We start from the raw sequence: 70,060 nt of genomic DNA, 5'->3' as shown, positions 1-70,060 counted from the left end.
TTGAAGTCAGGAAGCCTGATTCCTCCAACTCCCTTTTTCTTTCTCAAGATTGCTTTGGCTATTCAGGGTCTTTTGCATTTCCATACAAATTGTAAGATTTCTTGTTCTAGTTCTGTGAAAAATGCCATTGGTAATTAGATAGGGGTTGCGTTGAATCTGTAAATTGCTTTGGGTAGTACAGTCATTTTCACGATGTTGATTCTTCCAACCCAAGAACATGGTATGTCCCTCCTTCTGTTTCTATCATCTTTGATTTCTTTCATCAGTGTCTTATAGTTTTCTTCATACAGGTCTTTTGCCTCCTTAGGCAGGTTTATTCCAAGGTATTTTATTCTTTTTGTTGCAATGGTGAATGGGAGAGTTTCCTTAATTTCTCTTTCTGCTCTTCCGTTGTTAGTGTATAGGGATGCAAGAGATTTCTGCGCATTAATTTTGTATCCTGCTACTTTACTAAATTCATTGATTAGTGCTAGCAGTTTTCTGGTAGAGTCTTTAGGGTTTTCTATGTATAATATCATGTCATCCACAAAGAGTGACAATTTTACTTCTTTTCCAATTTGGCATCCTTTTATTTCATTTTCTTCTCTCATTGCTGTGCCTAAAACTTCCAAAACTATGTTGAATAATAATAGTGAGAGTGGGCACCCTTGTCTCGTTTCTGTTCTTAGAGGGAATGCTTTCAGTTTTTCACCATTTAGAATGATATTGGCTTTTGTTTGTCATATATGGCTTTTATTATGTTGAGGTAATTTCCTTCTATGCCCATTTTCTGGAGAGCTTTTATCATAAACGGATGTTGAATTTTGTCAAAAGCTTTTCCCGCATCTATTGAGATTATCATATGGTTTTTATCCTTCAAGTTGCTGATATGATGTATCACGTTGATTGATTTCCATATATTGCAGAATCCTTGCATCCCAGGGTTAAACCCCACTTGATCATAGTGTATGATCTTTTTAATGTGCTGTTGGATTCTGTTAGCTAGTATATTGTTGAGGATTTTTGCATCCATATTCATGAGTGATATTGGCCTGTAATTTTCTTTTTTTGTGACATCTTTGCCTGGTTTTGGTATCAGGGTGATGGTGGCCTCGTAGAGTGAGTTTGGGAGTGTCCCTCTTTCTGCTATATTTTGGAAGAGTTTGAGAAGGATAGATGTTAGCTCTTCTCTAAATGTTTGGTAGAATTCGCCTGTGAATCCATCTGGCCCTGGGCTTTTGTTTGTTGGGAGATTTTTAATCACAGTCTCAATTTCCATACTTGTGATTGCTCTGTTCATATTTTCTATTTCTTCTTGGTTCAGCCTTGGAATATTGTACTTTTCTAAGAATTTATCCATCTCTTCCAGGTTATCCAATTTATTGGCATATAGTTGCTTGTAGTAGTCTCTCATGATCTTTTGTATTTCTGCAGTGTCATTTGTTACTTCTCCTTTTTCATTTCTAATTCTGTTGATTTGCGTCTTCTTCCTTTTTTTCCTGATGAATCTGGCTAATGGTTTATCAATTTTGTTAATCTTCTCAAAGAACCAGCTTTTAGTTTCATTGATCTTTGCTATTGTTTCCTTCCTTTCTTTTTCATTTATTTCTGATCTGATCTTTATGATTTCTTTCCTTCTGCTCACTTTGGGGTTTCTTTGTTCTTCTTTCTCTAATTGTTTTAGGTGTAAGGTTAGGTTGTTTATTCGATATTTTTCTTGTTCCTTGAGGCAGGACTGTATTGCTATAAACTTCCCTCTTAGAACTGCTTTTGCTGCATTCCTTAGGTTTTGGGTTGTTGTGTTTTCATTGTCATTTGTTTCTAGATATTTTTTGATTTCCTCTTTGATTTCTTTAGTGATTTCTTGGTTGTTTAATAGAGTATTGTTTAGCCTCCATGTGGTTGTATTTTTTGCAGTTATTTTCCTGTAATTGATATCTAGTCTCATGGCGTTGTGGTCAGAGATGCTTGATATGATTTCAATTTTCTTGAATTTACCAAGGCTTGATTTGTGACCCAAGACATGTTCTATCCTGGAAAATGTTCCATGTGCACTTGAGAAGAAAGTGTATTCTGTCGTTTTTGAATGGAATATCCTATAAATATCAATTAAGTCGAGATGGTCTAATGTGTCATTTAAAGCTGTGTGTCCTTATTTATTTTCTGTTTGGTTGATCTGTCCATTGATGTAAGTGGGGTGTTAAAGTCTCCCACTATTATTGTGTTACTGTCGATTTCCCCTTTTATGGCTGTTAGCATTTGCCTTATGTATTGAGTTGCTCCTGTGTTGGGTGCATAGATATGTACAATTGTTATATGTTCTTCTTGGATTGATCCCTTGATTGTTTTGTAGTGTCCTTCCTTGTCTCTTGTAATAGTCTTTACTTTAAAGTCTAATGTGTCTGATATGAGTATTGCTACTCCAGCTTTCTTTTGACTTCCATTTGCATGGAATATCTTTTTCCATCCCATTGCTTTCAGTCTATATGTGTCCCTTGGTCTGAAGTGGGTTTCTTGTAGGCAGCATATAGAAGGGTCTTGTTTTTGTATCCATTCAGCCAGTCTGTGTCTTTTGGTTGGAGCATTTAATCCATTTACATTTAAAGTGATTGTTGACATGTGTGTTCCCATTACCATTTTCTTAATTGTTTTGGGTTTGTTTTTGTAGGTCTTTTCCTTCTCTTGCATTTCCTGCCTAGAGAATTTCCTTTAGTACTTGTTGTAAGGCTGGTTTGGTGGTGCTGAATTCTCTTCACTTTTGCTTGTCTGTAAAGCTTTTGATTTCTCCATTGAATCTGAATGATATTCTTGCTGGGTAGAGTATTCTTGGCTGTAGGTTTTTCTCTTTCAGGACTTTCAGTATATCCTGCCACTCCCTTCTGGCCTGCAGAGTTTCTGCAGAAAGATCAGCTGTTATCCTTATGGGTTTTCCATTATATGTTATTTGTTGCTTTTCTCTTGCTGCTTTTAATATTTTTTCTTTGTGTTTACTTTTCATTAGTTTGATTAATATGTGCCTTGGTGTATTTCTCCTTGGGTTTATTCTGTATGGGACTCTCTGCCCTTCTTGGACTTGGTTAATTATTTCCTTTCCCATATTGGGGAAGTTTTCCACTATAACCTCTTTGAATATTTTCTCAGACCCTTTCTTTTTTTCTTCTTCTTCTGGGATGCCTATGATTTGAATGTTGGTGCGCTTAATGTTGTCACCAAGATCTCTGAGACTGTCTTCCATTCTTTTTATTCTTTTTTCTTTTTCCTGCTCTGTTATTTCCCCCATTCTGTCTTCCAACTCACTTACTCGTTCTTCTGCCTCAGTCATTCTGCTGTTTATACCATCTAGAGTATTTTTAATTTCAGTTATTTTGTTGTCCATTACTGTTTGTTTGCTCTTTAGTTCTTCTGAGTCTTTATTTACTGTTTTTTGTATTTTTTGTATTTTGTTATCGAGATTTTGGAACATCTTCACTATCATTACTCTGAATTCTTTTTCAGGCAATTTTGCTATTTCCTCTTCATTTATTTGGTCTTATGGGTTTTTTATTCCTGCTCCTTTGCCTGCAAGGTGTTTCTTTTTTTTCTCATTTTGTCTAATTTATAGGATTTGATGTCTCCTTTCCTCATGCTGCCTAGTAGTAATTCCTCTTGTTTCTGCCCTCTGCCCCCTGTGGTGGGGTTTGTCCAGTGTCTTGAGTAGGCTTCCTGCTGGGGGGGGGGATCTGGTGTCTGCTTTCCAGTGTGTGGCTCTGTGTCTTTTCTCTGTGATGAGCAGGGCCGTGTCAGGTGGTGTGTTTTAGAGTATCTGTGAGGTTAATATGGCTTTAGGTAGTCTGTGTGCTTATGGGTGGTTTGTATTCCTGTCTTGTTTGTAGTTTGGTGTGAGGTGTCCAGCACTGGCAGTTGCAGACAGTTGGATGAAGCCAAGTCTTAGACTCTGATACAGGGCTCCATGAGAGTTCTCTGCAGTTAATCTTCCCTGTGTCTGAAGACTCCCTAGTAGTCTAGCATCCTGGATTCAGTGCTCCCTCCCCAGAGCCTCCTACTTGACTTCTGATGGAGTAGTCCAGACTTCAGAGGTTGCTTGTCCCAGTAATAAAGGGGTTTAAAGAAGACTGTCCAAGCCCCAGACTAATGGCAGAGTGTTGAGTCAAACAAATACTAAGTCAAGGAAACACATACATGTATAAGACACACAAATACTGAATCCAATAGAACATAAGGCACTAGAAAGACCTGACAGAAGAACCCCAGTATGCCATCAGACAATCAAAGAGAAAACCAATAGAAATTCAAAACCAAAAAACAAGAAAACAAAAAACAAAACACACACACACACACAAATACAAATCCAGGGAGATTTTGAAAGCTAGGATCAAATATAATAAAGAGCGAGAATACCACCAGACAGACTGAAGATTCTCAGAATGAAATCAGACAATTATACTTAGAACTAAGATAAAGACAAAACCTAATAATAAAAACCAAAGCAGTGTGTCATCTGGAGAATAAAGCAAGGAAACAGAGCAGACTGATAATATTACTTATAAGTATATTAAGATAAAAGATACTAAAAAAGGATAGAAGACAGGGCAACAGAAGAGTTTAGTGTGACTAGAAATATGAAAAGAAAAAGAAAGAAATAGAAATGTATAAAAGATAGAGATGAAAAGAAGGTAGGAGAGATACGGTCAGCACTACAAAAAACTTAGCTAGAGATAGAAATATATAAAAAGGCTAAAAATAAAAATAGAATGAAAATGTTATAAAACATGTAGATCCCTTAAGATAAGATTGTAATTAATAGAAAAAAAATAAACTAGAACTGACCCCAGAATGGATCAGAACAATAGAATTAATAATAATATTTCTGTTTCCTTGGAGTCTCAGCTCTAAGTGTCCTTCTACCCACCTTGTGCTTTTTGTATTACTCTGCGACCAGCAGAGCTTCCTTTATTGTTTGTCTGTAAGCGCTGGTGTGTGGGGAGAGAGAGGGTACAGTAGTGGCTCCTTCCCCTGGGAGTGAGTGAGCAGTGGTGCCCTGCCTGGGTCACAGCGGCTTGGGCAGCTCAGGCCAAGAAAGCAACTCCAACCATGGTGCCTCCTCACTGCTACAAGTCCACCAGGGCACCCTGCCTGGGTCACAGTGGCTCAGTTGGCCATGGCGGTGCCTGTTGCAGAGGGACACCGGTGGCTCAGGCGTAAACAGAATGTCTCCTGAGCTTGGCCACTCTGTGGACTTTTGGCTCTTGGCTGCAGACACTCTAGGCCAGCTCCCCCCACCCCGGGGGCCTTTGTTATCCCTGAGTGCATTAACCATGCCCAGAGGGGTCCTTCCTTTGTCTGTCGCAGGTGCTGAGAGAGAGGCTACACCCACGGCTCCTCCCCACTGCTTGTGAGTCAGCAATATCGAGCCACCACCACAGCTGCCCAGCTTTCCATGGTAGGCACTCTCCGCTGTGGATTTCTTCCCTCCTGTTCTCTCAGTCCATCTCCCCACTGCCAACAATGTTTCTCACCCTGAACCAGTTCTCCAGTTCCCACGTTCCAGCTCCCAGACCCCCTGTTCAGCTGTGAACCAATGTCTTAGTCCGGACACGCTGAGCCATGGTGCGGACCCTCCATGTTTCTCACTCTTTCCCATCCAGCACAGTTCAGCCGCTTCCCCCTCTTTGAACAGTCCCAAATGCCTCCCTTCTGACCCAGGGAAATACCCCATTGGAGAAGCAGTTTCCCCATCAGATAAGGGACATTTCCCCAAATTCAGCAATCTCCCCTCTGTTTCAAATCCCCCCACCCCAGGGTGTGGGACCCATCCCTTTCCTTTCTTCTCCTCCTCTTTCTCCTTGTTTTTTCCCTCTGTCCTACCCAGTTATTTCGGGATCTTTGCAATCCTTTCTGGTGTCTGAGGTCATTTGTTGGTGTTCAGCTGGTTCTCTGTGGGAATTATTGCGTCTTTTGGTCTATTCCTGATGCATCTGTGGAGAGGGGTGCATTCCACCTCCTTCTACTTCACCACCATCTTTCCCATTCCAGTAAAGCTGTTTTTAAAAAATGTCATATATAGCAACAATCTGCATGATCAGTCATGCCAGAAATACATGCAAGAAAGTCTAAGATATTGAGATATGAAACTGGCAGATATATTTTTCTGATCTCATACTCGGCAGCAATGATTTATCTTTAACACTTACTCTCAGATTCTGAGTTCCCCCACTTCTCTCAAGTGATATAGCTGTGATTTGTGCAACATTGCATCTTTCTGTTATACTTCAATATAAAGTTTACTCTTTTAAAAAAAGAAGTGGAAATATACTATAGAGCAAAAGAATCTGCAGCTCAATGAACAATATCCTAGACAATCACGGGAAACTCCTACAGCCACATAATGTTGGCCTTTTCATTCATCCATCCTAGAGTCAGAAGGGCTACAGCATCCTGGGTCCTGGGGCAGGCCTTGCCCTCACACAGGGGTCTGTCACCACCACCAGTGCAGAGAGTCTCCCATATTTGGTGGAAAAGTGCTGAGCACAGAGACCTCCACTATCTCGGTTTATCACACCATAGTCTGTAGTCCTGACAGTTGGCAAGTCCCTCCACACAATTAGTCACAGGCTTCCCTGCTTGTAGATGTATTCATCATTTGCATGTGCTCTCTGCAGGTGCTTGGGTTTGCAATCTGCTTGTGTGGTGGAGACTAGCATTGTGGTGAAGGATTAGCCAGACATGGTCTTCATTCCTTCCTCTACTATTTGTTGACTGTCTGACCTTAAGCAAATTCTGGCCTCGTGAATCTACATCTGTGACATCTATATCACATGCATTTAGTTCCTTGTGAAGTTTAGTTCCTGGGAGCGTTTGGGTTCCTTGTCGACCCAAAACAGAGTAAGCACAGAATAAATGCATGCTATTATTATCCACCATGTTTATCAATTAATAATAACAACAGCTAATATTTATTAATTACTCACAATGTGCCTAGCCCTATGCTAAGTGTGTTACAAGCACAAGTTACAACAGCCCTGTGACAAGGTGCAGTTATTACCTCATTTCACAGAGGAGGAAATGGAAGGTCAGGGAGGTTGAGTGACTTGCCCAAGGTCACCTAGTCATCAGGTGTTGGGACAGGGAAGTGAACTCAGGTCTGTCTGCCTACAGAGCCCACATCCCTCCCACCAGGCTGCACTGCCTTCCATCCCATTTGGCCTCAGAGAGCTCCAGTCTCTCCTTTCCAAACCCAGGCACCCCAGAAATTCAGAACAAGGTATCTGACTTACTCTTTGCAGTAGGCAGAATAATGGCCCCCAAAGATATTAGGCTATAATCCCTGGACACTGTAAATATTACCTTATTTGGAAAATGATTCTTTGCAAATATGATTAAATTAAGGCTGTTGAGATGTGGAGATTATCCTGGATTATCTGGGTGGGTCCTAAATGCAACCACATGTATCCTCATAAGAGATGCAGGCCAAGCTGTTGCCAAGAGTTCAGGAGAGAGAGGAGCTATAGGAGTGGGAAGGAGAAGCAGAGAGAAGCAGCCAAGAATTGGAGCTAGACAAGGGGCTGGAGCCAGAGTTGGAGTTGAAGCTGCTTTTGCTAAAGCAGCAGCAACTAAAGAAGTTGAAAAGATGCTGGTTATCTTAGGACTACTCACCTCCTTCCTTTCTTTCCTGTACATGATAGCTCTGTCCTTTAGGAAGTTCTTTTTTTTTTTAGATAAATGTATTTGTTTATTGGCTGTGTTGGGTCTTCGTTGCTGCACGTGGGCTTTCTCTAGTTGCAGTGAGTGGGGGCTACTCTTCATTGTGGTGAGCAGGCTCCTCATTGCGGTGGCTTCTCTTGTTGTGGAGCACAGGCTCTAGGCACATGGGCTTCAGTAGTTGCAGCACACGGGCTCAATAGCTGTGACTCACGGGCTCTAGAGTGCAGGCTCAATAGTTGTGGTACATGGACTTAGTTGCTCTGTGGCATGTGGGATCTTCCTGGAACAGGGCTCGAATCTGTGTCCCCTGCATTGGCAGGAGGATTCTTAACCACTTCCCCACCAGGAAGTTCTTTGCTGGTGGGATTTGGAGAATAAATGTGCAGCTTCCCAGGAAGATAGTGGTGATCACCGGAGCCAATGTGGGCATCAGTAAGGAGACAGCCAGAGAGCTCGCTAGAAGAAGAGTATGCATTGTCTGCTGAGATGTATTGAAGTGGGAATCTGCTGCTAGTGAAATCTGAGCTAATACAAAGAACTCCCAGGTGCTTGTGTGGAAACTGGACCTATCCAATACCGAATCCATCTGAGCTTTTGCTGAAAGCTTTCTGGCAGTGGAAAAGCAGTTCTGTATTCTGATCAACAATACAGGAATGATGATGTGTCTATATTCCAAGACAGCTGACAGCTTTGAAACCCACCTGGGAATCAACTGCCTGGGCCACTTCCTTCTCACTTGCTCGCTCCTGAAGTAGCTGAAGGAGTCTTGCTCCTGCACAGGTGGTGAACCTGTCATTGGTGGCTCACCATGCTGGCAAGATTTGCTTCCACAACTTTCAGAATAAGAAGCACTACAGCTGGAGTTTTGCATATTGCCACAGCAAACTGGCCAATATACTTTTTCCTTGAGAGCTGGCCAAGAGGTTCCCAGGGATGGGGGCCGCCCTATATGCAGTGCACCCAGGCATGGTCCACTCTGAGCTTGTCCAGCACTCATTCCTGCTGTGGCTGCTCTGGAAGCTCTTCTCCCCCTTTGTCAAATTGGTGTGGGAGAAGGGGTTGCAGACCAGACTGCACTGTGCCATGACTGAGGGCCTGGAGCCCCTGTGTGCCAAGTATTTCAATGACCACAAGAGGACCCAGGTATCTGCAAGGGCATGAAGTAACAAAATAGCTGAGTGCCTGTGGAATGTCAGCTGTGAGCTTCTAGGAATCCAGTGGGAGTAGAGCTGGTGGAAGAGCCACAGCCTTATAGGGCCCAGTTGATGCCATAATGAAAGGGGACCAAGGAGAAGGACCATCCTGAAGGATTGTCCTTCTGGTTGGCTATTGTTGCAAACCCTGCCCTACTCTGATTCTCCTGACCCTGTGGAAACCTTGGCATACCCAACGCTTTTGTGAAGCTGGCTCATAGCATGAGATGCTCACAGCTGTAGAGGATTCTTCTCCAAGAATTTCATGAGTAGAGTGCCCTCTTGGGGCAGGAGGACTGGGCAAATCTCAGGTGGGCATGGGGAAAACAGAAGAGCCTGGGAAATTGGGGGCAATTTCTTCACCAGTACCATAAATACCAGCCAACACTTTCAGCTGAAGCAAGGGGGAATCAGGATTACATAACTCCAGGGACTGTAAGACTCAAACTTTTGACTGATCTCTTTTCTCTTTGGAATACTAGTCACAACTCTGGAGTCTGGACAACTCAGGAAAATCTTGACTAATCTTGGCCAACTTTAGTTCCTTCCTCTGAGCATCCTGAAGCCACTGTATGAAACTGGACCTTCCCATTTTCTATTTCCAGTTCTTTTATAAGATTAAAAAAAATTTCCAGGTTTATTGAGATATAATTTACATATAACATTGTGTAAGTTAGGACCTCCATTTTCAATCAGGCAGATGGTTTATTTTTCTAAAGAGTTCCATTTACCTCAATTTTTAGAGGAAATAAAAACTGCACAATAAAGAAAGGAAGGAAGGAAGAAAAAGAAAAGAACTAAGGGAGGGAGGGGGATGGAGGAAGGATGGAAGGAAGGAAGGAAGGGGGAGATTTGAATAGATACACAGAGGAGAAGGCAATCAAAGATGGAACAGAGAGAATCTGAGGATGCTGGCCTTCAAGATTGGAGCAATGCCACCTGAAGCCAAGGAATGATGACAGCAATCAGAAGCTGAAAGAAGCAAAGAATGGATTCTACCTAGAGCCTGTAGATAGCGCATAGCCCTTCTAACACCCTTGATTTAGGCCAGTGATACTGATTCCATAGTTATGGCCTCCAGAACTGTGAGAAAATAAATTTCTATTGTTTTATGTCACCAAGTTTGTGGTAATTTGTTACAGCAGCCACAAGAAACAAATACCTGATTCTGGTACCTAAGAGTGGAATGCTGCTGTAACAAATACCTAAAAATATGAAAGTGACTTTGGAATTGGATAATGGGTAGAAGCTAGAAGACTGCTGAGAAGCTTGATAGAAATGTTCTAGATTGAATTGAAAAGACTGTCAATAGAAGTAAAAACATTGAAGATGATTCTGGTGAGATCTCAGAAGGAAGTGACGAGCATGGAAGGGAAAATCAACATCAACTTAGAGAATATATACAGTGTCATAAGCAAAATGGTAGAAATATGAACATTAAAGGTGCTGTTGATAAGGGCTCAGAAGCAAGTAAGGAACATGTTATTGGAAACTTAAAGACAATATTTGTTACACACTGGCAGAAAACAGCAAATTGTGTCCTACAGTTGTGTGGAAAGCAGAGCTTGTAAGTGATGAACTTGGATATTTAGCTGAGGAGATTTCCAAGCAAAGTGTCGGAGGTGTGGTCTGATTTATTCCTGCTGCACATAGTAAAATGTCAGGGGAATGAGGTAAATTGAGGGAAAAATGGCTAAGCAAAAGGGATCTAGACATGATAATTTGGGGAATTCTCAGTCTATCAAGATTGCAAAAGACATTAAATTAAGAGACTTACTTTCAGTAAGGTGTGCTCTGGAGAGAAAGTCAAGAGTGTGACCGTGTTTGCTAGTACTAAAGACATTAGACCTATGACTCATGAATCTCTTGAACCATCTCAACCATACCCAGGAATAGAGATAGGATAATCTAGGAAAGTTATGTGGAGCACCACCTGGTCTAATATTGTGAATCTCTGGACATACTGGGAGACCCACACAGTTTTTGATGTTATACCTTCAGAAACATGGACAGATTGAACTGAATGAAACAGAGGCAAGACAAAATGGAGGAAAGACTGCCAGACTCCCAAAATGCTGCAGGCATGAAAAAGGCTGATAAAACTACTCAATTACAGACATATGCCACACTTCAAGAGAAAGGAAGGGGCTTCCCTGGTGGTGCAGTGGTTAAGAATCCACCTGCCAATCCAGGGGACACAGGTTCGATCCCTGGTCCAGGAAAATCCCACATGCCACAGAGCAACTAAGTCCATGTGCCACAACTACTGAGCCCACATGCCACAACTACTGAAGCCTGTGCACCTAGAGCCCATGCTCTGCAACAAGAGAAGCCGCTGCAACCAAAAGCCTACATACTGCAATGAAGAGTAGCTCCCCAGCTCACCACAACTAGAGAAAACCTGTGTGCAGCAATGAAGACCCAATGCAGCCAATAAATTAATTAATTAATTAATTTTTAAAAAGACAAGGGGAAGGAAGAATGGCTCTGAGGGCAGAGCTGTAGACCTATAGGACAGAACCTCAAGCCACAGAGGATTATTCCCAGACCTTGAAACCCAATGGAATTTTCCCTGCTAGATTTCAAAATTGCTTAGGGCCAATGACTCCTTCCTTTCTTCCATTTTCTCCTATTTGAAATGATAATGTCAGACTTCCCTGGTGGTGCAGTGGTTAAGAATCTGCTTGCTAATGCAGGGGACATGGGTTCGAGCCCTTGCCCAGGAAGATCCCACCTGCCACGGGGCAACTAAGCCCGTGTGCCACAACTACCGAGCCTGCGCTCCAGAGCCCGCAAGCCACAACAACTGGAGCCTGTGCACCTAGAGCCTGTGCTCTGTCATAAGAGAAACCACTGCAGTGAGAAGCCCCCTCACCACACCGAAGAGTAGCCCCGCTCCCCACACCTAGAGAAGACCCGCGCTCAGCAATGAAGACCCAAATGCAGCAAAAATAATAATTAATTAATTAATTAAATGTGTTTTTTTAAATGATAATGTCTATAGCTACTATCCTATGCCTGTCCCACCACTGTATTTTAGGAACAGTTAATTTGTTTTCTAGTGTCCAAGTCCGAAGAGGAATTTTGCTCCAGGATGGATCATACCCAGAATTCCATCCATACCTATTTTAGATGATGAGATTTGGTACTTTTGAGCTGATGATATTTAGATGAGATTTTAGACTTGAGTTGATACTGTAATGGATTGAGAATTGGGGGATTTGGGGTGGAGTGCATATATTTTGCATGTGGGATGGATGTGAATCTTTGGGGACCAGAGGGAAGACTGAATAACAGCCCCCCAGAAGATAGCCACATCCTAATTCCTGGAACTTATGAGTATTACCTTTCAACAACAACAGAAAAGACTTTGCAGATGTGATTACTTTAAAGATCTTGAGAGAGGGAGATTATCCTGGATTATCTGGATGGGCCCTGAATGTATCATAAGTGTCCTTATAAGAGGAAAGCAGAGGGAGATTTGATGCAGACAGAAGAGAAGAAGGCAATATAACCATGGAGGCAGAGATGAGAATGCTGCAGCCACAAGCCAAGGAATGCTTGCAGCCACCAGAAGCTGAAAGAGGTAAGGAGAAGATTCTCTACTAGAGCCTCTGGAAGGAGTGCGGCCTTGTGACACCTTGATTTCAGCCCAGAGAAACTAATTTCTGACTTCTGGCCTCCAGGACTGTGAGAAATAAAGATCAGAATATTTCACTGAAACACTCAAAAACATACATACATACATACATTTCTATTGTTTAATGCCACAAAGTTTCTAATAATTTGTTACAGCAGCCACATAAAATTATGTGTGATTATAAGTAAATTATGTTAAAGATCACTTGTAGTTTTAAGATTCATTCACTCACTTGTTCATTCAACCAATCAACAAATATTTGAGACAACATAGAAGAGTAAGTAAAAGCACAGACTTTGGACTCAATTCAACTTGGGGGTGAACTCCAGTTCTGCTACCTACTGATTCTGTGACCTTGACCAGGTTGCTTAACTCTCTGCACCTCAGTCTCAGCATCTGCACGAAGGGGATGATAACAGTATTTAACTCAAAGGGCAGTTGTGAAAATTAAATGGGATGACGCACATAAATGGCTTCGTGCTTGGTGCATGGGTCATTGCCCTGTCCTCCCTGTCCTAAGAAGGAGTAGGAACTTAGATCAGGGCTGTGATGGAAAGCCCAGGGGGTACTGAGGACCTATTGGAGGCACTAATGGAGACCTAATTGGGGTGGGTGTTGGAAAAGCTTCCTAGAAAAAAGTGATATCTGAGCCCTCTGAGGGACACAGCAAGCCTCAGTTACATGGGTATTCTTTTCAATACTATTACCGTAAATATTAATATTAAGTGGTAAAGCATGTTTCTGGTTATCAGGTCTTCAAAAAGCACATCTCGAAAAACCTCATATCAAAAACAGGTTTTTTTTTTAAGTTTAAAATTCTTAAGTTAGAGAGGTCCTAGGAAGCCCTAGGAAAGACCCCATATCTGAGGAAGTTGGAGACTAACGGGAAGGATTTGAGATGGTGGCCTACCTCGGACATATCATTTATTAAAACTAAGCAACAAGCACACAGCAGAGGGCAGAAAGATGTAAGCTGAATGGAAAAGTAACATCTGAGCATGAGTGCTGATGGGCCTACGGAACCTCAAGTGGCCAATTCTGGCGGGAGGCAATCTTACTTCAAGCGAGAAATGAAGTTTCCGCCATTTTTGGAAAGGCGCTTCTGTCCCTGGAGCCTGCGCTGGTAAATTCCACGCCTGCCTCGCTTGCCCCGCCTACTTTCCTGATATCTGATTGGCCAGATCAAGTTCGTTAACTGTTCTGATTGGTGATTATCCCTGGGCAGTTGAATCGTGGGATTTCATCTCGCCGAGGAGCCCACTTCGCCACCGCTTCGGCTCTGAGGTAGGTTCTCTCTGAGGGGCACGGCGTGGGGGGCGGGGGGGGCCTGCAAGTAGAAAAACCGGGAGCTCCTGCTGATAATTCAAGCCGTTGAGTATTTTCTGTAGTTCCCTACATCCTCAAGATTGTTAGGACGGAGAGACGACTTAAAGCCTTTTGGGGTGATCCCCGTCAGGCAGACATAGAACTATCCTCAGCCTGTGAGACTCCCTAATCGCTCTTCCTGGGGGAAACAAAACTGCCCTCCGCCCCAGAAACCCCCAAATCAGCCAAACACTCCTAGATTTCCTCAACCAGAGATAATAGCCTTTGCCTAAGGGACTCTTTTATTGCCTCCTCTGGGATAAAGAAGCAGTGTTCTTAGCCTCAGACCATCCCCTTCCTGAGAGACTCACAATGCCATCAGTTTGAGCGGAGCTGGGGGTGGGGGGGGGCCGGCGGGGGCCAGATTGCTTCATTGAAACTTCCCACATTCTCAGCCTGAGTGATGGATGGTCCTATACTCTCAGAGAGTCCAGCTCTCTTCACTCTAATAATTTTCAAATAACAGAATAATAGCCTTTTTTAAATCAAGGTATAGTTGGTTTACAATATTATATTAATTTCAGGCATATAACTTAGTGATTCAATATTTTAATAGATTATACTCCATTTAAAGTTGTTACAAAATATTGATTATATTCCCTGTGCTGTACAATATATCCTCATTGCTTATTTTGTACATAGCAGTTTGTATCTCTTAATCTCCTACCCCTATCTTTCCCCTTCCCTCTTCCCTCTCCTCGCTGGTAACCACTAGTTTGTTCCTTATATGTGTGAGTCTGTTTCTTTTTTGTTATATTTTTATTTCTTCAGATTCTGCATATAAGTGATAACATATAGCATTTGTCTTCTTCTATCTGACTTATTTCACTTAGTACACTCCAGGTCCATCCATGTTGTTGCAAGTGACAAAGTTTTATTCTTTTTTATGGCTGAGTAGTATTCCATTGTATATATATACCACAACTTTATCCATTATCTGTTGATGGACACTTAGATTGCTTTCTATATCTTGGCTAGTGTAAATAATGTTGCTTTGCATATTGGGGTGCACATATCTTTTCAAATTAATGTTTTGGGGGGTTTTTGATATATACCCAGGAGTGGAATTGCTGGGTCATATTGTGCAAGGGTACCCTTTTCTCCACATGCTCCCCAATATTTGTTGTTTGTGGTCTTTTTGATGATAGCCATTCTGGCAGGTGTGAGGCGATATCTCATTGTGGTTTTGATTTGTATTTCTCTGATGATTAGTGATATTGAATATCTTTTCGTGGGCTTGTTGGCCATCTGTATGTCTTCTTCAGAAAAATGTCTATTCAGGTCTTCTGCCCATTTTTAAATAGGTTCTTTGGGGCTTTTTTTAATATGCTGAGTTGTATAAGCTGTTTATATAATTTGGATATTAACCCTTTGTTGGTCATATCATTTGCAAATATTTTCTCTCTTTCAATAGGTTGTCTTTTTGTTTTATCAATGGTTTCCTTTGCTCCGCAAAAGCTTTTAAGGTTTTTTTTTAAGTTTATTTATTTATTTTATTGGCTGTGTTGGGTCTTTTTTTCTTTTTTGCTACACACGGGCTTTCTCTAGTTGCGTTGAGCGGGGGCCACTCTTCATTGTGATGTGCGGGCTCGCCATTGCCGTGGCCTCTCTCATTGTGGAGCACGGGCTCCAGGTGCATGGGCCTCAGCAGTTGCAGCACATGGGCTCAACAGCTGTGGCTCATGGGCTCCAAAGCGCAGGCTCAATAGCTATGGCGCATGGGCCCAGTTGCTCTGCAGCATGTGGGATCTTCCTGGAGCAGGGATCGAACCCGTGTCCCTTGCATTGGCAGGTGGATTCTTATTGGGTTTTTTGTTTGTTTGTTTGTTTGTTTGTTTTTGTTTTTTTGGCACATGGGCTTAGTTGCTCCGTGGCACGTGGGATCTTCCTGGAGCTGGGATCGAACCCGTGACCTCTGCATTGGTAGGCAGATTCTTAACCACTGCACCACCTAGGAAGCCCAAAAGCTTTTAAGTTTAAGCAGGCCCCCCCCGCTTTTTTTTTTTGGCTGCATTGGGTCTTTGTTGCTGTGCATGGGCCCTAGTTGTAGAGAGCAGGGGCTACTCTTTGTTGGGGTACTTGGGCTTCTCAGTGCAGTGGCTTCTCTTGTTGTGGAGCATGGGCTCTAGGTGGGTGGACTTCAGTAGTTGCAGCATGCAGGCTCAGTAGTTGTGGCCCACAGGCTTAGTTGCTCCGTGGCATGTGGGATCTTCCCAAACCAAGGATCAAACCCATGTCCTAGCTATTGTAAATAGTGCTGCAGTGAACATTGGGGTGCATGTATCTTTTCAAATTATGGTTTTCTCCAGGTATATGCCCAGGAGTGGGATTGCTGGATCATATGGTGACTCTATTTTTAGTTTTTTAAGGAACCTCCATACTGTTCTCCATAGTGGCTATACTAATTTATATTCCCACCAACAGAGTATAGAAAGGTTCCCTTTTCTCCACACCCTCTCCAGCATTTGTTGTTTGTAGATTTTTTGATGATGGCCATTCTGACCTGTGTGAGGTGAAGCCTCATAGTAGTTTTGATTTGCATTTCTCTAATAATTAGTGATATTGAGCATCTTTTCATGTGATTTTTGGCCATCTGTATGTCTTCTTTGGAGAAATGTCTAGCTTTTCACTATTGAGTATGATATTAGCTATGGGCTTATTATATATGGCCTTTATTATGTTAAGGTATGTTCCCTCTATACCCACTTTGTAGACAGTTTTTATAATAATTGGATGTTGAATTTTGTTAAAAGCTTTTTCTGCATCTATTGAGATGATATTATGATTTTTATTTTCAGTTTGTTAATGTGGTATATCACATGGAATAGTTTGAGAAGGATAGATGTTAACTCTTCTCTAAATGTTTGGTAGAATTCATGTGTGAAGGCATCTGGCCCTGGACTTTTGTATGTTGGGAGTTTTTAATTACTGATTCAATTTCATTACTGGTATTTGGTCTGTTCATATTTTCTGTTTCTTCCTGGTTCCATCTTGGGAGATTGTGCATTTCTAAGAATTGGTCTATTTCTTCTAGGTTGTCCATTTTATTGATGTATAGTTTTTTGTAGTAATGTCTTATGATCCTTTGTATTTCTGTGGTGTTGGTTATAACTCCTCCTTTTTCATTTCTGATTTTATTGCTTTGGGCTTAGTAATAGTCTTTAAATTCACTCATATTAGTGATCTTCATTTCTTTTCAACAGAACAAAACCCCCACATCCCTCCGCCTGAAAACTGAAACCCTTCAGTCAGAGACACCATATGATCTCTGGGACTTACCTCCCTCCCTTTGCCTCAAAACATGCCCCCTCAATAAAACTATACACTCACTTCACTGCTTCCCCAACATGGGTCTTCATATCTTTCCTTCAGGATGAGCCAAACTCCAGGAAAACTATTAACAACAGTAACCATCCCCCCTCAAAGACTCAATGCTGCTTTGATAACACCCACGGAAAACATGTCATCCCTAATCAGTACTTCTCCCAAAGACCTCCAGCCCCCTATTCTCATCTGATTTCCCCACCTTCATGTCCTTACTCAGGGACAGATAAGCCAAGGATGGAGAAAAGTAGAACCTTAATTACAAGTGACTAACTGAGTGTGGCCTTCCCTCAGCACATTCTCCCCTGACAGAACTTTTGGCCTTGTGGCTGGAGAGACCCAGGCTGTGTTCCTTCTAGATCAGACCATTCCCAGCGCCATGAACAGAGGCAGCTCCTTTGCAAAAAGCCCGAGGGAAGATAGCCGGAAATCAGAGAACTCCAAGGTGAGGTGATCTGCAAGGCACAGAGGAGTGGCCCAGGGGACAATGTAGGGTGACTAGATTTCTGAGGAGGGCAGGCCAGAGGCACTGGGAACAAGGAACAGCATGTCAGGGGGACAAGGGGGGGAATCCAAAGTCTCCCACCCTCACTCCATCCTTGTTTAGCATCCCTGGGTACAAGATCTGTGACCTTGTACTGGATTGGATGACTCTGTCTATTCTGGAAGGTGCGAGGAGTGTATGCTACCAGCCTTAAGCACCTACAGCATGCCAGGTGAGAGCCTAGGCAATGTTACCCATGTTCTCTGTTAGCCGAGACATTGACCAGGAGGGATTATCTCCAGTTTACAGGTATAACATGGAGGTCCTGCAGCCAAGGAAGAATTCCTGGCTGAATGTCAGACATGTTTAGCTGAGTCTTTGGTGGGATTTATTTTTCTTTCTTTTCTAGGCTTTCAAGGATATTTCCAAATACTTCTCTAAGGAAGAATGGGCAAATATGGGATACTCGGAGAAACTCACCTGTGTGTATATGAAGAGAAACTGCGACACCATCACTCATCTAGGTAACAGGAAGTTCTGGGTTCAGACAAGGGTGGGAACAAATGACCATCCCTCTTTACATGCCATGGCTTCTTCTTAGGCTGTGGCAAGTGGCCCACATCTGTCCTTTTGTGTGGGAAGTCCCATGACAGCTTCCAGGCATTCTGCTCTTTTATTGGTATATCCTGTGCAGGGATATGGGCTGGGAGTGGCCACAGAGATGCTCTGACCTGGATCCTGTGTATTTCTCTCCCTCTGGCGCTGGTTCAGATCCCTCCTCCCTGAGCTGATGAGCTTTACTGTTGGTGCTGTGTCCCAGCATTCCACCTCCTCTCAGGTTGCGTGTTAACAAACAAATATTTTGCATTGTTCTAGGTCTCAAGGCTACCCTACCAACTTTCATGTGTCCTAAAAAACGAGCCACAAAATCCAATAGGCGTGATTCTAAAGATTGGAGCCCCAGGGATCAGAGTAAGTGACAGGAAAGGATCTTCTGAAGCCCGTCTACTTTGGGGTCCAGATGGGGAAGAATTCTCAGGAGTTTATTCCCTCAAAAGCATCATGGTTGAGTGAAAAAAAAAAGTTGGATGCAGAAGGTTAAGCACAGTCAGAGGCCATTCATATAAATCCTAAAACATGCAAAACAAATATATATATATTGTATGGATAGTAAGTACATGGTAAATGTATAAATAGAAACCTGAATGAGAATAAAACCCATCAAATTCTGGAGTGAAGAAATGGAGAAGGAGGGAGGGCAGGGATCAGTGAGGGCCGCACAGGTAGCTTCAGCTGTGACTTGTTTGTAATGTTTTGTTATATTTTCAAGAAAAACCTCATAGCAATCTGAAGTAGTTGTGAGGTAATGTTGAGATCCAACTAGACTCAGTGATAGATACAAACATTTCCAATATTATTCTCCATAATTTTCTGTATGTTTGAAACATTTCTTTTTTAAAGGAGCTAGTTCTTGCTAAACACTGTTAATGAATCACAGGATGATTAAGAGAAATTTAAAATATAAATCCACCCAAAACTCCTAAAATAATAGTGCATAGGTAATGGATAACTATCTTAAAAGAGAAAGTGATTAAAACCTTATGTAATGACATATGGCTGTTTCCCTGTGTTTTACCAAAACCAAATAGTTGTCTCACTCCTAATCAAACCTGATTCTATGTGTTGAGTTTGGGAGAGAGTTTAAGAGAGCAATCTTCCACACATTGACCTTTCCTACTTGTCAGTGAGCAGAGGCAATCAATATAGGGTTAAAAAAGTGACAGATTCTAGAAATCTTTGTGCATTTGAGCAGTGTATGTACTCACTTAAAAAGGGGATAGGATGTGTTCACTTGCTCTTTTGCTCTGACAGCAGAGTTGTAAGAAGACAGGGTCAGAATGTTCAAAGTATCTCCAATAGACCTTTGACTCTCCAGCTAAACAGGCCAGATTCCACAAGCTCCCAAAATTACTGCAAGAGGGCTGAAAATCCAGTGCTGGAGTATCTACAAAGTTTTGGACATTAAAAGAGGTGTTTTTATACTGGAAACATTCTAGAACCACTGGATTAAATCATTCATGGTTCATCATACTTAACTGTTTCATTGAGGTGTAACTGACATACTGTAAAATTCACCATTTTAAGTATATGGTGATTTTTGGCTAAAGACCAATCAATTTAATTCTTTAGGGGATAAAGTAAGAAATATGTAATGAATAGGGTGAAGCAGTGATGGGGTTTAGTTCGCATTTTATAAACCATCAGAAGGAAAATTATGAATTGATCCTGCAAATAAATGCATAAACCGTTATAATTTAGAGGCTGTTCTCAAAGTAACTCCTTGACAATTAGTGGACCCGTAACCCTCTGCTGCAGAATTCCCTGATACTGCAGGAGGCTCTCTGCAGTTTGGGAATATTTATCAACAAAGAAAAATTCTGATTTGTCACCTTCTTTTAGATGAACCTACTCAGGGGGCTTCCAACGTGCAAGAGAAAAAACACCTGAAGGTAAGTTCCTCCTAAATCCAAAGGACCAGAGACCGTTTATCTCTCCGTGAATGTGAATATTGGTAAAAGTGGGAAGATATTGAAAATGGCCTGGCCCCCACTGCCTCCCTTTCCTGATCTCTTTATGACAATGCCTGATGTAGTATTAAGAGCTTAATAATAATTAGCAGTTGTCATAGCTGATACTTCTTTTGTTTTCATAGTGATGCCAGATATTATTTTGGGCAATTCACATGGATTAATTTATTTAGTCCTTAAGAAAACTTCATAACATTGCTAATATTATTATCCCTAAATAATAATGAGGGTATTATTATTATTAAATAATAATAATAAAGATGCGGATATTGTGGTACAGAGATGTTAACTAATTTGCTTCAGACCACAGTGGCAGTGGTAGTAGTCTAACCCAAAACCCCAAACCATTTCCAAATTCATGAATTTTTCATATGTTTCTGAAGTTCAGACATTTCCCCTAGGTCTCAACTGCAGACGCTGCTGATGCTTGTTTAGACACCCACTCTCACAACAGGAAGTACCAGGTCCCCTCTGCTCAAAGGGCCCCTTTCATGTTGCTTGGGAATAGCTTGGACTGTTGGCCCCTCCCTTCTGTGAGCTCCTCTGGGGCCTTGTCTGCCCCTGAGGCATCTCTGAAGCCTCAGTCCCAGCCCAGAGGGCCCCTTAGAGGTTTATTAAGTTCTTCCACAATTGCAGGTTAAACTCTAGTATAGAGGGTAAAGGGATCTGGCAGGTGGGTTGCCAGTGTGGACAAAGTTGAGGAGAGAATTCAAGGAAGGATCTTAAAAGAAAGTATTCATTTTTATTATTACCACATTTAAATAGCATTTATATGCTCAGCAAGTTCTTTCACTTAGCTCGTTTTACAGTTATTGTTCATTGATTCATAAATGAGGGTGCTGGTTATATAGTTATTGTTCACTGTTTCATAAACAAAGGAGCTAAATGAAGGTCAGCTTAAGATCACTGGTCAGTGGCACACCCTGACACCAATAGAATTGGTAGAGGAACCACCTCGCTTAATTCCACATGAAATGTTCGTGCTGGGGTAAGACAGGATGTCACATCTGGCACCACTGTCTTGGCTGTCCACATGAATTTCCATGAACCATTCCTTTCTTCTCCCTTCCCTATATTCATCTCCCCCACACTGTTTGCCAGCAGTGTTTTGTCCCCTCTGTACATTGTTTTGTTTACTCTCCTAACAGCTGCTTACTAGTTTATATTCGATTCCTTATATTTTATAGAAGTCCCTCCTCGCTTTCACAGACCTCGTGGATTGTTAGAGCGCTCTGCTTCCCCAAATCTTCCGTGCACCACACTCCTGCTCACACGGAGACTTCTCTTGGCAAGAGTGTCAGTCTGGATAGAGTGTGAAGGCAAGCGTTATAGTCCTGGAGACACCCTTCATTTAAACCATTCCTTTTCCTTCTAACTTCCCAGGTTCTTCGTAATTTAGGTATAGGTAATATAATGATCTCCCAGACTTGTTGAGACCGTTAATTAAGGTACAGTACATGAAGACACTTTGTAAGCTCTGAAGCACTCGAAACATGCCATTGATACTGTTTGTATGTGACCTTCACATTAAAAAGGTGATGCCCAAGAAGTCCGAAAAGAAAAAAGATCATTCGAAGTTAGTCCCAGCAACATCAGGCTCAGAGCAGGCTCAGAAACAGCTGTGCACCCTGGGAAAAGCAAGTGCCTCTGCTCCGAAGAGTAAGGAAACATCAGGTAAGAGGAAACTCTTTGGGAGCAACTCCTCTGGCTTCCCTGGCCATATTCAAGTGCATGGGCTAGGTGGGGGAGATGGATCCTGGACAGGCCAGGGGCCAGGCTGGGCTGACGAGCTTGCCCAGCTCCAACTGAGACATTAGAACTGACTTCCAGGGAATTCCCTGGCAGTCCAGTGGTTAGGACTCAGCTCTTTCACTGCCGGGACCTGGGTTCGATCCCTGGTCGGGGAACTAAGATCCCACAAGCCACAAAGCACCGCCAAAAATTTTTTTAAAAAAAAGAAAAAATGAGAAAGCCGTTTAACTAGGGGCAAGCCTTCCAAATTCTCTGAGCTCCAGATTCCTAGTCCATAAAACGGAGATAAAGAATCAGAGTTCACAGGTTGTTCAAAGGTGTTCAATTCAAGGGACTTCCCTGGCAGTCCAGTGGTTAAGACCCTGCACTTCCACTACTGCAGGGGACACGGGTTCAATTCCTGGTCGGGGAACTAAGATTCTGCATACCGCAAAGGGAGCAGCCAAAAAAAAAAAGGTATTCAATTCAATCTAGAAGACCTGACACCATGAAAGGTGCTCAGGTCATTATTCTATGTGTGATAACCTGAGAATATAGCTTACTCAAAGTTTTATCCCCACCTTCAGCTCAATGCCTGACACACACTATGCCCTTAACAAATATCTGCTGAATGAAAGAAGTTTGGAATAAATGTTCTGGTAAGTAAAGAGGTTGGGAATCTAAACCTGACAACGGAAGGAGCCAGAAGCTAAAACTCTAAATGGCGTTTGGTGTGTATTGGTACGGGTTTAGTATCTCAGCCTCTCTGAGCCAAAAGGTGTGGAAAACAGACTATGTAGAAGGCCTGTGGTCACTTGGGAAGGGAGGATGCATCTCCTCATCTGACAAAACAGGGCCCAGCACTCCCTAACCCACCCAACCCCCACTTACCAACTCTTCTCCACCATAGGACCCAAGGAAAGGGAGATTAATATCTGGGACTGCAGACTACGGGAAAGAAAGAACCTGGTGGCCTATGAAGAGATCAGTGATCCTGAGGAAGAGAATTAACTCTGTAAGTGACCTTTCAATCCATCCCCACGTCCCTGCAAAATGCACTGCTTTCTTATGGTATTTGTATCCCATCTTGTCACTTGTGCCCCAAATCATTCCTTTCTCCCTGTCCCTTGGGGTGCAGCTCTGAGGCTAAATGAGGAGCTTTCCCATGCTTTTTCTGCTCCCTGCTCTATATATCCAGAGATCTTCCCTCCCCAGGATGCTGTGGGCTCCCAAACCCTAGGTCAGCTCCTGGCATGTAGGCCACACCTTCCTCTAGCCTAGAAACTCAAGGACAGATGGGGGAGTTGCTGCGGCCCGAGCAGAAGTTTGCTCTTAAGGAGCAGTGGGAGGTGTGCGTAGACCACAAGGCAAGGCAGAGACAGAGTATACAGGGCTATGCAGGTCAGAATTAAGTAGTGATTTTTCAGTCAATGGGAGCTCACCGCCACTTATTTTCCTTCTCTTTCCTTGCCTCAGCCTCAGGGATGTGACAAGTGCCCATGATGAGAAGCAGAACCTGGTGGCCTTTCAGAACATGGGCATGGCTGTGAACTCCTGGCCATCAGGTGTATAGCAAGTGAAAGAAAGAGTTCACAGCAGTGAAAAGTTAAACATGATTGTTCTTACTATGTGCCTAACATTGTTCGATATTAGAGTTGTGTTGATGAGCAAGACATATACCTAATGTGTATTTCTCTCTGTGTATCCATGCATCTACCTTAAAAAAAAACAAGTATTGTCAGGTATTCTTTGTACAGAACATCACTAACCTCCCTCTCTCCAAATGCAACTAGTGAGGGCAGGTCTGGGTGTTTGATTCCAGATGTTTTTCTCTGCATTTATACACACACACACACACACACACACACACATACACACACGGTACCACTATGAGCATCTCTCACCTGCTTTTCACCACTAGCAGCGTGTCCTGGACAAGTCTGTCTCACTTTGTTTCCTGTTCAGCAGGTGCTCTGTGCTACAAACCTCCATTATTCATTTACCTTCTATCAGTCACTGACAGTTAATAAAGATTTACAAGTTTTTCCCAGTTGTTTGCTCCTCCCATTCTTGTGCACACAACCTTGTGCACCTGTGTGTGTTTCTTTAACACACGTTCTTAGAAGTGGAATTGTTGTGTCAAAGGGTTCATTCATCCGACACCTAATGGGTTTGTACTGTGTACTGAGCGCCATTCTAGGTGCTAGAGAGACATCAGGGAACAAGATAAACAAGTGTCCCTGCGCACGTGGAGGTGACAGTCTGGTGGGGGATGTTGTTAGTTTTTATTTTGGTGAATGCTGTACACCCCAGTCCTAGGGCAGGATTCTGCAGGTGGTTGGACACCTTGACCCTTGCTCTTTCTAAGATCTTCAGGGTCTTGGGGCTGGGACAGTCCATTTGGGAGTCTGTGGGAAGAGACAGAGATGAAACTGTCAACTGGGGAACGTGGAGGAATAGGGAAGGAGAGGTCCACTGTGGGGCCCATGGTGGACAGGAATGGAAGAGTCTACTTAGTCATAATTCAGGGCAGCAACAGATGGAAAATTCCACTGGACAAAGGCATGAAATTGCCCATCTCATGACCAAGGGCTTGGGCGCTGGGATGGGGGTCAAGTATCGAGAATGGGACAGTCCTCTCCCAGATGGACCATTGCAGGTCACGGAGCTGAAACAGTCAGCTCTGGGGAAGGGAAGAGAGGAGTATATTTTAGAGCAAACCATTGTGTGTGTTGGGGAACATTAAGGCTACCAACGGAGATCCAAGGTGACTTGCATGGGACCTCAAACAGCAGCCCCAGATGGAGGCAGTGTTGCACCATTTTGACCATCAGCTGCCCATCACCTCAGCCTCCTGGTTCTCAGCCAGCCTTGGAAGGTCTCCACTCTCTTGCTGAGGCCTCCATCTCCCCTACCTGTGCCTTCATCCCACCTCTGGACCCGTCCCCTCACCCCAACATATCTGGATCAAAGGTGGGAGGAACCATAAGCCGGCAGATGATGGGCTCCTGGAGAAGGGCAAGAATCAAGTCTCTCCTTGGACTCTGGTCACTGTGACTCCAGGCTGGAGCCACGGTTGCTGGGCCAGAATTGGGTCTACCCACTCCCACAAACACTCTATGACAGCTGCAGGGTATCAGGATCGCTGTCCACACAGCAGCTCTGGGGCCAGGCTTGGGTCTGGGTCTCCTAAAGACCCCGAGGATGGGGGACCCTGCCCAAGAGGACCTTGCTCTGGAAGACTGAGAAAAGCCTCAGAGAATCACCACTCTGTGGAGCTCTGGACCTGGGAATTGGCATTGACCATGACAGTCAGGTGGGGAAGGAGGCATGGGCGGGGCTATAGACAGATGTGGACATGCGTATAAACCCCCTCTGACCAGCACATTCTGAGGCACAGCCTTCCTACAAGGGTGACCCTCCTCACAGAGCCAGCTCCTGGGGGCTGCATGGTGAGGGCATCCCAGTTTACCTGAGTCCCCACCTACTCCTCCAAGAATAATAGTGCCATGCCACTCAAGGTCATACTTCTGAGTGAGACAGGTCCCAGGCCCAGGAGTCTGCACCCCAGGCCAGGAACAACAACATCTGCAGGAATGAGGGAGGTGTGCTCCACTGGGGTCTCCCCCTCTCAGCCCACCTTCTCTAATAACCATATAAAGTGCAATTAATATTCATCTTATGTTTGCAAAGTGCCTGGGCTGATACTAAGCATCTCATATAGATTCTCCCATTTATCCCCACAACCAACCTCTGAGCACAGACTCTATCATTTATGATACTATAGGTATTATGTGTAGCCAGAGAGAGACATTGTAATGAGAGACGGAGACACAGACAGACGTCCAGCTTCTTGCCAGAGTTCCTACAGCTGGCATGTGCAGGAAGAGCTGAGTTTGGAACTCACTGTGACTTCAGAGACACTAAGGAAGATAAATATGTGTTTGGGGGGTGTGGGTAGAGAGACTTGAATGAGCTCTGAGTTCTGCCCCAAATCTCAGGGTGGAGAATGTGGAGTCGTTTTTCCACGACAAGGAACCCTAGAGATGGAGCATGCCAGAGGGAGAGGAAGGACTGGTGGTCATGAGGGCAGGGGAGGACAGAGATACACAGGGTGGGTGGAAGAGGGACTGGCAGAGAGGCAAGGGAGACCCAGGGCCCAAGTGTGTGTTATCACAGCCATCAGTGGGAGAGGGTGCCAGGAAGGGCATGAGGGGTCAGCTGCTTGGGGGTAGAGGGCACCCAGAACTGTGAGCACACCCTGCCTAGTGCTGCAGGGAGAGGTGGGTGCTGCCCAGGTCAGTGAGGTCACTCTACTTGTGCCTCAAAGGAAATAAATTCTATTTTACCCCAGTATTGTTCTTCATTACTGAAGCTTAATATTCTGCTAATACACATTGCATACCTTGTTCTCCATGCAAATACAGAAGAGGACATCCGAAAGAGACACAGAAGGATTTGATTTTTCTTTTTCCCAAGAAAAATGGGATTCACCAGATGGATTCCACAGCACAGGGGACAGGTGCAGGAAAGGATGGCTTGAAAACACTCTTGAGTCATAACAGGGAACATTTCCCCTTAGGTTCCCTGGGTAGATACAGCGCCTTCCTTCTTTCCATCCTCCTTCCCTCCCTCCCTCCCTTCCTCTCCTCTCCCTCCTCCTCTTTCTCCTCCATGTGACAGATCCAAATTTTGAGATGCAGGGAGACTACGGTTTTGCCCAACCCCAGGAATCAGCCTATATATGGCCCCAAGTACACCCCCAATCAGCCTCCCTCCCACATCAAGTCTGGGGCCCAGTGTGGATGCATGTGCTCTTCTGATGAGGGTCCAAAGTGACTTTTCTTTTTACTTCCAGTCTCTGTTTTGTTTCTCTTTCAATAATTTTTTTTCTTTCAATAATTTCTAAAACTGGTTCTAAAGCAAAATCCTAGGAATTCCCTGGCTGTCCAGTGGTTAAGACTCCACGCTTTCACTGCTGAGGGCTGGGGTTCAATCCATGGTTGGGAAACTAAGATCCCACAAGCTACACAGCACGGCCAAAAAAGAAAATCCTATTCCTAGTAGAGAACTGGGAAAATGCAAGGACATGTGAGAGAGAAAAGTACATCCATCACAAGAAAACAGTTCTGAGCTTTATTCACTAAGACTCACAGTAAAGAACACATTTTACAAGTGACTGAAACAAATGCTTCACAGAACAATATTGACCCTTATACATGTGATACTCTCCAATATTTTCTGTTCTGTTTTGTGACATGCTATGTTATTTCGTTCTAATTCATTTAAAACAGGCAATTCTCTTCAGGACCCATAAAATATTTTATTGACCATGGGTCACAACCTGCAGTTTGGAAAGTCCTTCTCCAGGGTCCCAGTGTGTGTCCATCAGGTGACTTGCTGCTCCAGCTCCTACAGGGAGGGTTCAAGGAAGCCTTATGATGCCCCTCGGAGCCAGGGTCCCCTGAAAGGTGCTGACCTGGAGGCTTCCTGCTCCCCTGGCACAGGCCTGAGCAGGGGAGCGGGGTATGGAGGGGTGGGCCATCCCAGATGTCTGGGAAAAACACTCCTAGGTCTCTTGTTTTACTCTCACACTACTACCACACCCACAACACTTCTGGGACGTGTGGGGTTTTTCCCCACACCAAAGCAATTCTCTGCATCATCAGTCCTGACACTAATGGGAGTTCACACAGACCCCATGGGTTAAGAGTTCAGTCCCACAAGACTTCCCCTTCCAGCTCAGATGCTAACTGATAGTCCCAGGTTGTCACCTGTACTTCTAACCAACCGGATACACATCAGAGGTTCCCATGACCCCTTTCTCAAATTCAGTCATTTGCTAGAATAGCTCATAGAACTCAGGGAAACACTTACTTACATTTACTGGTTTATTAAATAATAAAGGACTTGATAAAGGATACAGATGAACAGCCAGATGAAGAAATACCTGGGGCGAGGTCTGGAAGGGTTTGTGGCACAAGAGCTTCCGTCCCTGTGACATTGGGTTGCCCACTCTCCCAGCATGGATGTGTTGACCCACCCAGAAGCTCCCGGAACTCCATGCTAGTGGGATTTTATGGAGGCTTCCTCACGTAGGCATGATCAATTATTAACTCCATTTCCAGCCCTGTCCGTTCTCTGGAGGATGGGGGGTGGGGCTGAAAATTCCAAGCTTGTAATCATAGCTCGGTCTTTCTGGTGACCAGGAGCCCACCCAGAGTCGCCTCATTAAAACAGAAGTTGCTGCTAGTGCTCTTATCATGTAGGGAATTACACGGGTTTTAGGAGCTCTGTGCTTGGAACCAGGGGCAGAGGCCAGTATATATATTTTTTCTGTTATTTCAAAGCAGGCTTCATCCTTTTGGTGGGGAGGGATACCAGTTCAGAGTAGATTGGGTTATAAAGAAACGACAATCAGAGTTTTTGTCACTCACGCTGCTTGCCCACGGCAGGTAGACTGGGACGGCTCTTCTCCACATTATTAGCACCCTCATGCTAGGTCCCAGGGACATGGAGCAGCCACATGGGTGGCCCAGCAGAGAGAAAAGAGAGTGGCTAGACTTCCTAGGTGGCACAGTGGTTAAGAATCCACCTGCCAGTGCAGGGGACACAGGTTCAATCCCTGCTCCAGGAAGATACCATATGCCACAGAGCAACTAAGCCCATGTACCACAACTGTTGAGCCTGAGCCCGTGAGCCACAACAGTTGAGCCCATGTGCCACAACTACTGAAGCCCACGTGCCTAGAGCCCATGCTCTGCAACGAGAAGCCACCGCAATGAGGAGCCTGCTCGCCGCAACTAGAGACAGCTTGTGTGCAGCAACGAAGACCCAATGCAGCCAATAAATAAATTTATTTTTTAAAAAAAGATTGAATGCTTTAAAAAAGAGAGAGAGTGGCTAAATATGAACTGGCTCATCAAAGGGGGTCTGACCCTTGAAGGGGTGAGAGAGTGTGGTCCTCTGGGAGCAGAGAGAGCCAGGATATTTGTGAACATCCTACAGTCAGCCACAAGGAGGGTGTGGCATCACAGAAGAGAGTGTGGTGTGGGAGAACTGACTAACCCAGTGGTTCTCTATGGGGGAGGGCGGGTGTGGATGTTGTCCCCTAGGGGATATTTGACAATGTCTGGAAACATTATTGGTTGTCATGACTTGATACAGGGGAAGGTTACTGGCATCTAGTGGGTAGATAAAGGTTAAGAATGCTGCTAAACATCTTACAATGCAGAGCACAGGGCCCCCCGCCCCTGAGAAATTATCCAGCCCCAAATGTTAATGGTGCCAAGGTTGAAACCCATGGCAAAAGGAATGTTGTTTGTTTGTTTGTTTGTTTGTTTGTTTGTTTATTTATTTATTTATTTTTTGAGTTAGGAATGTTATTTAAATGGAGAGATTTCAGGCATTAGACACAGGCTCTCTCTCAGCGAGGTGGGGCAAGAAAGAGAATGGTACAGTTTTTCTTAGTCAGCCAGTTTATCACAAGACACTTATTAAGCCTTGATTGTGTACAGAACTCTGTGGGAAAGACTGACAAGTTAAGAGAGGGTTCCTGTTGTCATCTGAAGGAAGAGAGTTGATGGTGAATGTGTCCTCTTGTTCCCACTGCTCTGAGGGCCACCTCAGCTTGATGTCAAGGGTACCTGTGTATGGATCTGTTTCTCAGCTTTCTTTTCTGCTGATCCCTGTGCCAGCACTGCCCTATGTCAGGAACCGTAGCTCCACAATACGATTGGCTATTCAGAAGGCAAGTCCTTCCTCTGTGTCCTTCTTTAGGTCCTTTGCACATCCAGGTATATTTTAGAATATGCAGGTCAAATTCCATGATTGGAAAAAGGGTCCCTGTTGTGATTCTAACTGGAATTTCATTGAATTTGTAGAACAGTTTGGGGGTTAATGACATCTTTACGCTGTTGAGTCTTCCTACCCAAGAATCTGAGTATTGTCTCCATTTTTAAGATCTTTCTTAAGTCTTCCATAAAGTTTTATAATTTATTGTATCCACAGTTTGCACATTTTTGTTAGATTTATTTTCTATTGTCTCTATTTCTCACAAAAACCTATGGGGTTGGTGGGGGCCTGAGATTCAGAGAAATGGCCAGAGCTCCCTCTCCAGTTCACACCTGAAGGAACTGTAAAAGGGGACAGATTTCCTCTTCCATTAGAGACAGAGGGCTTGGGGTGCACTGCTGGGGGCAGACGCCATTTGCACTGAAAGTCAGCCAACCAACCACACTGTAGAAGAAATTATATGGGAACCACAGTAATTATATTTCTACTTTCAGTGGAACTCTAGACTTTAGGAATCAGGAAGGCACTGGGTAGGGGACAGAGGCAGAAAGGAGACTGAGAGACAATGAGAAAACTATAGTGGCTTCATAATATTGCTTTGGATTTAGTCCAGTTCACTTTATTCTGTTGGCTTAATAAATTAAGATTTACTCTCCCTTAGGGAGACACATGTCCTTGTAGGAACACAGTTTTTGAGCCCATGACATAGGCCAATGATGCTTTGGACAACATTTTATGTGTTTTACAGTCTTATCTGAACATCGTATTCATAAAATGCGTGGATCAAGGTATCACCAGTTCAGACTCTCCGTGAGTGGGTAGGGCATCTCAGTATCCTGTTCGCTTTGGGGTGACTGGCCACGGAGTAGACAGGCTGGAAGTGGAACCCTCTCTACAAATGTGTTTCTTTCATTATTACTGTGGAGGCTGAAGGTATCTCAGGCTCTAATTTGCTTCTTTCTCACCATTCCCCACACCTATTCTCGGGGCCCTTCCTATGTAGCACGTAGGGAGTTCACGGTCTTTAGAAGTCATTAAAGTGCCGTCCACCCTGTGTAGGGGTGTTGGGGACTCAACTAGCCCTTTAGTTCTGGTGATAGTTCTGGCTCTTTCTGTCCATTTACCCTCCACCTGGAGTTTCTCTGGATATACTCTTACCTTCTTAGTCGTTTCTGCCGGCTCCTTTTGGCTTCTGGTTCTCTTCACCCTTATAAATCATATCTAAACTGCTTTCTCTTTTTAGGAATTCTTCACTCTTTCTCGTTCCTGGATGGTACCCTTTCTTCTTTTCCAGTACTTTATGAAATTTTTCCATCATTTCAGTGGAGCAGTGGGGAGGTAGACAAATTTGCTCAAATAGCCATCTTCGGATAGTCTTCAAGGGTATTTTTTAAAGTTCCTAGAGAAAAAGTTGTTTTCATTTTATTATATTGTGTTCAGAAAATGTCCCTTGTACTCGTCTACATTTTGCCAGGGGTGGTGCTGGTAGTGGTGGAATTTATCAAGATTGTATTTGTTGCCTATTATGGGTATTATACAGAAGGTTGGGAAGATTTTTCACTTTCTTTAATGAGCAATTCTTGGAGTTTCATCTTAGAGGCAAAAGCGACTGATAGCAGCCAATCTGTGAGGTGTTGGAGGCGAGTCTACAAATGAACCTTTAAATTAACTTAAGCTGATTATTGTAAGGCCCACTCCTGCTGTTTCTCCCTTTGGATTCTAAGTTTGGAGTTTTTCAGAGGCTTGGTTACAAAGAACAGTTCTTGCCCCTGGTGATTTGAGTTTCCATTTTGCCTCCTCAGATTCCTCTATAAGTCTGATCTCACCTTCTTTCTATCTCCCAGGAGTGCCTCAGTATTTCTGATACCCACAAGCACCGTTTCTTACTTTCCTGGACTGTTAAGAATTTATCCTTAAAAACACTTTTCCTCCCAAATCAATGGGATGCTAGGTGGGATGTGAGGTGGGCATATGGGCTGTATCTGTCACCTTGTTCCAATTGTCTCTTTATAGATATATGGTGCAATTTTTTTCACTATATGAATGTAATTTTTCTCCATTTTATTTTCTAAGTAGGTTACTTATAACAAGATACATTTGATTTGCTCAGGATCCAGGTGGTTTTTCTGGGCCAGGTGGTTTTTCTGCTGGTCTTGCCTGGGATCACTGATATAACTAGAGTCAGCTGGCAGGTGGGTTGAGGCCTCAGCTAGGATGAGTCCTTGCTTCTTGTGATCTTATCCTCCAACAGGCCAGCCTGGGCTTCTTCACGTAGCAGGCTTAGGTCCTCTGAGACCTGCTGCTTCCCCAGGCTCTGCTCTGCAGGTTCCCTTTCACCAGTTTTGGTGCAGGACTCAATCTGTTTTATACTCCAAAAAAAAATTTATTTCACGAGGCAGTGGTTACAGAAGGATACTTTATTGAAGATTTCATAGGGAAGACTGGTAAAAAGTGAAGGGAGTATATATTTTACAGAGCTAAGAAGTTCACTGCAAAAACCACCTGAACTGCCTTTTTTTGTCCAAAATATCACCCTTAATTATCCTACTACTGGTTCTTCTATTGCTTTCCTCTATCCCCAATCCTCAAAATTTCCATTTTCTTATTGGGACAGTTTTACTCTCTCCAGACCTGCGTCCTCCACAATCAACACTTAGTCTTAATGTGTTTGAATGCCCTTGTTTCAGCTCAGGTTCCAAAGGAAAGAGCCTTTGGGCCATATAGGACAGCTCCAGACAGACTATACAGAGAAACCCTGCTTGGAACAGTGCATGAGAGGAAGGAAGGAGTATAGATCAAAACGTACCCAAGAGGCATTTACTCCCCCACACTTGCATCATCTGGCCACTTCGGCAGCTGTTTGGGAAGCCAAATCTCACACTTCGAGGTGTAGTGTTTCATACAATCCAAAAGTAACAGGGGGCTTCCTAGGTGGTGCAGTGGTTGAGAATCCACCTGCCAATGCAGGGGACACGGGTTCGATCCCTGCTCCAGGAAGATCCCACATGCCGCGGAGCAACTAAGCCCGTGCGCCACAACTATTGAGCCTGCGCTTTAGAGCCCGTGAGCAGCAACTGCTGAGCCCATGTGCTGCAACTACTGAAGCCCACGCGCCTAGAGCCCATGCTGTGCAACAAGAGAAGCCACAGCAACGAGGAGCCCGTGCACTGCAACGAAGAGTAGCCCCCGCTCACCGCAACTAAGAAAAGAAAGCCCACGCACAGCAAAAAAGACCCAACACAGCCAATAAAAATAATAATAATAATAATAATAATAATAATAATAATAATAATAATAGGAAGAGCCAGAAGTGGTGGGAGGAACCAGAAAGTCCAGGTGTGCAGCTCCTTTGCCTGGTTTTACAGTGGCATTTAGGGGTGAGAGCTAAATATTCCCAGGCAAGTACTAAATTCACCTGGTAGTTAGAGTAGCCATCTGTGCTAGCTAATTGCCTATATCCGGAGGAAAAATTAAACTCTTGTCTCTATGACTAGCAGGTGCTTACAGCCTGGAGCCAGGCACCTAGGCTAAATTCTCAGGTGACAGGGAGCCAGGGCGCTTATCTTCCTTGACATCCACATTTCAAAGAGATGGCTCCAAGGCTCTTAAGAAAGACATTCCTGGCTTATAGGCTGGCAAGAGGCTTATTTAGCTTTTTAAAATATGTACATACATATCAAAGGCGTGGAGGAAGGATTCACAGATGCTAGGTTTCTCAAGGAAATGCTGGAAGAAAAATGGAGGGGAAATGTCTTTCCCTTTTGACAATAGGGAAAATTCAATTTTGTGTTTATTTACCCTAATGATATCCCCCGTTGTTACTCTTTTGTACTTATACTACCATTCTTTATCTCCATCGCCATTTCTGCCTTTCCCTGGGTAGTTTATAGCTGTCTAAATATCCAGTAAGTCCATAGTAAGATGCAAATAAAGCAATCATCAGAAATACAATAGAATGAATTTTAAAGTTTAATATAATACTCACCTTGGGAGAAAGAAACCTTAAATATGTCATACCAATGATGAGTGGTTAAAGCAGATTCTTTATTGAGCAAATGTGCAAAAATTCTTTGTCATACATTAATTGTACTGCTGTGCTGTCTTGAATGCTTGTGCTTTCTCTATCTTAAACCTTCCGAGACCCTGCATGCCTGAGACTGTTTTTATTCCGCCCTATATAAAAGTTCCTTTCTTTCAACACTTTGGGGTTATTCCACCACTGTCTCCTTGCCTCCACGGAGATCTGATGTCAGTTTAATTATTCTTCCTTTGTAAGTAAACTACTATTTCTCTCTGAAAGTTTTAAAAATGATTTTTGCTTATCTTTCATAATTTTGCACTTCACTGTGTCTAGAGGTATTGTAGAGGGGGTATAGGTGTGGGGCTGTTATTTATTATAATTGCCTGGCCCAGTGGGTGGAGGGAGGGCTAGGGAAGGAATGGCTAGTTACCAGTCAGTCTGACTGCACTTTTTCTATGAGCTTTCCAACCCCACTATGCCTTGATGTGACCATGCCCCTTCAGACTGGCACTGGATCAGCCCAGCCACTTTTCTGCTCTGTGGTGATTACAGGACAGGTAATGAGCCCTCTAGAAAATATAAGGAGGCAAAGGGATGCAATTAGAAAGCTCCATCTCAGTTTATCCTGTGGCCTCTGGCCTTTCCCCACAAACCATCAAGAGTTTTGTTACTGGGAACTGTTCTGAAATCCAACCACCTTCTCACCTCTTCTGTGCAAAGGTTATGTGACTTACACAAGGTCACACAGCTGGTAAGTTGCAAAGCCAGAATCTGAACCCATTAGGTCTGGCTTCAGAGTTTGCAATCTAAGAGGCTAATACTCTTAATTATTCTATAATTCTACCATTAATTAGCATCTCTACCCATCCCTTAAACAACACAAGAACTTGTCTTTTCTTTCCTGTCCCTTTCCTCATCTTTCATGTTTATATTACATGAAATTTTAGTTCAAGATTATAATTTTTTTAATTTACAATCTGACTTTTCAATAAATTTTATTTTCGCCCCTCACCATTGCTTTATTGGAAACCCCTCCTTCCTCCTAAATCCATTTTTCTTCTTCTTGCTAGATCACATACCCAAATCATCCTTTCAGAGAGGATATGTGTATCATGAACTTTCTGAAATATTTTTGCTCTCATCTGGATTATTTTGGCTGCATCTAGAAATCTAAGTTCAAAGTTATTTCTCATCAGTTCTTTGAAGAACTTCTCCATTATACTCTCTTTTCTCTCTGGAAACTTTCAGGATTTTCTCTTTATCTTTTGGGATTTTATCTTTAACCTAAAAGTTTTATTTCATGTGTGTGTGTGTATGTGTGTATGTGCTTGAGTCACGCTCAGAACTTAGTGTCTCTTTTCAGTTTGAAGATTCATGTCTCTTCAGCTTAGAAAATCCTAGAACATTATTTCTTCATGTATTGCCCTCTCTCCAGTCTTTCTATTCTGTATGTCTGGAACTCCTATTAGATGAATGTTGAAACTTCTGGCATCTATTCTACATTTCCCTTATTTTTTCCTTTCATACCTTCTACTTCTTAATCCATTTGTGCTACACTGTGAAGTAATGCCATTGCCCAAACACATTTTTTTCATTGGTTTGCTCCAATTTCTCTTACTAATTTGCAAAAGCTCTGTTATATATTGAGGATAGTTGCCTTTAAATTGTTGCTTGTTGTAGGAGAATAGAATATGCCACCCCAAAATATGCCTCTTTGGCATAAAGATTACTTTAAGCTGATTATTTTGAGAAACAGCAGACACTGGAGAAGTTCTAGAAAGAGTAGAAGTTACTCTTTTCTAAGGGAAATTTACATTTACAAAGGAAATCTCCATTTGTAAGAGTGTTACCTTCTCTGTGCTAGGAAGAGAAAAATGACTAAATCACAAGAAACTCTTATCCATGGAGAAAGCTCTGACTTAACTCTGCATGACAAATCTTATCCTTGTTTACCATACTTGCCCTGGTCACTTTCCCACACCTTGCCTCTCAACCAGAAGCCCAAACCCCTTTTGCTTTTGTTTTAGGCTAAGTTGCTACATGCATCCAAGTTCTACCCATCCCTTTGTGTTACTCATCCCTGAGTCTCTCCCATCTGTATATGATTTACACATATTAATAAACTTCCACTTGTTTTTCTCTTATTAACCTGTCTTTTGTTACAGAGCCCCAACCAAGAACCTAGCATGGTAGAAGGAAAAGATTTTTTTCCTCCCCTACAACAATGTTTCAACATTTTCCTTCAAATTTGTTTTTCAAATAGTTATCTATAGTGTGTTTTGACTTAGGTAACACTTTAATTTTTACATCATAAATATGTCAGATTTGTTGCTCTTACCCTTGGTGTAATGACAAGAAATGCCATGCCACCTCAAGATTTATCATAATAGTTTCCTAAATTTTATGCTACTTCTTTATGACTTCAAATTTTCACATTTAAACCTAATTTTTCTTGAATTTATTATTTTATGTAGTAAAGGTAAGAATTTAATCCTCATTTTCTCCAAATGGATGGACAGTTGTTGAACTATCACTTACTATACAACTACAACTGTCTTTTACCCACTGTTTGGAAATGCATGCTAAAGTTTTGTATATAGGTCAGTTTATTTTATCATCTTTCTCTTTTGTTTCACTAATTGTTTCTGTGTGTATTAGTTTTCTCTTGCTGTTATAACAAATTACCACATAGTTAGTGGCTTAAAACAACACAAATTTATTATCTTATACCTCTGTAGGTGAGAAATTCCAAATGAGTCTCACTGGGCTAAAATCAAGGTGTTCCCAGGGCTGTGTTCCTTTCTGGAGGCTCCAGAAAAGAAACCATTTTCTGGCCTTTTCCAACTTCTAGAGGCTGCCCACATTCTTTGGCTCATGGCCCCCTTTCCTCCATCCACAAAGCCCACACATAACACCTCTCTGGCCCTGCTTCTGTCATCACCTTTCTTTCTCTGACGCTTTCTGCTTCCATCTTCCACTTATAAAGGCCCTTGTAATTACCTTGGACCCACCCAGATAATCCAGGATAATCTATTTTAAAGTTTAGTAAACTTAATTCCACCTGCAATTTTTTTTTAATTTTTTTCTTTATTTAGGCTGCATTGGGTCTTAGTTGTGGCACACGGGATCTTTCATTGCGGCGCACAGGCTCTTCATTGAGGCACACGGGCTTCCCTCTAGTTGTGGTGCACGGGCTTTTCTCTAGTTGTGGCTCACAGGCTCCAGAGCATGTAGGCTCAGTAGTTGTCGCATGCAGGCTCTCTAGTTGTGGTGTGTGGGCTCAGTAGTTGTGGCATGCGGTCTCAGTTGCCCTGCAGCATGTGGGATCTTAGTTCCCCAACCAGGGTTCAAACCAGCATCGCCTGCATTGCAGGATGGATTCTTAACCACTGGACCACTAGGGAAGTCCCCTTTACATTTTAATTCCCCGTTACATATAACAACATACAGGTTCTGGGGATAAAGATATGGACACCTTTGCAGGCAGAGGCACACTGTTCCAGGCCCCTTACTGATTTTTAAGTACATCTCAGCATTTGTTAGGGCAAGAACAGCCTATTATTTTTTTAATTTTCAAAAAAATCTTAGTTATAAAATAAATAAATCCTGGTGATATAATGTACAGCATGGTGACTATAGTTAATAATGCTGAATTGTATACTTGAAGGTTGCTAAGAGAATTGATCTTAAAAGCTTTCATCACAAGAAAAAAATTTGTAACTATGGTAATGGATGTTGACTTGTGGTGATCATTTCACAGTATACGCAAACATTGAATCATTATGTTGTACACCTGAAACTAATATAATGTTATATGTCAATTATATCGCAATTAAAAAAAAGAATTCAGGCTTGTACATCTGAGTATTTTCTCAAAAGAATAAATAAAAATGTTTCATAATTGTCTAAACTTCAAATAATTCATAAAAACTAAAAGTAATTCTTGGCTATTCTCATATATTTATTCTGCTGCCATGTGGTTTTCCACTGGCAAACTTTAGAAGCAGTATGGCATAATCCAAAAAAAATTCATAATCCAAAGAAAATCCCACCTGGGGACTTCCCTGGTGGTGCAGTGGTTAAGAATCTGCCTGCCAATGCAGGGGACACAGGTTGGAGCCCTGGTCCGGGAAGATCCCACATGCCACAGAGCAGCTAAGTCTGTGTGCCACAACTACTAAGCCTGAGCTCTAGAGCCCACAAGCCACAACTACTGAACCTGCGTGCCACAACCACTGAAGCCCAAGAGCCTAGAGCCCACTGCAATGAGAAACCCGCTCACCACAAGGAAGAGTAGCCCCTGCTCGCCGCAACTAGAGAAAGCCTGTGCACAGCAACAAAGACCCAACATGGCCAAAAAGAAGAAAAAAAAAAACAAAGCAAAACCAAAAATCAAAAAGAACAAAGAAAATCCCACCTGGATTTTATTTAGAAATAGCATTAAGTAGAAAATTTCAGTACATAGAAATTGTATAAAATAGATATCAGAAATGACATCTATACAATATTGAATCTTCTCATCCAGGAATAGAATGTTTTTGCAAATTTATTATTTTCTTTTCTATTCTTGAGTTCAGCTTTATAGGGTTGTTACTACTCTCATGCGTATTTCTGATTCAGTTTATTCTTAGTGAATTTTTTTTAATTTTATTTATTTTTGGCTGCCTTGGGTCTTCATTGCTGCCCACAGGCTTTCTCTAGTTGCAGTGAGCAGGGGATACCCTTCATTGTGGTGCACCGGCTTCTCATTGTGGTGGCTTCTCTTGTTGTGGAGCACAGGCTCTAGGCACACAGGCTTCAGTAGTTGTGGCACTCAGGCTCAGTAGTTATGGCATACAGACTTAGTGGCATGGCACGTGGGATTTTCCCAGACCAGGGCTCGAACCCGTGTTCCCTGCATTGGTAGGCAGATTCTTAACCACTGCGCCACCTAGGAAGTCCTCTTAGTGAGGTTTTTTTTTTTTACCATTTTATTGTTGTAAATGGAATATTTTCCCCATTATAATTTCTATCTGATTATTGCCAAGAGGTAGGTATGCAATTGATTTTTGGATATTTATTTTGTGTCCATGTCAAGTTACTGAATTATTTTTCATATCTAATACTTTTGCTGATTTTCTTGGACCTCCTAAGTAGATGATCTCATCATCTGAAAAAAATACTATGTTTACCATCACTTCAAAATATTCACCCCTCTTATTGCACTGGGCATCATGTCCAGATCAATATTGATGAATATTGATTAATAGTGGATATAGGGGGCAGTGAACATGAGTACTGAGATTTAAAACATAATACCATTTACAATTGCTGCAAAGAAAATGAAATACTTAGGTATAAATCTAATAAAACATGTATAGAACTTGTATGCTAAAATTTACCAAACTTTTAGGAAAAGAACCAGAGAAGATTCAACAAAGTGAAGGTGCCAGTTTTCCACACTTTGATATACAGATTTAATGCAATTCTTATCAGAATTCCAGCAATATTGTAGATATAGACAAGATTATTCTAGAATTTATATGGAAAGTCAAAGGAACTAGAATAGCTAAAAACAACTGAAAAAGAATAAAGTGGGAGGAATCACTACCAAATTTCAAGGAATCAAAACTGTGATGTTGAGGAGAAAATAGACACACAGATCAGTGGAACAAAATAGAAAACCCAGAAATAGTCGCGCACTGACTTTTTTTACAAAATTACAAAAGTCATTCAGTGGAAGAAAGCCTGTCTTAAGAAATGGTGCTGGACAACTGGATATGCACAGGCTCCCCAAAAAGAACATTGACCTAAACCTCATACCTAATAGAAAATTTAATTCAAATGGATCATAGATTTAAATGTAAAACGTAAAAATTTAAAACTTGGGCATGGTGAAGAGTTTTTAAACATGATACCGAAAACACAACCCATTTTAAAAAAAGATGAATTAGACTTCATCAAAATTTAAGTTTCGCTGTGCAAGAGACCCTGCTGAGAGGATGATCTCTTTTGGTGGTGTTCAAAATGAAGATGTACATTTTTAAGGCCAGGCACTGGAATTTCAAGTCAACATTATTATTAAAAAGCAAGCTTGTTGAGCTTAACTTTAGTGGCAGGAAGGAAGGAAGGAAGGAACAGTGAAACAGGGAGTATACAGAAGTAATCAACTGTAGTCAACTGCCCCATTTCTAAATATGGAGAGGAGGAAAAAGATGATATAACTGTAGTGGCTTACATATGCATAAAAATTATCTGAAAAGACAAACGAAGGTCTTTGAAACATCTGAAAACTTCTTCCATAAAGAAATACATGTGAGTTTTAACAACAATACCATTTTGACCTATTGGGGGTGGGGGGCAAAAGTCCATGTTTCATAACTTAGGCTGTTGGCAAGGCTGTGGTGCAATCGGCTGATGGGAGAGCAAAATGGCCACCCTGGCTCCTTCTTGGACCTGCCATGCTTGCCCCTGCCTCAGAGCCTCTGCACTTTGCCTAAATAACCATGGGACTTGCTCCTTCTAGCCAATCTAGGACCCAGCTGCTTGTCTTTTCCTCCATGAGGTCTCCCTGACTGTACCCGCCGCCCCGCGCCCCACGCCCCGCGCCCCACCCCAGGCTGTCAGTCATCACTTTTTCCTCATAGTGCTCATCCTTATCAGGAATGATTATCTGTTTTCCTCTCTTCTGCAAGATCAGAGATTAGCAATTTTTTCCTGGAAAGGGCCAGATAATAAATAGCTTGGGCTTTGTGAGCCCTATGGTCTCTGTTGCAACTCCTCAGCTCTGCTGTTGTAGCACTAAAGAACCATCAACCATGTATAAATGAACAGGTGTGACTGTGTTTTAATAAAAGTTTATTTACAGACACTGAAGTTTGAATTTCATATTAATTTTCAAGTGTCACAAATTAAAAAATCTTCTTTTGATTTTTTTTCAATCATTTAGAAATGTGCACAAACCATTCTCAGCTCAGGGGACATACAAAAAGGCAGTGGGTTGAATTTGGCCTGCAGGCCATAGTTTGCTCTTTCTTGTGCTGGAACATCAACTTCAGGGATTGTTGTGTGCTTGAGCCACTGCTATATCCCCAGCACCTAGAACAGTGCCTGGCAGCCAGTAGGCTCTCAAGAGATGTTTCCTGAGTGAGCAAGTGAACAGATGTATGAATTGGAGAGTGAGCTACTGAAGTGTGAAGATATGGATGAACAGATGAAAGCTGGCACAGTCCTATTCTCAGGCCCTCTCAGGGCCTCAGTTTACCCCTGTGTGAACCTAGGCAGGCTCCCCCAAGAAGTCCTAGAAAAAGATCAAAAGACTGAAGCCAGAGTTGCAATTCAGCATCTTTATTCTTCCCCTTTAGCTCAAGGGTGACCCTGACAAACAGCTTCTGCCAGGAGGAGGCAGAAAAGACTGGGCTGGGCAGGGGCTCCCCAAGGACCTGGCCTCCCCCTCCTCCTGTGGGGTTGGGGTTGGGGTTAGAGCCATGATCCAAGCTCGACATCCCCTGGGGAGGAAGGGAGTAGAACACTCTTCAGCCTCTGGGGCCCCCTACCTCCAACAGCCATGTTGATGGGAACCAGCCACCTCCACACCCCAGGCAGGAGGGACCCAGGAGAGCAGCCCCATCTTCCTCCACATGCACAGGCGCATGCGCACGGGGGCCCAGGCGGAGCAGGGCTTGGTCAGTGTCCAGATACATGGCTCTGGCCTGTGGCCCAGTTGGCAAACATGAAACCTAGACTGATCGCCATGAAGAGGACCCCCAGGATACCAAAACACAGAGCCTGTGGATGAGAGGGAGAAAAGATGGAGCTGGTTGGGTACCTACACCTAAGCTCCTCCAGAGGATGTTCCTCAAGCCCTCCACCCCCTCCAGAGAGTGGCCCCATTCATTCCTGACCCTCCTTCTCTGCTCTTTCTCCTTCCTGAAGACCAACCCCTTCCTGTGAATCCTCTTTCCATCTTCCTAGAACCCTTCAGGGAATACTCTCCCCCATCCTCCTTGAAAATGTTTCAACCCTCTTCTAATAGTGCCCCTTCCATCTGTTTGAAGAATGCTTCCTGTAAGCCAGCCCCTTCTTGGGTGCTTCCTGTCTTCTCAGATGCTTCTTTTGCTGTCTGCTCAGCCCCTTCCTATGACAATTGCCTTCATTCTTCCACACCATCTAACCTCTCCCCTCCAAGTCCCCTCTTGAAAATGTTCCTTCAACTTCCAGCCATCCCGGAGTGCTCCCTCCTCACAATGCTCCCTCTTTCCCCAGCCCTCCCCTGGAATGCTCACCTGGATCTTGGGCCAGGAGTAGAGGGGCTCCACCTCAGAGGGTACAATGCGGAGGTAGAAGATGCTGGGAAGGATGAAAATGAGGCTGGGGGCTGAGGTGGACCCTGAAGGACAAGCATGAGGGACAGAATTGATGTAAGTTTGGGGTCCAAGGTCCATATTAGGTGGGGTCTGGGACTTGGCTTTGGGGGTACTGACCAATAACCCCAAAGATATCCCGGATGGTTGGCACACAGATGACGAGGACATTGACCAAGACAAGCAGGATCAGGGCTATGGCCACATGGCGTGGCCAGCTGAAGGCCTTGCTTGGGAAGAGCAGCTGCTGCAGAGCCCGGCGGATCTGTGACCAGAGTAGGGTAGGACACGGGTCAGGGCCCAAGCGCTGTCGCCCCTTCCATGTAGTCATCTGTCTTTAACGCCGTCCTCAGTCTTAGATCCCTGATGTCCCCTCCATCTGACTGTATCTCCACCCTGTCTGACCATCCTTCCGTGCCTCCATCTTCTGGATGACCATCCTGCCTCCCTTCTGTCTGACAATCCATGACTCTTCCTTCTGTCTGATCATCCATCTAGGCCTCCACTCACTGTCTGAAATCTTGTCCTCCTCCTCTATCCGTCTATCTCTGCCTTCTCCTGTTTGACACCCACTTGTCCTTCCACCCCGAGATCCCTACCCCTCTCTCTCCATCTGACGACCTCCGTCTCCCTCCTCTCTAGTCATCCCGCCCTTCTACACCTCACTACTTCTGCCTCCATCCTTTTTCTGCCCATCCCTATTTCTCCATCCTGAATGTCCATCTATGCCACTATCCTGTCCGACCATCCCTGCCTCCCTCTTCTGCCTAGCCAGATGTCCTCCCGCCAATTGACTACCCTGACTTCCTGATTCTTTCTGTTCTGCCATCTGTGTCCACCTTGTGTCTGACCATCTATTTTTGCCCTCTCTGTACATTTGACAACTCTGCCTTCCCTGTCTGTCTGTCCCAGTCTCCTCTATCCATCCATCCATCCACTCGCATCTCTACCATCCAGCCAAACATTCCTGCCTATGCCTTCTACCCATCCATCCATGTCCCTCTGCTCCATGGGTCCACCCTCGCCCCCAACGCACAGGGAATAACACAACTGGCACAGTGAGAGTCACCGCGAGCAGCACAGCTAGGCGCACACAGAGGATGAGCAGGTCCTTCTGGCTGTACATGTGCAGCATCTCCGCCTCCACGCTGCCTGGGACATGGGACGTGGGATACAGGATGTGACTGGAGCACCAGGACCAGTGTCCCAGAAACATATACGTGCACACGCACACGCACACACACATACACACACAGAGAGTGACAAAGTCTCCATGTGTGATGCGGACAGTCCCTTTGGAAGCTGATGGGTCTGAGGGCATGGAGGGAAAGTGCTCAGGCTCTTGCCCAGCAGTCTGCCCAGTACCCCCACCCAGCTCCCTACCTAACCGTGGCCCCAGCCCCACTCACTATAGAAGGTGAGGTATCCAAAGGTCGCTGTGAGCCCGTACATGCAGAACATGGCTCCAATGGACACGTTGGCCACAGCCTGCATCCTGCGCTTGGAGGGCCTGAGATATAGAGATCATGTCATGCCCAGACTCCTGGACTTGGTTCAAGCCCCTCAAAACCAGCCCCCACCCTCCAGAGTTCCCTCCTCCCAGAGCTGATGTTCAGCTGGTACACACTGGGATGCCCATCTCTGCCTCCCCTGTACTAGCCACGCCACCCTTCTCTGTCATCTGTCTCACCGCATATGACCATCTTTGCCTATGTCTCTGCCCACTTCTGCGTCTCTCTTCCATTTGACTGTCACAGCCTCTCCCTTCATTCTGATCAGCCATGCATCCCCCCATCATATCATCCCTGCCCTCCCTTTGTCCATCCATATCCCTCTCCATCTGACCATCCCCAACCCATCCACGTATGCCACCCCTCCATCTGATCTTCTTGGCCTCTCCACTTGTCCATTCACACCTGTACTGGATGTTAAAAAAAGTTGAATACTTAAGTCCCGGTTAGTAAACAGTCACTGCCCTGTAACCCCCAAGGCCTCCTGGCTGCCTCAAACCCCTCCCTTGGCACAATCTAGCCACAATCAAGCTACAGTACCAGGACTGCTGTAGGACTTATCAGACATTAGGACTATCATCCAACCTGCTGCCCCATCACGCATGCCCACTTGCCTGCCCACTCACCGGCAGAGTTCCGTGTAGATGGGCAGCACCTCAGGGTGGCAGACAAAAGCAAAAGCCATAATGGGCACTGTGTAGAACATCTGGGGGAATGGCCCAAGTACAAGAGATTAGAGCCTGCAGGGTTCCATCTTCTTCTCCCCATCCCCCCAGCCCCAACATTGCCCTCCATATGAGACACATGGAAGCCCCTGATGTCCGATACCTGGCTCCACTCTAAGCAAAGTGCAGTGCGTGACAGAACCAGAGGAGCCTGAGTGCAGTGCAAGGCATAAACATATGCCTGCACACCAACCTGTGAGTCAGCTGTGAACATCTGGGCCTCACAGCTTGTATTGAGGCTCGGGGGGCTCTTGCTCTCCACTGCTGTCTCATTGCGGCCTATAGTACAGCCAAGCTGGAACTTCTTATAGATGACCTGGAGGAGGGAGGGTGGGGAAGCAAGGTCATGGAGAAGGCTATGTCCCTATGCCCCAAATTCTCTGCACTTTTTCATGTCCTTCTCCCTCAGACTCACCGAAATGAGGAAAAACAGCATACAGGTCAGAGAGAGACCACTGGTATACCCCAGGTAGCCTGCAAGGGGCAATATATGGAACCTCAGAAATCAAGGGACCCCCTAAAGCAAGTATCAACTCCCCAGTCTGGCCTTCAAGGCCCTCTGACTCCAATTTTGCCACACTTTGCACAACCTTCTACTTCCACCTGGACCAGCCTCCCTCCCACCAACTGAGCAAACTCCTATTCATCTGTTAAAACCCGCACCAAATGAGCTCTCCTCTGGTATTCCACAGCCCTCGAAAATGGAGATTCTTTGAATCCGGCTCCCCTTCTCTAATTCCACCATCCAATGACCAATGCACGAAGCCTCTTACCCAAGTGTCTCATGAGGGCCAGTGGCAGGATGATTAACACACTGACAATGATGATGAGGAGGTTTCCCTTCAAGAACCAGACCCTAAGGAGACAGGCAAACATAGTGACTAGCTGCCTACCAAAGAGCACTGTCAGGCAGACACTCATAGAAGACAGCTGGACAGAGAGGTTTCCGCACACAGTCAGGAGAGATGAGCTGACCTCTCAGCTGTGAGAAGTCATCCAGGTGGTAACACTGACAAATGGCACAATAGTATTGACAGAAACAGCCAGACGGATTATCAAACTGTCAGTCACACACTGTCAGAGGGATATAGCTGGGAACACATACACAGCTGGCCTAAACTGTGCCATTGGACCTCAAGGGGACATACAGCCAGATGGGCAAACAAGACCCCACATCAGCCAGACTCACCTAGTCCAACACAAGGTACCAGACACAGAGAGGGTCGTGACCCTGGTATGTCTGACAGGTAGAACAACAGTCTGATGTTCTGGTAGGCAGGCAGCAATGCAGAGTCAGACAAAAAGTCAGAAACACATGTGTGATTGTTTGAACAACTCAAGGTTTTTTGAGCACTGGAAAGTAGCTGGGCCAATCTGGCCACACAGTCAAAGATGGAAATAGAGACAGAATCCGCCAGCTGGCCACTCTGTTGGAACCAAGCTCAACGAAAGAGTGGGAGCTGTACAGATATTGGAGGGAGGTGCCCAGGCAAGATAGTCTGTTAATAAAGAATTGGCTGAACTACTGCTCATTATTCAAAAGAATTTTATCAAGCACTTACTATGCTCCAGGTATTCACACATTCTCTTTCTGTCTTAGACACACAGTTGCACAGACAGAAACCAACAAAGCACCATTGGTCATATATACGGTGGGAGCTAATTATAACAATTAGACACAGCTAATCACACAGGCTGTCAGCTACCTGGATGGTTTCAGGATCAAAGCAGAGATCTAACGGGATACACAGAATCAGCTCTCACATACAAACAACTGAAAAGATCCAGCCAGCAGACGGACCCAGAATTAAACACACAGTCAGCTGGATGCATACTTGCAACAACAGGCAAACATACACGACTGGAACCATAATACAGAAGACATGTGCAGTTGTAGTTGAGGATCACACACAAACAGCCAGAAAGAATTTGCCAGAACAATGGTCACCAAGTTAAACACAGAGTTAAACACACATCACGTATGCATAGCTGGCACCACGGTACACCGCACACACACGTGGAGTCAGTGACCATACACTTATGGCCAGACAGATTCAGCCAGCCTAATGGACCCAGAATCAAACAGAATCCACTGGACGGAGAAAGTCAGAGTAAGCAAATGTCAAACACACATGGTTGGAGTCACAGTATACAGGACACAGCTGTAGTCAGCTAGCATACAGATGGCCAGAGACTCTGCCAGTATAAGAGTCACAGAATCAAACCCTCAGACAGAGTTGAGGTCTACTGTAGAGGTACAGACACACGGTTAACATCAGCGTACACTGGACACAGAGTCAGCCAGAAGAGTCACAAAAATCAACACATGGCCTTGCTGGACTCCTGTAGCCAGAGCAGCAGTCACACATACTACTGGCATCACAGTACACAGGAATCACAGTCTGACCAAACTGGCCTGCCCAACAGTTTCAAAATAGAAGACCTGGGAGTCAGCTGGACACAGGGTTGAAGCTAGTAGCCGGACCTCACAGGCACAATCAGTGGTCTGTGGGCCAGAGCCAAGGGGTGTTGCACACTCACCCCTCAATGTCCGTGTCCAGGAAAGTGCTGATAACCAGGGGGAGTTCGGATTTGATGATGAACAGGTAACTGGACATGGCTGGTGCGGGTGGGGGGAGGTGTAAGCAGAAGGAGTCCGCTCATCTCCCTCCCACCACAGCCTGGGGAAGCCCACCTTAGTCCACCCTCTTCCCCCAAGCTGACCCCCACCTCCCAGAGTCCTCACCCCCAACATTGTGGAGACAGATGACCGCAGCCACCACTACCTTCCCCACAGGCCCCAGCGCCCTCTGTCCCAGCTGTTCATAGGCTCGGATGCCTGGAGAAGAGGGGACCAGAAAGGAACAGGTTGTGGGTCAAGGAGGCCAGGCCAGGGGTGAGTTGTGGGCCAGAGAGTCGGGGAGCTGGGGAGCTGGGCTTGGGCTAATTCGGTCTCATTGCTGGGAGCTGGAGGTGAGGGCTAAGTTAGGGTTGGGTTTGGGGTTGTAGCCTGGCAGGTGGATCTGTGGCCAGGGAGAAGGGGGAGAAGGTTGGGGCCTGCATGTGGGTAGTGGGAGTCTTGGGGGCAGGATATGGACCGAGGTCATGGCAAGAGTGAAGTCTGAGATCTGGGGGGAGGACCGGCAGTCTCGGGGTTGTGGGGCTGGCTCCCACGGATACGTGTGCTGGAGACTGAGGGGTGGGGTTTAGAAGTGGAATGGAGTGGTCTGGGGGTAGGGAGGGTCTGAACAATGGGGTTTGATGGCCAGACTGAGGGCTGAGGGTTGGGGATTGGGAGTTGGGAATCTGGGAGCCCAGATAAGGTCTGAGGGCCAGGGTGCAGTCTGGGGTACTGAGCCCAGAGAGTTGAGTGTGGTCTCTGGGGTCCTGGGTCCAGGATCTGGGGTCCAAGGTCTAGGTTGAGCTCTGGGTCTCACCTACAACACCAGCACAGGTCAGCAGGAGATGGATGGAGTACGAAGACAGAAGAGCGATGCAGAGCAGCAGGGCCCTGTGGCAGATGGCACTGCTCGGACTTGGCCCCCAGGCCTCCCGCCTGCCCCACAACGCCCCTCCCCCACCCCAGACTGCCTAGGACTCACAAGAAGAAGAGGACCCCCGTGTGCGCCATGGCATAGGCCAGCCCCAGGATGCCGCTGCCCATGATGGCGTTGCTGAGGTTGAACACTGACATTCCAAACGATGTCTTCCCCTCGAACTGCGGGTAAGGGGCAAGGCCCGGGCACACATGGTGGGGGAGGGGAACCAGGCAAGGAGACCAGGGAAGGAGACCAGTGCTGGGGCCTGGGAAAGACTAGGGAAGAAGCGACGGGGGCAGGGAGAAGTCCAGGAAGGGCCATCCCAGGAAGGAAAAGGATTTGAAGATGGGGAGAGCCAAGAAGGGAAAGACTAGGCGAGATTTTAGAGGGGAGCGGCTGGAAGTGGAGAGGAACAGGGGAGGATGGGGCAGCGACCAGAGGCAAAACAGGTGAAGGGAATAACCGGGAAGCGGGAGCAGCCGGGGAGGGGCTGAGCTGGGCAAGGTGCAGCTGGGACACATCCTGTGGGGTCACTCACATCCATGAACTGGGCTGGCTTCCTCCCAGGAGAAGGACTATGGCTGGGCAGGAAGCCCTCGCGCTCCTGCCTGTAGCTAGAATAGGCAGGGAAATTGAGGCTGATGAGAAGGTAACTCTGATCCCTGACCTCAACCCCTTGGGCCCCCGACTCACTCCACAGCACCCCCAGGGAGGGCTCCGTTCATCTTTGGATCCTGCAGTTCCATCCTGTGGGCAGAGAAATGGCGCAGGGGGGTCAGAGATGGAGCAGGGGAGCTTACAAAGTGGGGAGAACTAGATGAAGGGGGTCGGGGGGCCCCATAGCAACGGACAGATACAGACATGAGGCGAGGGGAACGAGAAGAGAGGCGTGAGAGAGACAGGGAGACAAGTGGAGACAATTGGAGACAAGAGGGAGAGGCCTACAGAGAAAGAGATGGGAGAGAGAGAGAAGGGACTCAGGGGGAGAGACGCCCATAGTCACTCATTGAGACATGAAAAAAAGAGGGCAGCGAGAGATACAGGGGTAGAGACAGTGACAGAAAGAGAGATACCGACCCCTCAGCAGACGAGATGGCCATTTGGAGCTGGGATAGCCTCTCCTCCCAGACCCCAGACTCACTCTCTCTTGCTGTCTGTCTCTCCTTCCCCCGTCCCCCGCGCACCCCCCTCTTCCCTCCACCCTCACCGCGTGGTCATGCCTCTCACTCCTTACAGGGACACGTGTCGGCCTGACTGCCCCACCCCTCCTAACGCCCCCTACCCCCCCTCCTCCCCGCCTGGGCCGCCAGCCTAAGCCCAGAGCTGATGCAACCTGTTGAAGGGGCTGGGGATGGGGGGCAAGCTCAGCGACCCCAGCCCCCGGGGACCGGACACGGCAAACTGCTCTCTGCCACAACTCTGAATAGCCTCATTAGAGGCCAAACGCAATTCCCCAAACTGAACCCCCTTCCCGGCATAGAAGTGACCCAGGGACCCTCATTCAATTCCCCTTCTAGGAACTAGAGAGGTATTTTCTAGGACCCTCGTCAAGACTTAAACACTCCTATTCTAGTAGAAGTCACTTTAGAGACACTTCCAGACTTGAGATCCTTTCTGGGCTTGGGGTGTCTCAGGAACCTGGCCAAGCCCTAATTTCCCCTCCTGAAGAGGAGCTGTCTCTGAGACAGTCATCAAAACCCCCCTCCCAGGGCCTGATGTGTTTCCTGGGGTGGAGTGTCTCTGCAATCCCCATGCAAGCCTGGCCCCCTCTTCTGGATAGAGTGTCTCTGAAGAAGCCCCCAGCCCTGAACTCATTTCCTGGCAATGCCATATCTCAGAAACCCCCATTCAAGGTCCCCATCATCGCTAAAACTGCCTCCAGGAAGCCCCCTACCCAAGCCCTGAATCTCTTTCCTGGGTCAGGGAAGGCTCTCAAGGAGCCCCATCGTCAGCCGTGAGCACCCTCTGGAGACCCCCACCCACTCCTGAATTCATTTCCTGGGATCGGGGTACCAAAAGGATTCCCCCTCCCATTCAATTCCACACTAATGCTAAAAATGTCTCCAGGGAACCCCTGGGCCCCCTCCCAGGACCCCCATTCGTGCCTTGGGGTCTCAGAAGCCCCCCTCGATGGCTAGCACCCCCTCCTCACCTCCCTGCTCCTCTCACAGCTCTTGAAGCGGCTGCAACTCAGACTAGGGCTCTGGGACCCTGCCGCCGGGCAGCAGGGCTCCCGCTCAGCCAGACCCTGCCTTCCCCTGCCCTCTGACCAATCAACACCGCCGGGCTTGCTCAGCGGCTAATCAGCACTGCCCGGGCCCCATCTGGCAGGCGGATTTTTTTTTTTTCCTGTAAAGTTTTAACTTTAATTCAGTTTCCCTCTTCTGCTTCTGGGCAGGGGGAAGTGGGGGGGTGCCTCCCTTCATCTGAACCCACGAGGAGGGAAACAGAGGTTTCAGGGGGAGGCAGGGGAGATGGACGGAAAGATCAAGGGAGTAGATCCACACCTAGAGAGAGGGACAGACAGACAGAACTGACTCAGGGGTCAGACACACAGCGGAATGGGATGGATGGCAGGAGGAGAGACAGATAGGAAGAGAAATGATCCCAAATAGAGACAGGCAGGCAGAGGAAACAGCACAAGGACAGACAACAAAGGGGGACAGAAAGACAGACGGGGTGTGAGGGAGTGGTAGACAGGCTGAGGGGCAGTCAGGGAAGAAAGAGACTCAGAAACGGTGGGCAACGAGAGGCTCGCACAAGCTCCTGGACACATGCAAATGGACAGGTGGACACAGCCAGACACATCCCCAAACAGAGGTTAGGAACAGACACATTGGCCCAAAGGGACAGAGCAAGTGGCTGAGGCAGAGACACACATGGACGGGCAGGTGGCAACAGGCAGAGAAAGTCAGACTCAGGCAGAGGAGCGGACAGACCTGGGGACAGCAGTGGGACAGGTGCACGGAGAGACACAGCCAGGCCACCATAGGCTGATCTCAGACAGCCCAGCCGAGAGAGGACCCTAGATGTTGGGGGGGAGGGGTCCCCAGAGAGAGGCAGGGATGGGCATTTGTAGTTGGGTGGGGAGTGTGGATACACACTGTCTGCAAACTAGGCACACCCTGAAGTCCTGGACCCCAGCCTAGACATTGGGTGGAGCCTGTCCACGCCCTAACGGAGGAGCCCCACTGTCTGTCTGCCTGTCTCTCGTAAATAGGGGTCTGTCTATTGACTCCATTCGGGCATGTGACAGGCATGTCTGTCCCAGGCAAAGCATGGGTCTCCTGCAGGAAGTCAGGCGGGGTAGACATGGGGTCCGGGGCCGACTGGACTGGGCCCTTGAGGCCCAGGTGGACAAGAGGCCTCTGTCCCGGCCCCTCCACCCACCTGCCCACCCCCCACAGGGAGCACAGAATTCCCGGAAAGGCCAGGGGCTGGCTGGGGCTTCAAAGCTAGCCTGGAGGCTCCCACCCCACTCGCAGTGGGAGGAGGGTGAGGGACGGGGCGTTTACTTCCCCACAGCAGGAGAGAGACTCCTGCACACTCAGGGATCACAGCCCCATCCAGGGGCTTGGAGATGGAGGCAGACTCGCCATCACTCACAGAGGTACAAACTCGCATGCAGACTCACAGCCACGCAGAGAATACAGGCTGACCAACACGAACACACACAGACCGCACATGGAGAGCCCAGGCCGTGGGACAGCCACATACAGCCACACAGAGTGACTTAGTCTCATAAGTGTCATGACCCACAGCCTCAGAGCCACACACAGAGATCACAGACGGATACAGGGATAGGTTCACACGGCTTTATAGCCACTGCAGACTCACAGACATCATCACCCACGGACTCACAGCCACACCAAAGAGAACCAACAGGCAAATCACACACAGACTCACGGCCACACACAGAAACAGAGCACACAGACAAACACGATTCCACACAGCCGACATCATACACAGGCCCAGCATCTCCCACCCACACGACCCTGGAGGCCAACGTCCAGGTTCAGCCTCTATAATGATATCTCTGTGCACGTGAACTTGTGAATGAACTTGTGACCATATACAGAGAGGCACCCACAAGCAGATATGATTGTACAGACAGAGAAGCCTCAGTTATAGACACACGCACAACTGCATTCAAGCACACAGCCGTATATACAAACCTATTCACACAAATCCAGCACAGGGAACACACATATAGGCGCACAAACTGGAAAAACAGGGATGCGGAGGGTGCACCTACTATCATTAAGAATAGGAAATGCAGAAAATACACCTAAAGCTGCCTGAAGAGGAAACAAGGGAACATACATTAGCACCAAAAGAAATGCCCTTAGGGCACCCACACCTATAGCCACTCGCTGAGCAGAGACACAAACATGGTGCCAGAGAAGAAAGAGACACAGATATCGGAGACACACACACAGAGGAGAGACAGATAAACACACTTCTCACCCACAAGCATTACAAAGGAGCCACATAAGCACCCGGGGAACACACACACAGCCCCGCATAGATGAAATGCACAAGCAGACGGGACCAACACACAGTTGCCAAAAGGGAAACACACGAGTTGGAAAGGCAGCCACAGACACAGGACACAACCAGGTAAGTAACAAAGTAAGACACACGTGGAGTTCACACACACATATTTGTTGCCGGGAACATTTACAGGTAGCTGAGATGCCCTCAGGGTACTCACGCACTTGCGCATGCGCACACACACCACTCCCCTGTCATTCCGGGCCTACTCCGTGTCTCTCTCCTCTTCCTCCCGAGAGCCATTACACATCTGTGCTCCAGGCCAGCCAGGGAAAGAGACACCTGTCAGCAGAGGCCTTGGCTCAAATGACTAAGGGGAGGGGAGACGGGGACTGGCTATGCAGGTGTCTAGATTTCAAGAAAAATCTGAACTGTCCCGTCCAAAGAACTAGTGAAACTTCGACACAAAACAGATGCCCCCACCCACCACCTCCCAGCAGCAGCTTCCTGGTCTGATCGTTGTCCTTCCATCCCAGGGCCACCCGGGCCCTCCAGCATTGCCCAGCACAGGGCCACCTGGGCAAATAGCAGGAGGTCAATGAATGCTACTTATCAAGTGTCATGTTATAATCATTATTATTTTTATTTCTGCCGAGTGAACTCTTCTAGGGGAGGGGCAAAGCTTCAACCAGCTCTGCACCCCATAGCTCAGCTAAGTTTCAGGGCATTGCAGATAACAGGTGTTCCACATATGCTGGTAGGAGGAAAAACAAAGGGAAAGTGAAATCTGGCTGCAGAGGCAGCCTGCTTTAGAAGGAACAGACGTCTTTAAGCTTGACCGAGGCCTTGAGGCTGTGCCAGGGATAAGAATGCTTTGTTAGTTCATCAAAGCAGGGCCCTTTCTCAGGGTCATTTAAGGCTCTTGTTGGTTCAGTAAAGCAGACCCTCGTGTAACATTTGGGATTCCTATTGAATCTATTAAATGTCAGTTTAGGTTCTTGTCCATGTTCCTAAGCAGACCCCTGCTTTCGGTTAAAACACTGATCAGCAGTCTTCAGGAGACGGAGCCACAGAGCAGAGCAGTTAACAGCACGAGCTTTCCCAGCTCTGCCACTTAGGAGCTGTGCAGCCGGGAGCAAGTTTCGAAACTTCACTGTCTTAGCTTCTGGAGGGCTTACTACTGCCTAACTCAGGGCCATGGGGAAGATTTGAATGAATTAATACAGGTAAAGCACTAAGAACAATGCTTGACATACAGTAATCACTCAATAACATCTTTGTGAAAGGAATTAATGAACTCTTCTCTGCCAGTGAAAGCAGCCCTCGTCTGAGCTGGATTTAGGATTCTAATCCCTCCTTTCAACTTTCATGGATAACTCTTCCGTCCCTCAAAGCAGTCCCTGGACAGCAAGGTTATTTGAGCCAGTGTCTGGTCCCCTGTGCCTGGAACACCCCCGTCTTTCCCTCACGTGGTAAGATGCCCTCCGGCACAGGGGCGGCCTGGCAGCTCCCCTCTCCTTGACCTTTCCAGGAGGCTGAGGGGAGGACACCTTTACACTCAGTGGGGTGCTGGGTGGGAGCTGCAGGCGGACACCCCACTTCGGGAAGAGCCTGGGGAGTTCAGAGCCTGGCTCCTGTCCCCCAATCCCCCCAGCCCTGCTGGAGGAAGCAAGTTTCTTTGCAAAAAATTAAACATCCTCTTTGTGAGAGGCAAGAAAACAGGACGTGGGAAGTGTCCCACAGGGTGAACATGGGCCCCCAATGCCTGGCACCCCCTCCTCTCTGTGGAGCAGTGCCTGGCGGCTTGAACCCTTGCTTTCTCACACTTGCTCACCTCTGCAGGGGAGCCGTGTTCCCATCGCCCCCCACAACGCCCTTGAACTCGCTGACAAGCTTCCTCCCTGGCTCTCCAGGGTCTCTGCGCGGCTATCTACACCTCCTCCCAGGGCCCCACATAAATGTGGAGCACACCACTAGGGAACGAGTGAAGGAACAAAGCAACAAAAGGGTGAATTCAGCAAACATCTATTGAACACCAACTGTGTGCCGGGCCCTATTCTAGGCGCCAGGGAGGCAGCAGTGAACAAAACAACAGAAACCCCTGCCTAGCGAAGCTCACATTTCTAGGGAATGATGAATCGATCTTTCAGTTCTTTGAATACTTGCCAAGCTCATTCCCACTTCAGCATCTTTGCGCTTGATGTTGCCTCTGCCTGGAATGCTCTTCCTTCAAATATTCCTAGGGTGTGTTCCCCTTCAGGTCTCAGCTCAAGTGTCACCTCACCAAAAAGCCTTCCCTTGACCACACGGTCTAAAACAGCAATTCAAGCCCTGTTACCCTCCATTCCTTTCACCCTCCTTTATTATTCTTCAAGCTTTTCTCACCACCTAACATAACATTATATCTTTATATACTTAATAGTATATTTATATTTAGTACAGTTACTTTAGTAAATAGATATATATAGATACTAGCAGATTTATATATATATAAGCACATACATTTGTATAAGATGTATATTTAATACATACACTATAGAAAAATGCATAAATATATATTATATATTTCCATATAATGGCATATTTATATTTATTTGTTTACTAATATATAATTTATATACTAGTAAATATTAGACATCACTGTATATTTCTATATCATATACACAGTAAATGGCATGTTTATATATCTAATATTTCATATATGTACATATATATGTATATATTTTTTTCTCCTTTGTCTCCTTTTCCTCATCTGTAAACTGGGGAAAACACAGCTATCATTAAAAATGAAATTATATACACTCATAGTTAAATAAATTAGATTTTAAAAGGTGATACTCAAAACTCATCACTTCTTAATTATTATTTTACTACTTTTCATTATTTCCATGCTCCTGAGATCATTTATCCCTATTTTAATTGTATGGTAGAAATAATACACAATGGTGCACTACTGCATCTCTTCCAGACTGTGTTCCGTGACTACACCTTGGTAAGTTGAAATCTGACAAGATGATAGTATGTAAACCATGGAAACTGGCAAATGTTAGAAATCAGGGCTTCCTCTCCCTCTCTACCTAAAGAGCTGATTGTTAACCATTTACCAGCACACCACTGAGAGCACTCAGAAGAGTGCCTGGCACATGGTAAACGCTATAATAAATGTTTCCATTACTATATTTGCTTGTGCACTGGGTCGAGATGCAGTCTTTTTTTCTAGGTCCGAGTTAAAAGTGTTTGAAGAGCACAGAATTACAAAGAACTACAGACAGTGTGCTGAACTACACCTATTTAATCCTCCCAATAACCCTCTGTGGAGTCTGTACTATTTACTATCCCCATTTTACAAAAGGAGAAACAATTTCTGAGACGGTAGCAGTCCCAAGGCGCTATCAACCAGCGGAAGTAGATTTGAAATTGCAGCGCAGCTGCTTCAGCGCGCTCGCGCACTTAATTAACTCACTCTCCTGCCTCTCAAGTTCGCCACCCGAGTTAACTGCACTTCGCCGCAAGCGAAAAATGAATAGGGGCCGCCGTGCGCGTTGTATCTTGGGAAATGTAGTCCACAGCCTCAAGGAATACTGTTGTACAAAAAGGGAGGGGCGGAGAGCACGTCGATTTTTGTCTTGTAACAAAAGAACAAAGTCAGTTCTCGTGCCTCGCGACATTTTGGCCACGCCGGGCGCGACTTTGGCGGCTTCGCTCGCGCCCGTTGCATGCTGGGAACGGCAGTTCGCCAGACCGGTTACGTCGGCGCGAGATGCCGGAACTCACGTGGTACGTTCAGGTCGGGTCCCGGCTTCGCGCGAGCCAACGAGGTCCACGATGACAGGCTTGCTACTCTCCGGTCGTCGTTAGGCATGCGCGACAGACATTCGTATCAACTAAGAACACAAATTGAAGGCTTACGATTTCTCACTGGTTTGCGTTCTTGCCGAGGCTTGGGCTGCCTGCGGACTGGCCTCCTTCGTTCCGCTTCTCCCCACTCCCAAAGTTTAAGGTAGGCCCTGGGGCGCGGAGGACGTGAGTCCCGGTCGAGACGGTTGAGGCATGCCTGCCCTGTCCCGCCGGTGAGGAAAGGAGGGAAGTTCGCCCTCGGCGCTGCAGCTGTGCAGTCCGAGCAGCTGGCTCCGGGTAGGCTCCAGAGCCAAGGTTTGTCTGGAGAAGGGGACCACTCATGCGGGATGGTCTTGGGGAGCGGAAGGCGCAGGGGTTCAGATACTGACGGAACCGCTTTGAAGGGGGTCTTATGGTCCCAGTGGGGACCTGGGCTTTGAGGGAATGATGGGGAGGGACCGGCGGTGTAGACAGAGGGCTGTTAATGGATGGGTGTGAGGGTTTGGTGGGCTGCGTGGGAGTGTTATTGGGGCATCAGAGAGGGCTAATAGGCATGTTTTAGTCGATGTGTTCAAGCAGGCCCGTGGGATGTGTTCGTTAATTGACGAGGGGATGGTAGAGAGGGCAACTAGAAGATAATGGAAGGCAGGTAGGAGAGTGATCCCTGAGGGAGTGATGGAGGTATGATATTCAACAAGTTAATGAAGAGTGGTGGGGCATAGTGATTTGAAAGCATAATGGTGAGGCTGTGGAGGGAATAATAGAGGCTGGTGAGGGTCATGAGCAAGGAACTGAAGGGAGTAATGATCAAAGAATAGAGAATGAGAGGCTGAAGGGGTGTTGTAATCAAAGGATTTTAGTGGGTGATGATGGCATGATCATTGAAGAATTAATGGGAACAGAGTGAGCAAGGAGAGGGTGATAGTAAGCTGTTGGGTGGGATCATCAAGTGATTGTTGGGTGGGGAGAAAGGTGAGCAGTGAGGGGACAATATGGAACTGATATATGATTATCAGGGATTAAGGTGTGTGGTAATGAAGGGTTACAGGGGGCTAGTGGTGTGATCTATGAAGGATCCATTGGAGGGCCGAGTTAATGGGGGCTGATAAGTCATAGTAATTGAGAGCTCAATGGGGAACTAATACGCCATGATCCCGCAGACATTAATGGGGAGGTGATAAAGATGTAGTGATAAAGAAATTACTGGGGGCCTAATCATTTCAGGGGAGAGAGATTAAGGAGGTGGGGAGAGCAGTGAGGTTGTATGAGGATAATGGGGTGAAAGCAAGGGATTGATGGGGGGCTAGTAGGGCTTTATGACTCTAGGGGCAATGAGGAGAGCTGGGGAGACAGGTGTTATTGGGGATAAGGTGGACAGAGACAGGTTTATAGTGGGGTTTAATTTGTGCTGTGTGAGTGACGGCAGTGGGAGGTGGTCAGGGTCGGTAATAGGTCATCTATGAGTTAAGTGTTGGGTTTGTGGGATCTTTGGGGGGATCTTGGGGTTACTGATGGAGTCTGGGGTGAGCGATGGAGCCTGAGAGCTCCGTGATGGGGTCCTTCAGGCTCAGTGAGGTCAGTGGAGTTAGTGACTGGACTCCAGCCTTCCCACCTGTTGAGTGAGCTGTCACATGGGTCAGATGGGCCTGGTTTAGTTTGTGTGGTTCTCACTGCCCTGCAGAGGTAGGTGATGGCCCACTTACTGATATAGGGCGGCGTCAGCTTACTGTTGGCAGGTCCCTGGGCAAACAGTGTGTGAGATGGGACGGACGTCAAAGGACAAGCGGGATGTCTACTACCGCCTAGCCAAGGAGAATGGCTGGCGTGCCCGCAGTGCCTTCAAGCTGCTACAACTTGACGAGGAATTCCAACTCTTCCAAGGTCCCCACTTGGCGGGCGAGTCACTGGGGGATGGGGCGGGCGAAGGGAAGAGACAAGTGGGCTAGGTGTACAGAACTCCCTGTGCTAGGTGGGCTGACTTGGAGGGTCTTTGGGGCAAGGGCCAGGCAGAAAGATGGGCAGGTACTCGAAAGGAGCTGGGCATCTGGGCAGCAGATAGATAGGGGTGCTCCCCAGGGGAAAAGGGTGAATTTTGCAGGGTCCCAGGTTGGAGGGGTGGGTGCAGCTGACCACTACACTTTCCTGTGTGTGCTCAGGCGTGACTCGGGCAGTTGACCTGTGCGCGGCCCCAGGCAGCTGGAGCCAGGTGCTGAGCCAGAAGATTGGGTGAGTGTGGAGTCCCAGATGGGAGGCCAGGAGGGCGGGTTAGATGGAGGGTGGACCAGGAGTGAAAACTGGGCTGACATGGACCGTGTTGTCCACAGGGGCCAGGGGTCAGGCCATGTGGTGGCTGTGGACCTTCAGGCTATGGCTCCACTACCAGGTGTGTTACAGATCCAGGGGGATATCACCCAGGTGAGAGCATGGCTTGGGGTGTTGGGGTGTATCCTGGGCAAAGTCCCCCCAACCTGGGGGCTACGGCAGGTGGAAGAGAGAAAGAAAAAGACAAAGAAACAGACTGAGAAAGACAGACAGAGACAGAGTAACTGAGAGATCCCAAGAGAGAGTAACAGTAGAGAAACAGAGCCAGCCAGCTGTCATCACAGAGAGACAGCAAAAGATGATCTCTGAGATGGAGCCCGGTCTTAGGCAAAGCCTGGGAATTTGGCTGACCCAGGGGCTGTGGGCCAGGGCCAAGGGCAGGTGGGGTTAGAGGGCTGTGGAGGGGGTGCCTTGGGGCCACTCATCCTCCCTCTCTTCCATAGCTGTCCACTGCCAAGGAGATCATCCAGCACTTTGAGGGCTGCCCCGCGGACCTAGTGGTGTGCGACGGGGCTCCTGATGGTAAACAGCAGGGATTGGGAGGCCAGGCGGGAGTCTCTGTGTCCTTCTCTGTATGTCCAACCTCCGTTGGCTTCTTTTACTGCCTCTCCCCTCCACCGTCAGCTGTTCCTACATCTGGCAACTTCTCCCTACCTCCATTTCCTGTTCTCTGCCTCTGTCTTCTCCCTCCCCACACTCTACCATTTGGGTTTTGTCCACCCTTTCATCTTTCATCTTCTTATTGCTCATCTCTCTGCAACTGTCCAATTCCATCTTACTGTTCACTGTTTTATTTTTTTTCAGTCCGTCAGCCATCTATCCATTCAGCACATTTACTGAGCACCTGTTGTACATGTTGGGAAAATATTTATGAATAAAATTCTAATCTCTGGCCTTACGGAGCTGGTGTACTAGTGGGAGCAGACAGAAAGGAAACAAATGATTGAGCTATGTAGCATGTCAAAGGTGATAGGTACCATGGGGGAAATCAATGAAAAGGAGAAGGAAGAGGGGAGTACCTGTAGGAATTTTAAATAAAGTGGGGAAGGCCTCCTTGGCTTTAGCACAAAGACGTAAAGGAGGGGAGGGAATGGGCCAGGGGCACATCTGGAGGAAGAACAATCCAGGTAAAGGGACTGGCCCGTACAAAACCCCTGAGGTAGGAGGATGTTTGGCATGTGTGAGGAATAGCGAGATCAGCGTGGCTGGATCAGAGTGAGTGAGCAGGAGAGCTGTAGAAGGTGAGGTCAGTGAGGTGGCGGGGAACACATCCTTGTGTGGCTCTTTCTGGGCCGTGTTGATGACTTTGGATCCTCACTGAGATGAGAGTGTGGAGAAAACCGTGAGAGGGTTGTGAGCAGAGGAGGGCCGTGCCTGACTTGGGTCGTGACAGGATCCCTCTGGCTGCTGTGAGGGGTGAGACCTGGGGAGGGGAGGCCGCTGCAGTCCTCCAGGTGAGTGATGACGGTGCTGGAGATGAGGAGATCTTTTGAAAGTAGAGTGGAGAAGATTTGCTAATGACTTAAATGTGGGTGTGAGGAGAGAGTGGAGGGTGTGGGTGTGAGGAGAGAGTGGAGGATGTGTGTGTGTGTGTGTGTGTGTGTGTCAAAGGTTTTTGGCTTGAACAACTGGAAAGATCAGATGAGATGGGAAAGATGATGGGAGGAGCAGGTTTGGGCAGGAAGATTGGGAATTTGTTTTTGGATGTGTTGAGTCTGAAATGTTCATTCTGATCTGAGAGGAGTTTAGAGGAACAGTCTGGACTGGAGGTAGAAATGATGATTACGATATTCGCGCCTAAGGTTGTTTGGAGAATGCAAATGAGTGCCGAAGGGTTAGGAGCTCAGAATACGCATCTAATTGGCAGACAGTCATTTGCGTGCAGAACCTCAGCAGTGAGAGAGCCTGGGTAATGTTTTTAGCGCTCTAACCTCTCTGAGACAGGAAAATAGCTAGACTGGATGGCCCCCTAACGTTGTTCCTCTTGCCGCAGTAACCGGCCTCCATGATGTTGATGAGTATATGCAGGCCCAGCTCCTCCTAGCCGTGAGTAACCCTGGCTGCCCCTGCCTCAGTTTGGCCCCCTCCTGGCTGTCTCCACCTCAGCCTTAGCCATCTGTCCTGCCCACAGGCTCTGAACATTGCTACACACGTCTTGAAGCCAGGGGGCTGCTTTGTGGCCAAGGTAAGCCTCAGGGAACCTGGTAGGGGGTAGAGAGGAGTCTCCAGAGGTTATCCTCATGCCTCCATCTCTGCCTCCCCACCCCGCAGATCTTCCGAGGCCGGGACGTGACACTCATCTACAGCCAGCTGCGTGTCTTCTTCTCTAGCGTGCTCTGTGCCAAGCCTAGGAGCAGCCGGAACTCCAGCATTGGTCAGTGGGGCGGAGGGGCCAGGCAGATTGGTGCAAATCTCAGGGTCCCATGCCGCACAGGGTGGAGGTGGCAGTCGCCCCTCACTCCACCTTCTCCCCACAGAGGCCTTTGCTGTCTGTAAGGGTTATGACCCCCCTGAGGGCTTCCTGCCGGACCTGACCAAACCCCTGCTGGACCACTCTTACGGTGAGAGCCAGAGCCCTGGGCCCCATCCCTGGAGAGAGTCTGTCCACCAATGGAATTTATGTCCCAGGAGGGCCCTCAGCCCCACCCTTGGGTGGAAACTCTGCCCCTTAGGGGAATTCTGTTCCAAAAGGATTCTCAGCCACACCCTCTGGAAATTCCACCCCTGTGTGGATATTTTGTCCCAGAAGGATCTTTAGCCCAGTCCCCTGGTGGTAACTCTTGGACCTGGTGAAAATTCTGTCGTGGGAGGATCCTGAGTCCTACCCCAAGGGAGACTCCACCTGCCTAAGGATATGCTAGCCTAGGAAGACTCAGTCATGCCCCTAAGTGGAAACCCCACCTCTCTGTGGGGATTTTGTCCTGTGAGGGCCTTCAGACTGGCCCCTGGAGTGAAAAAGCACAGAGCTGATCTTGTGACAAGCACACTTGAGTGAGACACAGTCCAGACATTGTATGGCAGGTGGACATAAGTGCAATGGGAGAAAAGTGAGTTTGGGGAGGTGTGTTTTAGAATGGGTGATCATGGAGGGCTTCTCTGAGGAGGTGATCTGAACCAAATGAAGGATTTCTGCTAGTCTAAGAGTAGCTGGTAGATATGTTGGGGAGGCCTTGGTACCCATCCTGGGTGCAGCGTGAATCACGACTGGTCCCAGACACCCCAGCCCTGTCCTGTCTCATTTCTCTCTGCTTGTCAGATCCAGATTTCAACCAATTAGATGGTCCCACCCGCATCATTGTGCCATTTGTGACCTGCGGGGACCTGAGCGCTTATGACTCGGACCGCAGTTACCCACTGGATGTAAGCGCCCAGCTAACAGTGGGTGGATGGGGGGGGAGGTGCTGTCCTAGGTTCCCAGGTCCTCACCTTCCTCCCCAACATGTGTCCCTGCAGCTAGAGGACGGCTCAGAATACAAGTACACTCCGCCCACGCAGCCCCCCATCTCACCACCATACCAGGAGGCCTGCACGTTGAAGAAGAAGGGGCAGCTGGCCAAGGAGATCCGCCCCCAGGACTGCCCTATCAGCACGGGGGACACGTTGCCCCAGTCCCTGGCCGCCCCACAGCACCACACCCTGGTGGCCTCTGAGGTCTGGAAACATGGGCCCACAGCCCTCAATGCCCTTTCTCTGTGCCCAGAGTGACCCCCCCTCCTCATGTGCCTCTTTCTGCCCCAAATCACATGGTTTCTGGGACAAACTTCTCTTCCCTGCTTCCCAATAGCTATAAGAATCAATAGGTAAAACCAGGTATAGTGAACGGAAAAGCTTAGCCAATTACCTCAGTCCCTTTTTTTTTCCCTTGGGTAGGTGGAAGACAATGAAATGAACTGTTCAGCTTAACATGTTAAGGTAAATTTTGACTTTTTATCTAAGAATTTGAGTAAACAGCACCTTTAAGAAAAAACTGAGTAAAAGTTCGCCTTGGAAATTTTTATGTCAACTGGTAAGATTTCAGTCAGAGCAAACCTTTACTAAAACACCTGATCTTATGTGCCAGGAACTGCTTTAAGGATTTTACATATTGAGGCACTCGGTAAACATTTATTGAACACATGCCGTGTGCTGGGCATTGTTCTAGGCTTGAAGGTAGAGCAGGGAACAAAACAGGCAAATACCCTGGCCCTCAGAGCTTCTAGTCTGGGAAAGAGGTAATAAGCAATAACACAGTCTGAATGCAGGAGTTTCCACCCACACATACACATACTTATCTATTTACCTCGATCTCTCTGTGTACATACACACATATATGTATATAATGTGTAAAAGTAATATGGGATATGAAAAACTTTTTAAAGCAGGGTAAAGAGATCAAGAATTCTAGGGGGTGGCAGTTTGCAGTTTTTAAGAAGGTTATCATGGAAGGTCTCACTGAGGTAACATTTGAGCAGAGACCTGAAGAAGATGAGGGAGGGAATCTGTGTGTTTATCTAGGGGAAGAGCATCCCAGGGAGAGGAAATAGCAGATGCAAAGGCCCTGAGGTGGAATCGTGCCTAGTGTGTGAGGGAGCAGTGAGGAGCCAGTTTGCCTCGAACAGTCTGGGCTAAACCTATCAGTGCTGGAGGGCTTCTCATTCTCAGGATACCATGTTAGAGGACATCCCTGTCTGACGATGGCTTTGCAGGTTATTCAGACCAAGTCTTCCATTAAAATAAGAAGTAGAAAAAGACATCTTTAAAAAAATGAAATGGCAAATTACAGTGGGAAAAGATACTTATAATCCCTATATATAGTATCCTTGATACTAAAAAAGCTGCTATAAATCAGTAAGGAAAAGAAAATATGAGAATGGGCAATATGCACATGAAAAGCTGCTCATCAGGGAAACGCAAGCTAAAACTGAAAAGCTTGACAGTTCTAAGTATCTGGAAGTATGTGCAGCAGTTGGAACTCTTGTATACACCAGTGGTGGCATATAATGGTGTAGCCACTGGAAAATTGTTAGCCGTTATCTGATAAAGCTGCATGTTTACCAATTCCACGCCTAAGACATGAGTACTAGAATGTTCCTAGCCAGCACTATTTGTAGTACCCCCAGACTAGATACAGCCCAAACATCCAGCTATAGGATGGATCGTTAAATCCTGGTTTATTCCCAGTGGAGAACTACACATCAAAGAGAATGAGTATTATATGTTTTATGCATTTTTCTGTGTGTTATGGTTCACAATGGAAGTGAAGGAAAAAACTTCACAAAAATGTTAGTAGCTGAGCAAACAATGATTATAGCAGAAGACAGTGGGGAAACATATTTTGGTTTAAAACTTCCTTTTACTTTGACCTTTAGTTAGCTGGCAATCTGATAAGGACTCGGAAGCTGTTTGCTGTCAGGAAAACCAGAACTTGAGTTGATGAACTTGTTTTGAAATATCTCATCAACCAGTCCTGAACATACAAGCTCTGAGTGGGAACCTGCAGCAACCACCACGAACACAGCAAGGAAAGAAACATCACAGAGTGTTCATCTGCACTGCAGAGGGGATTCTTGAGTGGGGTCTTGCCTCTTCTCTAAGTCTTTCCAGCGGTGTCCTGATTATGTCCAGAATTTACCCTGAAAGCAGGGGTTCTTAACCTGGGTAGAAGTCAGGGGCATCTGTGAACTTGATGGAAGGACATGGTACATCTTTATTTTCACTAATGTAACTGAAATTTTAGCTTTACTCCCAAATCTGAATGCCGGCAGCAGATCACAATAGTAAAAGCAGTGTCTGCAACTTCCACCAATACAGATCACAGTTACTTTTTTATGTTATGTTACAATTGTTGCTGGCATCTTAGAATATTGTTCACATTGGTCACTACTTTGAATAAGATCTTTTAATTTGATGTACTAATAAACAATGTTCATACATTATAGCATCCCAATGTTGTTTCATTTTAATATGGTACTATTTTTCTAGTTTTATTGAAATATAGTTGACATACAATGTGTAAGTTGAAAGTATACAACATAATGATTTGATATATATATATTGCAAAATGACTACCACAGGTTTAGTTAACATCTATCACCTCACATAGTTACAGTTTTTTTTCTTGTGATGGGAACTTTTAAGATTTGCTCTCTTAGCAACTTTCAAATATATAATACAGTATTGATAAGTATAGTCACTATGCTGTGTATTACATCCCCAGAACTTATTTATAACTGGAAGTTGTACCTTTTGACGACCTTCACCCATTTTTAGATTCCACATATAAGTGAGATCATATAGTACTTGTGTTTCTCTGATTTATTTCATTTAGTTTAACACCCTCAGGGTCCATCCACGTAGTCACAAATGTCAAGGTTTCCTTTTTTATGGCTGAAAGATATTCTGTCATGCATATAGTGCATATTCTTTATCCATTCATCTGTTGACAGACACCTAGGTTGTTTCCATATCTTGGCTATTGTGGATAACACTCCAGTGAACATGGAGGTGCAGATAACTCTTCGAGGTAGTGATTTCCTCTCCTTTGGATATATACCCAGAAGTATATATCTGGGATCCAGGGATTGCTGGATCATGTGGTAGTTCTATTTAATTTTTTGAGGAACCTCCATACTGTTCATTTGATTTCCATAATAATCCTGTGTATTTGAGTGTGTGTGCGTGTGCACGCATGCACACATGCATGCTTTCAAAAATATTCTCTGAAGGGGTCCACAGACTTGATGTTCACTGCATGATCAGATGCCATGTTCACTGCAGCTCAGATGCCAAAGGGTTCCCCAGAAGACATTTTTTTCTTTGGCCATGCTGAGTGGCTTGCGGGATCTCAGTTCCCCGATCAGGGACTGAACCTGTGCCACGGCAGTGAAAGCCCAGAACCCTAACCACTAGGCAACCAGGGAACTCCCCAGAAGAAATTTTTTTATGTTAAGAACCCCTCTCTTAAAAGGAAAGTCAGAAAGTCTGCCATGACTGCAGTCCTGAATTTCTATATTTTAGCAAACAGGAGCTGACAAACACCAGCTGCGTGGGCAGACCCAGTTTCCGCAGCTTACTCGCATATCTTTAGAAAAATCACTGTTCTTTGTCCACACCCCATCCATTGACCTCAGGACTACCAACATGCCAGTCTGTGATCCCAGGTGTTTCTGTACCTGACTTTGTGACCCTAGGAGCGTCCATACTGAGTCTAACCCCAGGGGGGCTACCCCGAAGCTTGTTAACCCAGGAGTCTTCTCACCCACGTCAGTGTGACCACAGGAATGTACACACCCCAGTCTGTGTCACTCCAGGAATGTAAAACAGAAGTATCCACACAAAAGGTGGTGTGTCCACACCCATTACCGGGTAATTCAGCAGTGTCCATGCTAGAGTCAGTGACTCCCCAGGAGTGTGGACAGCCCAGTGTGTATAATCCCAGGAGTGTCTACGTCTCAATTTCCGCGAGCATACACACACCAGCCTTTGGGACCCTGTGGGCATACTCACCTCCCGCTGTGTGTCCCTAGTTGTGTCCACCTGCATCTGTGACATCAGAAGCATACACCAAAAGTCTCTGTGACTGGAGCAGTGTCTAATCCCTCATCTGTGTGAGCCAGTGGTGTCCACACCCCCAAATGTGTAGCTGAGGAGGGGCCTGCCTGGCCTAGGCCTGGTCTCTAACCTCAGGGGTGCCCACTCTCCACCTGTCTGGCCCTAGTCTTGTGACTCCAGGAGTGTCCACACCCTTCAGTGTGACCCCAGAATTTTCCACACCAAAGTCAGTTTGTCCACAGAGGTGTATGTACCCCAGACCACGTGTGCCCAGTATAGTACATACTTTAGTCTGAGTGACTCCTGGAGTGTTTCCACCCCAGTCTGTGATGACATGAATATTTATTCTTGTCTTTGTGACCCCAGGCTTTCCACAACACAGCCTGTGTTACCCCCAAAGTGTACATGCCCTGGTCAGTTTGCAGGTTTGTCAATTGCTTAGACTGTGTAACAACAGTGGGTGTCCATTCCCCTGTCACTGTAACCCCAGGGGTTACCACACCTCAGTCATTGTCACCACCAATGGTGTCTACAGTGTAGTCCGTGTTACCACAGGAGGATATACACTCCAGTCTGTGCAACACGTGGAGTATTCAAAACACAGTCTGGGTTGGGGGGGGGAATGAACTGGGAGATTGGGATTGCCATATATACATTACTAATAAGAAATAGCAAATTGTACACTTTAAATATATGCAGTTTATTGTATGTCAATTGTATCTCAATAAAAGTTCTTAAAGAAAAAAAACACAAAACAAAACAGTCTGTGTGACCCCATAAGTGTGCATATCCCAAAGCTTCCAACCACAGAGTTGTGAAGACTCCAGTCTATTTGACCACAGGGATGCCCACTGCCAAGTACGTCAGCCCACATTCCAGTCTGGGTGACCTCACCAATGGTATATGCCAGCTTTTGTCACCACAGAAATGTCCACCCCCTCTTTGTGACCCAGGAGTCTCCAGACCCCAATGTGTGTCTTGAGGGGAGCAGGGCATCCCTGCTATGTTACAAACACACCCCTGCTGTGTTACAACACACCCCTAGTCTGTGTTACAAAAGCATTGTTTGTTTACACGCCAGTCTGTCACCGTTGGCTTTCCACCTGCCAGTCAGTGTCCCCTAGGAGTGATCGTTCCTCAGCACTTGAAACACCGAGAGTGTCCACACCCCAGTGTATGTAACCCCAGAAGGACCCACAGTCAGCCTGTGTTTCTCCTTCTCCAGAAGGGTCTATACAATAGTCTGTGTGACCCCAGGATGATCAACTTTCTGTGTGACCACAAGAGTGGCCACCACCTAGTCCGTGTGTCCCCAGGATGGTACACCCTTGGCTGTGTGATCAATGAAGTCTCTATGCCCTGGGATCTGTGACCACCAGGGTGTCACTCTCCAGCCTGCAATTCCAGAACCTTCTACCTGGTGTGGGAGTGAGGAGTATCCCCACCTCAGTCTCTGTGGCCCTACAGGCTCGTTCACTATATCGTCCCTGTCATCCTAGGAGCAGCTGAACTCCGGTCTGCATGATGCCACAAGTGTCCACATCCCAACCAATGTGAGCAGAGGGGTGTCTACACTCTAGTGCATGTGACCACAAACATGTCCTCCCCTTGTCTTTGTGACCCCAGGTGGGCCCAGTGGGTTTTACCCTGGCTGTGTCCGCATCCCAATGTTTGACTACAGAAACATCCATGGCCAAGCCTCTGTGACCCCCAGGAGTGTCCACCCCACAGTCAGAGTCCAGGAGTGGCAACAGCTTAGTCAACGTGACTTCAGGAGTTTCCACAGCACAGTCTCAGTGGCACTGTGAGTGTGCACATCTCCAACTGTGTGATCACAGAGGGGTCCACACTCTAGTCCCTGTGACCCAGGAATGTCCACCCCTAAGTTTTGGTGGCAGAAACAATGTCCAATCTCGACTCAGTGTCCAATCTCACATACTGGCTACATGGCCCAATATTGTCCAAACCCCACAGTCTCTGGCGCAGCGTGTCTACACCCAGCGCCTGTGGCCTCAGGAGGGTGTGCTCCCATCAGTGTGACCACAGGAGTATGACACTCCCGTGCCTGTGACTGCTGGTGGGTCTACAGTCTGGGTGACCCAGGGGAGGGGAGGATACCCCCCCCCAATCTGTGTGACCAAAGGAATCTCCATGCCTCTGTGTCTGTGACCACAGGGGCGTTGGTCTGCCATTCAGTGTGACTAGAGTAGAGGAATGCCCACACCAAATTTGGTGTGACCACACCAGTGTCCATCCCCATCTGCCTGTCCTGAGAGGCATCTCTGCTTCGGTTGCCGTGATTCCAGCAGAGGCCACACTACAAGCAGCATGACTGCAGAGATCTCCACAGCCAAGCTTATGATACTCCAGCAGTGTCCACGCCACAGTCATTTGACTGCAGTGGCTCCCAGTGTATGTCCTCAATCATGTCATTGTCCCAGTCTGTGTGACCCCAGGAGTGTCCAGACCCCAAAGTTTGTGACTCTTAGGGTGTCCAAAGTTGAGCCTGTGTGAAACCAGGAGGTACCAGATCATAGTCCATGTGATTCCAGGAGTGTCCACACACCAATCTGTAGGACTCTAGGAGAACACATCCCAGCCCAAGAGACTTCAAGAGTGGCCGCACCCTTCCTGCATGACCTCAGCCATGCCCACATCCCTAGAGCCTCCACATTCAGGTATGTGACCCCAGGAGGTCCACATCCCAATCAGTGTGACCCCAGGACTGTTTACACCCAAATCTAGTGACCTTGTGAATGTCTACACCCTCATCTGTTTGATCCCAGGAGTGTCCACACCCCAGGCTATGTGACCCTGAGAGGATCCATACAGTGTGACCCCAGAAGGCATTACATCTAGAGAAAGAGTGATCCAGACAAAAGGCGGAAGCCTGTGCAAAGGCCCTGAGGCAGGAGCATACCTGGCACATTTGAGGTAGAGTGAGGAGACCATGTGGTGGGATCAGAGTGAGCAAGGGGGCGAGTGGCAGGAGGTGAGGTCAGAGAGGTGACGGGGGCCTGGTCCTGTAGGGCCTCTCTGGCCACAGGGAGGACTTCGGCTTTTTCTCTGAGAGAGATCTCAGAGCAGGGGTCTGAGCAGAGGAGGGTGTGGGCTGACTTGGATTGTAACAGGACCCTCTGGCGACTGTGAGGACAGACTGGAGTCCTTAAGTCAGATCAGAGATCAGTCTGAGCCATGGAGGGCAGGGGGCCCAGGGGCCAGGACCATAACCCTTTGACAGGCTTCCCCAGGGGGCTGTTCATTCTCTCTGGGGCACATGGTAGCCCTCCTCCTGTTCCCCAGAAACACAGGATATGTTGGGGAGAAATCATGGGGATTGAGTGAAGACAACCTCACTGTGGGACCTCAGGCCAGCCCTGCCTTTCCCTGGGCCCTGGCTTTCCACCTTTAGCAGATGAGTATAATATATAATTCTTGCCCTACCAATCTCTCCAGCATCTCTACTCTACTCACCTATTCTTTCCAACCACACCAGCCCCCTTGATGTTCCTCAATCACACCAAAGCATTATTCCCACCTCAGGGCCTTTGCACCTGCTGTTTCCCCTCTGCTTGAACACTCTATCCCAAGATATGTATGTTGTTCACAGTTACATGACTGCCCCCTTCGTTGTTTTTTGTTTTGTTTTGTTGTTTTGTTTTTTTAAATTTTTTGGCTGCATTGGGTCTTCATTGCTGCTTGTGGGCTTTCTCTAGTTGCGGCTAGCGGGGGCTTCTCTTGTTGTGGAGCACGGGCTCTAGGCACGTGGGCTTCAGTAGTTGCAGAATGCAGGCTCAGTAGTTGTGACTCGAGGGCTCTAGAGCTCAGGCTCCTTAGCTGTGGTGCATGGGCTCAGTTGCACTGGGGCATGTGGGATCTTCCCAGACCAGGGCTCAAACCCGTGTCCCCTGAATTGGCAGGCAGATTCTTAACCACTGTG

At 46.3% G+C, this 70,060-nt stretch overlaps 3 protein-coding genes and 1 pseudogene across 9 annotated transcripts; 3 read left to right on the top strand and 1 right to left on the bottom strand.

Moving 5' to 3' along the window:
* Positions 1-7,606: 7,606 nt before the first annotated feature.
* LOC130842081 (retinol dehydrogenase 12-like) lies at positions 7,607-8,907 on the top strand (annotated as a pseudogene).
* Positions 8,908-17,581: 8,674 nt separating this feature from the next.
* Positions 17,582-23,620, top strand: LOC130841524 (putative protein SSX6). Its single transcript, XM_057717653.1, has 7 exons — positions 17,582-17,647; positions 18,096-18,210; positions 18,563-18,658; positions 20,063-20,196; positions 21,810-21,948; positions 22,916-23,020; positions 23,482-23,620. The coding sequence occupies exons 1-6, from the start codon at positions 17,582-17,584 to the stop codon at positions 23,014-23,016; spliced, it is 651 nt and encodes a 216-aa protein (XP_057573636.1). The 3' UTR covers positions 23,017-23,020; positions 23,482-23,620.
* Positions 23,621-41,130: 17,510 nt separating this feature from the next.
* On the bottom strand, positions 41,131-52,703 carry SLC38A5 (solute carrier family 38 member 5). 3 transcript variants are annotated; one of them, XM_057718107.1, is made up of 16 exons: positions 52,652-52,703; positions 48,631-48,684; positions 48,476-48,551; positions 48,001-48,116; positions 47,836-47,909; positions 47,145-47,237; positions 46,940-47,018; positions 45,172-45,254; positions 44,814-44,872; positions 44,592-44,714; positions 44,300-44,379; positions 43,572-43,672; positions 43,199-43,314; positions 42,283-42,427; positions 42,085-42,188; positions 41,131-41,587 (listed from the first exon to the last, which is right to left on the bottom strand). In XM_057718107.1, the coding sequence occupies exons 1-16, from the start codon at positions 52,687-52,689 to the stop codon at positions 41,486-41,488; spliced, it is 1,443 nt and encodes a 480-aa protein (XP_057574090.1). In that variant the 5' UTR covers positions 52,690-52,703; the 3' UTR covers positions 41,131-41,485. The 3 variants fall into 3 exon arrangements, with proteins under 3 accessions (XP_057574090.1, XP_057574091.1, XP_057574092.1); XM_057718108.1 differs by having other exon boundaries at positions 52,656-52,690; XM_057718109.1 differs by lacking the exon at positions 52,652-52,703 and adding an exon at positions 50,090-50,175.
* A 3,483-nt stretch (positions 52,704-56,186) lies between these two features.
* Positions 56,187-64,505, top strand: FTSJ1 (FtsJ RNA 2'-O-methyltransferase 1). 5 transcript variants are annotated; one of them, XM_057718828.1, is made up of 13 exons: positions 56,187-56,431; positions 57,980-58,149; positions 58,425-58,494; positions 58,593-58,683; positions 59,034-59,112; positions 60,584-60,636; positions 60,722-60,775; positions 60,862-60,964; positions 61,068-61,151; positions 61,853-61,950; positions 62,044-62,241; positions 62,461-62,502; positions 63,939-64,505. In XM_057718828.1, the coding sequence occupies exons 1-12, from the start codon at positions 56,292-56,294 to the stop codon at positions 62,491-62,493; spliced, it is 1,173 nt and encodes a 390-aa protein (XP_057574811.1). In that variant the 5' UTR covers positions 56,187-56,291; the 3' UTR covers positions 62,494-62,502; positions 63,939-64,505. The 5 variants fall into 5 exon arrangements, 2 of the variants coding, with proteins under 2 accessions (XP_057574811.1, XP_057574810.1); XM_057718827.1 differs by having other exon boundaries at positions 61,847-61,950; XR_009050370.1 differs by having other exon boundaries at positions 62,044-62,502.
* The last annotated feature ends 5,555 nt before the right edge of the window (positions 64,506-70,060 follow it).

The sequence above is a fragment of the Hippopotamus amphibius genome, chromosome X (assembly GCF_030028045.1).
Source record: "Hippopotamus amphibius kiboko isolate mHipAmp2 chromosome X, mHipAmp2.hap2, whole genome shotgun sequence".
Classification (NCBI taxonomy): domain Eukaryota; kingdom Metazoa; phylum Chordata; class Mammalia; order Artiodactyla; family Hippopotamidae; genus Hippopotamus; species Hippopotamus amphibius.
The sequence above is the reverse complement of the archived record's forward strand: the minus strand, read 5'-3'. Positions and strand labels throughout refer to the sequence as shown.

Excerpts from the sequence above, each read along its gene's own strand:
- LOC130841524 (XM_057717653.1), top strand. The coding sequence starts at position 17,582 with ATGAACAGAGGCAGCTCCTTTGCAAAAAGCCCGAGGGAAGATAGCCGG. Across the intron at positions 18,211-18,562 it reads CGACACCATCACTCATCTAG|GTCTCAAGGCTACCCTACCA; the intron begins GTAACAGGAAGT and ends GCATTGTTCTAG. Across the intron at positions 18,659-20,062 it reads TTGGAGCCCCAGGGATCAGA|AATTCCCTGATACTGCAGGA; the intron begins GTAAGTGACAGG and ends CCTCTGCTGCAG.
- SLC38A5 (XM_057718107.1), bottom strand. The coding sequence starts at position 52,689 with ATGACAGGGGAGTGGTGTGTGTGCGCATGCGCAAGTGC. Across the intron at positions 43,315-43,571 it reads TGGATACCTCACCTTCTATA|GCAGCGTGGAGGCGGAGATG; the intron begins GTGAGTGGGGCT and ends CCCATGTCCCAG. Across the intron at positions 42,189-42,282 it reads GGATATCTTTGGGGTTATTG|GGTCCACCTCAGCCCCCAGC; the intron begins GTCAGTACCCCC and ends CTTGTCCTTCAG.
- FTSJ1 (XM_057718827.1), top strand. The coding sequence starts at position 56,292 with ATGCGCGACAGACATTCGTATCAACTAAGAACACAAATTGAAGGCTTA. Across the intron at positions 58,150-58,424 it reads GGAATTCCAACTCTTCCAAG|GCGTGACTCGGGCAGTTGAC; the intron begins GTCCCCACTTGG and ends GTGTGTGCTCAG. Across the intron at positions 59,113-60,583 it reads GTGCGACGGGGCTCCTGATG|TAACCGGCCTCCATGATGTT; the intron begins GTAAACAGCAGG and ends CTCTTGCCGCAG.